This window comes from Melospiza georgiana, chromosome 25, assembly GCF_028018845.1.
Source record: "Melospiza georgiana isolate bMelGeo1 chromosome 25, bMelGeo1.pri, whole genome shotgun sequence".
NCBI lineage: Eukaryota > Metazoa > Chordata > Aves > Passeriformes > Passerellidae > Melospiza > Melospiza georgiana.
In genome coordinates this window covers 3,872,063-3,943,356 of record NC_080454.1, presented here as the reverse complement: position 1 = coordinate 3,943,356, position 71,294 = coordinate 3,872,063, and the positions used below count along the sequence as shown (strand labels likewise).

Sequence of the window (71,294 nt, the reverse complement as noted above, 5' to 3'; positions counted from 1 at the left end):
AGCCACTTTTGTTTTCCTGTTTGGTAGTTCTTGGGGTTTGGTTTGGTTAGAATTGGGCTGATGGGGAGGAGGGGCAGCCTGGGGAGTGGGGAAGGGGCTCAGCCCACGGCAGGGTTGCTTGGTTTGGTTTGGTTTGGTTTGGTTTGGTTTGGTTTGGTTTGGTTTGGTTGAGATGGGAGCCAGGGCCAGGGCCTGCTGCTTCTTTGTTGAAAAAGAAAGAGGAGGTTCCTGGATTTTTTCATCTTTAACACGTGTTTCAGTATCTTAGTGGTTTAACAGATTGTCAGCTACACAAAAAGTTTTGTATTGCTTTTTAAAATTCTTCTCTTGTCAAACTACAACAGACATTCAATCAACAAAAAACACTTCTCAAAATATTGACTTGGCCCATTCAAATTCATAAATTCTAAGACTGTTCAATGTAATGTTAATCAAAATTTGTAGGTGTACAGAAACAGAAGAAGAAACACAAAGAGAGAAAGAGAAAAAAAGATACAGAGGAGCACACACACAGCTACCAACTCCTGGATTCCAGCAGTTTTCAGATGGAAATTCCATGAGGATGTAGGATGAAGATGTGTGCTTGCCTTGTGATCAGTCTTCAATACCCCTTGGTCTCCCTGGGCCCTTCCCCCAGGTGGGACTGTGGGTCATTTGATCCCTCAGGAGCTGGGCGGGGGGCTGCAGAGGTGACTGTGGAGCATTGCCTGTGCTGTGCCAGGGACTGGCGGACACTGCTGGGCTGGGATAGAGGCTCTGGGGGAATTGGGGTCACAGGGCAAGGCAGGGCTGGGATTACAGGGCAGAGCAGGGCTGGGATTACAGGGCATGGCAAGGCTGGGCCTGCCCCTTCCTCCCCCACACATGAAATGTTTCCAGCTAATCTCCTCCAGTCTGTCACAACAGGCAATGTTGGAGGTGGAACCCAAATTCTGACCATGGGCACCTGGATGAGAAGTACATTTCTTTTCTATAGGAAGGAAAGCACAGAGCCCCAGTGTTTGGAGAGCCTCACTAGGCCAAGGCCTGGCAGACTTGTCAGTAATGGCAGATTTTGTCTGGGAGCAATCTTTGAATATAGGGAATTTTGGAGGTGGAATCCAATTTCAACCATGGGCACCTGGAGAAGCAGGACAGTTCTTTCCCATAGGACGAAGAACACAGGGCCTACCCCAGGGTTTTGGGGACAGGTGAGAGGTGATTCTTGTGAAACCATTGCCAGCCAGACTTGTCCTGCTTGTCCTGGCAATATTCCTATGGGAACAATCTCTGGATATAAGGAAATTTGGAGGTGAAATCCCAGTTCTGGCTATGGGTGCCTGGAGAAGAAGGACAGTTCTTTTCCATTGGGAAGGAAAGCATGGAGCCCCAGTGTTTCAGCCGCACATAAGAGACCATCAACATGCCAAGGTCATCTGGACCAGTCAGGCAGCCAATGAAAGGCCAAAACAGTCAGACCTGTTTCATGTTCCCTTGCTTTAATGAGGCCTTGCAGTATCACCATGGTCTCCTTGGTTCCATGGGGACCTGCAGTATCATAATGGTGCTTTGATTCCATGGGGTCCAGCAGTGTTACAATTGCCCTCAGGTTCAATAGGATCCCAGAGTGTCACAATGGTCCCAAGGATTCCATGAGGCCTTGCAGTGTCACAATGGTCTCCATTGTTCCACAGGCACTACAATGTCATATGACTCCTCTGTTACATGAGCCCTGCAATGTCACAATGGACCTTTGGACCATGGGGGTTTGCAGGGTCAGAATGGTCTCCTTTGGCTCCACAGTGTCACACTGGACCACTGATGACACGAAGCCCGGCAATGTCACAATGGTTGCTTCCAGGCAGCCCTGCAGTGTCACAAAGGCCTCTTGGTTTCACGAGGCCTCACAGCATCACAATGGTCCTCTTGGTTCTGTGGGGACCCCCAGGGTCACAATGGTCTCACTGCTTCCATGGGGTCTCATACTGTCACAATGGTCTCCATGATTCCATGAGTCCCAGAGTGTCACAATGGTCCCTTGGTTCCATGAAGCTGTAAAGTCTCTTAATGGTGTCTCCATGATTCCATGAGGCCCTGCAATGTTGATAGTGGAACCCTGGAAAAAGTTAAAGATAGAATCTAAAATGTTAGGCTTTGTGCTTTCCCAGATCAACTGCACTTGCTTAAGCAGTATGATAAACTATATAATTGTTAGATGTGATGATTGTTTAGTAATTAAATGTAATTATTATATAACCATAAGAAGAATAGTGAGAAACTATGTTGGAAATTCAGAGAGGGGCTAAATTTATGTATACAATAGAACAATATAGGTTAATAATTAACATGAAAGTTATGTAACGATAGAGTATAAAACATGATCATTTCGGATGTATGGTCGGAGTCAGATTTGGGTTGAATATACCCCGATTCCCAGAGCTCTTAATAAAAAGCACTGCATATAATCCCCTGTGATTATGTGTTTTTGAATGCTAACAATGTCACAATGGATCTTTGGCTCCATGGCATCTCACAGTGTCCCAATGGCCTCTTGGTATAATGACACCCCAAAGTGTCACAATGGTCTCCACGGTTCCATGAAGCCCCGCAGTGTCACAATGGACCCTTTATTTGATGGGGCCCCTCAGTGTCACAATGATCCCTACATTCCATGGAGCCACACAACGTGTTCAGTACAGTCCCCTTGGTTCCATGAGGCCCAGCAGTATCACAGTGCTCTCCATGATTCCATGAGGCCCCACAGTGTTACAATGGTCCCTTGGTTCCATGAACCTGCGCTGCTGCATTCCCCCCTCCCCTTCTCAGGCCGCCCTGCCAGCTGAGAAATGCTCCTTGGGCCTCGGCCTTGGCCAGCAGCCCCTGGGCTCAGCTCCTCTGCAGCTCATCACAAACACCGTCTGCTCCAGGGACTGCTGCTGCCCAACCAGCTCCTGCTTTCTGTAGGAGCAGCTCTGGCACCTGTTTGTGTTCCCTCAGCGGCACAACATCCCTGTTCTCACACTGCCAAAGGAAGCTGTTGGTGCCAAGTGTGGCTAGGATGAACCATTGCTGGGACTGAAGCCCCTCTCTTGGGGCCCTGCAAACAGCGCTCCAAAAGGAGCCCTTGGAGCTCTCCTGGGCCAGCGACTCCCTCTGAGTGGGGCCTCTCCCAGCCGGGAACTCTCCCATTTGCTGCACTCAGGGATCCCCAACAACCACAGAGCCTGGGCCGATCCCCACACTCCTCCAGGCTCAACCCTTTGCCCTTTGCTGGGGAGATGTCAAAGGATCCACAGGGAGCATTTCCTGCCCTCAGGGGAATTTCTCACAGGTGCCTTGCACTGACTGTTTGTGTCTGTGTGCACACAGGAGTGCCTGTGCTGGGGAAATGTGGCAGAAATACTGCTCTCTGAGAGGTTTGAGAGCCTTGGGTAGCTGAGTCAGTCAGGCCTGTAAGTGAGGTTAAGTCATGAGGCCTAAGCAAAGTTAAATGCTGCTAAGAGTTTTTCCTTTGCTAAGCTATAATGTTTAATTTAGGGTATTGGCTAAGTTAAATACTGTTAAGTGTTATACTACTATTAAATCATTAAGTCATAGGTTTTAAGTTTGATTAAATACCATTAAATGCTGTTATTTTGCTAAATTGTGAAGTTGAAGGTGTCAGTTAAGGTTAAGGTCTAAGTTCAGTTCTGTCAAATTTGGGCTCTGTTAAGTGTCCTTGTGTCACACACGCACACACACAGAGGGACAGTTCTTGATTCATTTTTGGTTTGATTACCTGGATTTTGTTTGGTTTTGTTGTTGCTTTGTTTCCTTGGTTTGCCTGAAGTGTCCAGTCAGGAGCAGAGTGACTCTTGCCAAGGAACTCTGTGCTGCTGTCCCTTAATATTAAATCTGGTTTTTGCTGATCCCTTGCTGGGGATTTTTTCAGCGCTCTCCAGGCCTCGTTTGTACTAGGGTGAAGGAGCCCTGGCCCAGGCTCTGGCCCTGGGGGACACGGGGACACTGCCGAGGGGTCACTGTCCCCCTGTGCCACCCCCAGGGCCCCGGTCCCCCGTCCCCATGTCAGGCTCTGGGGTCGATCTCGTGGAACATCCTCTGGGGGAGGCTGCGTGGCCGGGGGCGGGGGGGACCTGGGGGGACAGGGGACCCCGCTGTGCATGAGCAGCATTGGACTGCTCTGGGGGGAGCTGTGAGGGGGGCTGGGGCAGAGTGACCTCTCCAGTGACCTCACACAGCCCCTGTGACGTCACACTGCCCCTGTGATGTCACACTGCCCCTGTGATGTCACACAGCTCCTCTGACGTCACATATTCCCCCTGTGATTTCACACAGTCACCTGTGATGTCACACAGCCGATGTGATATCACACAGCCACCTGTGATGTCACAGCCAACTCTGTGATGTCACCCTGGAATGTCAAGCAGCTGCACTGTGATGTCACAAAGCCACCCTGTGATGTCAGATTCTATTCTGTGATTTCACAGCCTGCTCTGTGGTGTTACACAGCCACCCAGTGATGTCACAACCAACTCTCTGGTGTCACAGAGCCACCCTTTATGAAGGCGGGATCTGTTCTGCCCTCACACCCTACTCTATGATGTCACAGACAGCTGTGTGATGCCACAACCCCTCAGTGATGCCACAAGACCCTCTTTGTGATGTCATACTGACACTCTTTAATGTCACAGCACACACTTTGACCTCAGAGCCAGCTCTGTGATGTCATACAGCCATGCCATGATGTCACAGCCTGCTCTGTGTCACACAGTTCCCTCTATGATGCTGTAGCTGCTCGGTGGCCTCTCACAAAAATCTCTGTGGTGTCATAGCCCAATCTGTGACCTCACACAGCCCACTCTGTGCTGTCACACAGCCCCTTGCTGACATCTCAGCTGCTCTGTGCCTCTGTGACACAGCCCCAGAGGTGCTGCTGTGACACAGCCCCCTCAGGGCCATCCCACAGTCCCTGCCAGTGCTGAGCCCCTGTGAGCTCTGTCTGTGCCCTGCTGGTGTCCCTGACGGGCCCTGGCAGTGCCCCAGCCCTGCTGGGCTGTGCACAGGAGCTGCTCCTGGCCAGAGCTGTCTCTCTGCAGTGCTGCCCTTGCCAGGAGCTGCCTCTGGGCCAGGAGCCCGGCCCAGCTCAGCAGCACAGACACAGCACAGGGACTTTAATCACCCTCTGGGGCTTTGGTGCTCTTTGCATCAGACTCAGTCCCTCAGAGAGGGCTCAAAAATTTTCTCAAGAACTCAATGTAAGATGGAAACACTGAAATTACTTGTACTTTCAGAGTAGATCTCTGTGAGGCACAAAACTGAAAAAGTGTCCCCAGGTTCCAGGTAGAGAAGAACACTGGAGGCAGTGATGACAGGCAGGGACAAGCAAGTGAAAGGTGTCTCTGGTGCTGAGCAAACCTGCGCCTCTGTGCCTGCAGGCTATCAGCATCCCCCAGCTGCCCCACCTGGCTGGGCCCTTCCTTTGCTGACAGCTCTGCCTCCTGCCTGCCCACACAGAGCCTTGAGGTGCTCCAGGCTCCTGCTTGGGAACGTGCTGCACCACAGGCCTGCCCAGGAAGAGAAATTTCACTCTCCTCATATCCAGTCTGGACCTCTTCAACTGCCCTTGCTTCCATTGTTTCCTTCTCATGCTTATATCCTCTACGAAGAAAAGCTCCAGCCTCTCTGAAACCACCCATCCATCCCCCTCAGACTATTCCTGTTCTGTCCTCAGTCTCCACACCAGTGAGCCCACATTCCACAGTCTCTACCTGCTGGTCATAGGATGAGGCCTTCAAACACCATCTTGGGAGATTTTTGGAAAAAAATAAGGTCTGTGAAAATGGAAAAATTGTGGTCAAAATTATTTTCTCCCAAATCTTGCCATGACAGAAAAGGATCAGTATATTTAAACTGAATGAGGGTGGATTTACATTTGTTAGAATGAGGAAATATTTTACAGGTGTGAAAGTGGCACAAAACTGCAGTTGTTTTTCCAGAGAATTGGATGCCCCATCCCAGGAATTGTCCAAGAGCAGGAGCTTTGTCCAACCTCACCCATTGAAACCCTCTCATCCCCAGTGACAGAATTCCTGCATTGTGGGTTCTCTGATGTGCTGGGTGCCCTCACAGTGCTTCTGGCCAGAATGTCTGCTGAGGGCAGTCAGGCTGCTGCTGGGGCAGTGACCTCACAGCCATCACCATGGCAGCCCTGTCCCCTGGGCCTGGCTCTGCCCTTTCCTCTGCCCCTGCCTTGGCTCTGCTGCCATGAAGAGTTTTGTCATTAATATCTTGTCCCCAAGGTGCTGGGGCCAGTGGCTTCCCAGTCAGGCTCCTGGTGCAGAAGTGGCTTTTCAGAGCCCAGCCAGGAATGAGCCCTGAGGCAGCAGCTCTGCAGTGGTGGCCACCAGGCCGGGCTGCCAAGGGAGGCTTCTGGCCATGGCCTGCAAGCAGCTGCTGCTGCCAAGGTGCCTTTGGTGCCTCAGGCTCTCCCTGGCACAGCTCCCAGCACGGCACTCTGCCCTTGTGCCCGAGCCCTTCCCTGTGCTGGGGCTGGCCTGGGGCTTTTCCTGCAGCGGGACCTGCCCTGCTGATGGCACAGGAAAGGCAGTTCCTGCTGGAGCAGGACGCTCTGCCTGCAATGGGCTCCAACAACTCCAGCGAGGCCCTGCTGACTTAAAAATTGCTGCCTAGAGCACTATATTCTAATAATTGTTATAGCTCCTGAACTGTGGAGTAAATAACAGTGCTGGTGATCTTTCCATCTGATCATGATCAGAATAAGCCAGAGACATTTATATAAAGTAATCTGGTATTCTATCATTAATCCTGCAGGACAAATAGTGTTAGTCAAATTCCACCTGTTCAATCTTTTACACCTTTGACAAATTCTGGGGATGGGGTTGGATCCAGCCACTCCCAGTCTCCTGTCTTTGAAGGACTTTTAGAAGTCTAGGGGTCCTGCAGGGGTTTGAGGATCCATGGTGGATTTTGGGTGTCATTCCTCCACCTCATGTCTCAGCAGGAGTTTCTCCAATAAAGAAATAAAGCTTTTGCCTGAAGCTCCCACTATGCCCATGACAGGAACCCCTGTGAGTGTCTGGGACATCCCAGCTCTTTGGCAGCCTGGGGACTCCTGGGATGTCACTGTGGAGCCCCCATGAGTACCTGTGACCGATCGGTGCCTTTGCAGCCCAAGGTGACCTGGGATGTCACCATGGAATGGCTGTGACTGCCTCTGACCACAGGGCTCTTTACCATCCCCAGAAGGCCCTGGGAGGTGTCCATGGACCCCCTGTCTCTGCCTGTGACATTCCAGCTCTTAAAAAGCCTGGAGACTCTTGGAAAGTTCCCATGGAACCCCTCTGAGGGCCTGTAACAAATCTGATCCTTCGCAGGCAACCATCACCAGCCCCCTGTTGCTATGGCCAGTTTCCGTGGCAACCATCACAAACTCCTCTGTTGCTATGGTCAGTTTCTGTGGGAACCATCACAAGGCCCCTGTTGCTCTGGTCAATTTCCATGGCAACAATCACCAGCTCCCTGTTGCTATGGTCACTTTCTATGGCAACCATCACCACAACCCTGTTGCTGTGGTCAGTTTCCATGGCAATCATCACCCGCCCATGTATCTATGGTCAATCCCTTGGCAGCTCCATGGAAACCCCATGCCAGGGATGGTTGCCATGGACACCAGCTCAGGCCTGCAGCCAGAGCCCGTTACCATGGCAACCATTGGCAGCCGCATCCCCAGGCTCATGGGATCCCAGAACCACAGAATTGGCTGAGCTGGGAGGGACCCATCAGGATCCTCCAGTCCAACTGCTGGCCCTGCACAGGACACCCCAACAATGCCAGCCTGGGCCTGGCAGCGCTGTCCAAACGCTGCTGGAGCTCAGAGAGCCCTGGAGCTGGGAGCCTTCCCTGGGGAGCCTGGGCAGGGCCCCAGCAGCCTCTGGGCAAAAACCTTTTCCTGACATCCAACCGGAGCCTGCCCCAACTCAGCTGCAGCCGTTCCCTTCACTCCTGTCCCTGGGCACCAGAGGGAAGAGGTTCCCACAGCCCCAGCCAGGGACCCACTCCCAAGGCTGTTACCATGGCCACCAGGGCTGGGACCAGCTGGGATGCTCGGTTTCCACAGGCCGGGGTTCAGGAATGGGATTCCCCCATTTCCGGCTACCGCTAAAACCGCGCTGCCCTTGCTGCCCTCCCGCCTCTCATGGAAAGCACAAAAGGCAAAGATCCCAAGCTCGGATAAGAACAATTTACTGAGAACACTAACGAGATAAGCAACAAACAAAAACAGAAACAATATTGATAACAGAAGGGACTGTTCACAGGGAAAACTCAACAAAAGTCACTTGGTCTTCCTGGCCACAATTTCCCCTTCCTGGAAATTTCACCCTTTTCCTCAGGGAGAGAGTGAGTCCATTTCCTGCCCCTGGCAATGACCTGAGGTTGGAGTGAATGTAATGACATGGCCATGGCCAGACCCTCATGTTTTTCCATCCCACATCATGTCATTGGCAGGGACAGGAAAAGGTACAGGTGTCTTCCCAGCATGGATCATGGGGAACATGGATCATCAGGGCTCTTCCCAACATGGATACTACAATTATTGGAGTTGGGACAGTGCACAATATCCTCCTGCACTTGGGGCATTGGAAGCCTTCCTTTGCCAGTGCCTCCATTTGTGACCGGTCAAGTGAGAGCTCTGGGTGAAGCTCTTCCCACACTGCGGACACTCGTAGGTCCTCTCCCCTGTGTGGATATGTTGGTGGATGATGAGGGTGGACTTTTGCTCAAAGCCCTTCCCGCAGTTGGGGCAGAGGAAGGGCCTCTCATCTGTGTGAATTCGCTCATGCAGGAGGAGATTGGAGCGGCTCTGAAACCTCTTCCCAGAGGTGGGGCACTCGTAGGGCCTCTCCCCAGTGTGGATGCGCCGGTGCCTGATGAGGTGGGAGTGGCGCTTGAAGCCCTTCCCACACTCAAGGCAGCGGAAGGGCCCCTCTTCTGTGTGAATCTCCTGGTGCTGGAGGAGACTGGAGCTGGTCTGAAACCTCTTCTTTCACTCGGGACTCTTGTAGGGCCTCTCCACCGTGTGGATGCGTTGGTGGGTCGCAAGGGTGGATCTGTAGCTGCAGCCCTTCCCACACTCCCCACACTCGTCGGCTCATTCCCCGGTGTGGATGCGTTGGTGGCTGATCAGGGTGCTGCTCTCCCTGAAGCACTTCCAACACTCCAAGCACTTGTGGGGCTTCTCCCCATCATGAAGCTGCTCACTGACCACCAGCTCTGAGCTCTGGCTGAAGCTCTGTCCACCTTCCTGACTCAGGGTGGGTCTTTCCTCCTCAGAGCATCCTGGGCTGGGTGTGGAGCCGCTCCTCCTGTGGGATCTCTGGGGATTTTCCTCCCCATTGGATTCCTGTGCTCTGGAGTCACTCATAAAAGCCTCTTCCTCCAGGTTCTTCTGTGGGGATTTTTCCTCCCTGGTCTCCATCCTCAGCTTCTTGTCTTGGGGAGGAAAGACAAGGAGAGGATGGGATTTGCTTCCGTGTCAGAGGGAAGGGGAAGGAGATACTTCCAGTGCATCCCCAGCAGGACGGGGGTTGGCAGCAGGGTTGTCCTGCAGCCAGGGGCCATGCTTGGCTGGGAGATGGAGCAGGAGAGAGGGGAAAATGGGCACTGACTTTCTCCTCACCTGCCCGGGTGTCCTGGGGATCCCTCCTGTTCCTCACAGGCTCCTTTTCCGCTTTCCTCTTTCTTTTAACTCTCTACCTCACATTTACTGTTCAATAAAATCCACCTTGGATTTGGTCTCATTAGTGCCTTAATTGGGGCAGAGGCATCTCTCTAGTAATTTTCTTAACCAGATTGAGACATTATTTTGGTGCAGTGAGTTCAGGGCACTGTTGTCTGACCCCAAGTGCCTTTGACAACAGCATGGTTCCCTCCTCTGAGGAGGTTGTGGTTCTCTCTGGAAGAATTATTGGAACTTGGATGCAGTTTCCTCTGAGTCACTTATGGAAGAACTGATGAGGAAAATGGCTGTTGTGGGTCTGGATTGTAAAGAAAATATTTTGTTGTCCTTCCTTGAAAAGTTTGTTAAAATCACTGGAGGAGAGGGAGCAAATGAAACCAGCGAGATTGAAAAGGTTCGTTCACTCCAACGTGAAAAACACAAGGCTGCTCGAAGTCCCAGAAGAAGCCCAGCTCAAGTAGCTACATTCCCAAATAACTCCAGCAAGGTGTCTCCAGTAGGATGTTTTGGAGAGTGTTCGGAGCTGGCAGATCCCGGACTCGATCCCTGGATATCTCCCGGCTCCTTGAGAGGAGCTTTTTCAGGGGGAGAGGAGCCGCGATCGCCCCTCGGAGGGTCCCGAGGGGTCCACATGGGGATGGCCCGGTACCGACGAGGAGGGACATTGGTTTTGGGGATCCCTGTGAGAGCCGGGGCTGTGGAACGGGGGACCCCCGGGGCGGGGAGAGGGGAAGGGGCGATACCAGAGCTGGGGGACCCCCAGCAGCCTGGAGATGAGGCGGGGACGGGACCCTCTGACCTTGACAGTGGCATGTCCTGGGGTGACTTCATGATGCTCGTACCCCCATCGGTCCGTTTAGCCCAGAAATGAGTTCTGCACATTTAAGGCTGGTTCTGAGAGCGAGGAGGAGGAGGAAGAAGCTGCAGTTTGTTTTCAGAAACTGCACTCACTTCTCCACATTCCGACTTCTGGATGGACAGACAGCAGGACAGAGCTATCCTGTGTTTTTAATCAGTTTTTAGATCTCTGAGGCAGAGAAGTTCCCTGGAGTTTGATTTTTCTTTTTCTTTGGAGCTGTTTAAACCTGCTCTGGACTGAACAACCAGAATACCACCAGCAGCTCTTCCCTGAGGCCCACCAGGATAAGCCTGGGCCTAGGCATTTCCAGCACTGGACAGACTAATAAGGGACTGATAATAAACTGATAAGAGACTGATAAGCCACTGATAAGGCACTGATAAGACGCTGAGTGGGCAGAGCTACAACCCAAGGAGGGACTTTTGGAGTTTGCCATCTATTTTGGAGCAGCAGGAAGTTTTATTGCTTAATATTGTTCAATTTTTGTGCTGGTGAATGCTTTGCCTGTAAAATAAAGTTTTTTTAGACTTTTCTCCCCAGAAATATTTTCTCGGACTGGCTGAGGGTGGGGCTGCTGAATCGGCATTCTAGAGGAAACTCCTTTTGGAGGGTTTCAACCACATTAGCCCTAAACCAGGACAGGGTGGTGGAAAGAAGGGGGAACCCCAAGTGGCTGGATTAAGGGGAGGCTGGAGAGGGGGACCTTGGGACCCCAAAATCTCCCAGAATCCAAAAGCAGGACCCTGGAGAGGGGGGATCCCCAGGACCGATGGAATCCCCACCCGCCCTGAGATGGGGGACCAACCATAAACCAAGAGGGATGAGACTGGAAATGGGAAACTCCTGGTGGGTTTTATTTATTCAGTCTTGATTTTTGGACATCAGGTGTCTTCTGGAAATTGACATGGGTGGGAGGAATCCCCAACCCAAGGCATTCACACCTTCTTTTTCCCCAAACCAGGATTTTACCCAAACCTTCCCACTGTGACATCCCCCCTGTCCCGCTTCCGGTGAGTTCAATCCCAAACCTGACCCCAATCCTGGTCTCAGTCTCACTCCATGTTTAGACACACTCACAGTTCTGTATTTAATCTCATCCCAGTCCCAAACTCATCTATCCCCAGACCCAATCCCTACCCAAGCCCTAAAGTTAATTCCATGTCTAGGCTTAACCCCAATCCCAGCTCTAATCCAAATCTCAGCCCCAACTCCAAGCCCAGCCCCAATTCCAGCCCCAAACGAAATCCTCAGCCCCAAAACAAATCCCAGGTTCAGCCCTTCTGGGGCTTTGGGGGTGTCTCTGTCCCTCTGATCCCGATGATGTTTGGGTGGGGTCACACCAGGGCTGAGAGGGACAGAGACCCCCCCGGCCTCCCCAGGTGTGAGAAAGTCGGAGAGCCCCCCCAGCCCCGAGCACCCTCAGCGGTGAGAGGGACACAGAGCCCCTGGTCCCCAGCCCTGCACAGGCATTGCCTGAAGCCAGAGGGATGGAGACCCCCCAAGCATCCCCCAGGGTGAGGGGACAGAGACCCTCGAGCATCCCTGGGCTGAGAGGGACAGAGACTGCCCCGAGCACCCCCTGGCACAGGGGTGAGAGGGAGGGAGACCCCCAGGCATTTCCTGGGTGAAAATGATGGAGACCCCCTGGGGAATGGCCTGCGGTGACAGGGACAGGGACACCCCTGGGAAATGCCCTGGGGTGACAGGGACAACCCCTGGGGAACGGCCTAGGGTGACAGGGACAGCAAAACTCCCCCCCAAACCCCTCCAAAGCATCCCCCAGGGCAAAAGGCACAGAGACCCCTTGAGAATCCTCTGGGCATTGGACAAAATAAACTTGGCAGAAATCAAACTTGACTCTGCAAAATCACTTTGAAGAGTATATGCTCTTCCCAAAAGTGACTTGGGATGTAAGCGCAAACAAATCCCAAATATGAATAAACCGACATTTCAAGCAGTGATGTGGCAATTCCAATATTCATTGCTTCCTGCACATCTCCAGCTCAGCTGCTGGCCAGTTCCGATAATACAGTTTATTAAAAGGAAGTTTATTAAAATACAGTTTATTAAAAGGAAGGGAAAGCTCTGTGTAGCAGTCACAAAGGTGACAGGGATAAAAAAGAAAAATTATTTCCAGATTTGGTAAAGCCACCAAGCATGGGAATTCAGGACTTATTCGGAAATTTATCTACTTGAGCTGGGCTTCTTCTGGGACTTTTAGCTACCTTGCGTTCCTCACCGTGGGGTGAATGAACCTTGTCAGTCTCATTGGTAACATTTGCTCCATTTCCTCCAGTGATTTTAACAACTTTATAAGGAAAGACAACAAATTATTTTCTTTACACTGGCCACCCATAAAAGCCATTTTCCTCATCAGTTCTCCCATAAAGAAATAAAGCTTTTATAAGCTCCATAAGCTCCCCAGGAGGAAGGAGGGACTGTGTCCAAGTTTCCAAGAGTTCTTCCAGAAAGAACCACAACCTCCTGAGTGGAGGGAATCATGCTGCTGTCAAAGGCACTTGGGGTCAGAGAACAGTGCCCTGAACTCACTGTGCATAAATAATATGGCAATTTGTTTAAGAAAATTGTTAGAGAGATGCCTCTGCCCCAATTAAGGTGCTAATGAGACCAAATCCAAGGTGGATTTTATTGAAGAGTAAATGTGAGGTAGAGAGATGGAAAAGAAGAGAAAAAATGAGTGACAAGGGACAGAGACTTCCCCTGGAGCAGGGCCAAGTGTGAAATTGTCCCCTGTGTGTGTGGCCTTCCCAGGGTGGGGGTTTTACACCTGAGCCAGTTTGGGTAAGGTGGGTGGTGTTCAGCCCCTGAGCAGGGATTACCCCACTGTTTCAGGTTGCAATGCTAGATGTAATCAAATGCATGTTTCCAATCACCATCTTCATCAACTGCTATAAACAGGTGGGGCAGTGTTCTTTATCATTCCATGACTCAACCCTGACAACACCCTCCAGGGGAGATATCTTTTGCTAATGGGCCATTGAGTGTCACTGCAGGACTGATAAAATTCCATCATCCCATTGTGGGATGCTCCGCCCAGGGGGAGGAACCAAGCATTCTTACCTGGATATAAGCTGAGGCTTGCAACACCAGGAGCAGCTTGCCTACTGGATTGCCAGAGGACAAGAGCTCCATAACCACCACTGGACCTCCAGGGGAAGACCAGACCCTTCTACAAGATCACTGCTTTGACAGAATCCCGTTCATCACTCTAACAGTACTGCTGCCACCATTTATTGGGACGGCTGTGATCACCCTGACCAAAAGGTGTGTCAGGTTATATCCTGACTCTGTCAGTTTAAGGCAGTGTTTCTGTATCATTGCATTGATCTTCATTTTGGTATTTAATTGCAATTCTGGTTTAGACGTTCCCCATGTATGCCTTCAAACCAGTACAAATCTCAATGTGCTCATCCCTTGTTATTCTCCCAAAACAGGATTTCTCATTCCCAAACCTTTGGCAGATGGAAAAGGAGGCCGTGAGAAACAGGAAGGATCCCCGGGACACCCAGGCAGGTGAGGAAGAAGTCAGTGCCCCTTTCCCCCTCTCTCCTGCTCCATCTCCCAGCCCAACATGGCCCCTGGCTGCAGGACAACCCTGCTGCCAACCCCATCCTGCTAGGGATGCACTGGAAGTATCTCCTTCCCCTTCCCTCTGGCACGGAGGCAAATCCCATCCTCTCCTTGTCTTTCCTCCCCCAGACAAGAAGCTGAGGATTGGGACCAGAGAGGACAAATCCCCACAGCAGAACCTCGTGGAAGAGGCCGTTATGAGTGACTCCAGGGCACAGGAATCCAATGGGGAGGAAAATCCCCAGAGATTCCAATGGAAGAGGGGCTCCAAACCCAGCACAGCGTGCTCTGAGGAGGAAAGACCCTCCCTGAGCCAGGAAGGTGGACAGAGCTTCAGCTAGAGCTCAGAGCTGGTGGTCCATGAGCAGCTTAATGATGAGGAGAAGCGCTACAAGTGCTTGGAGTCTGGGAAGAGCTTCAGGAAGAGCAACCACCTGATCAGCCACCAGATGATCCACACCGGGGAATGGGCCTATGAGTGTGGGGAATGTGGGAGGGCTTCAGCTACAGGTCAGAACTCATCAAGCACCAACGCATCCACACTGGGGAGAGGCCCTACGAGTGTCCCCAGTGTCAGAAGAGGTTTCGGACCAGCTCCAATCTCCTCCAGCACCAGCAGATTCACACAGAGCAGAGGCCCTTCCACTGCCCTGAGTGTGGGAAGGGCTTCAAGAACAACTCCCACCTTATGAGGCACCAGCGCATCCACACTGGGGAGAGGTCCTACAAGTGCCCCACCTGCGGGAAGAGGTTTCAGAGCAGCTCCAATCTCCTCCTGCATGAGCAGATTCACACGGATGAGAGGCCCTTCCGCTGCCCTGAGTGTGGGAAGGGCTTCAAGCAAAACTCCCACTTCATCACCCACCAACACATCCACCCTGGGGAGAGGCCCTACGAGTGTCCCCAGTGTGGGAAGACCTTCACCCATAGCTCTAACATGACAAAACACCAACAGAGGCACCAGTAAGGGCAGCGCTGCGAGTGCCCCAGCTGCAGGAGGATTTCGTGCACTGCTCCAGCTTCATCCCCAATGGAGGTCTAATGTTGGGAAGAGCGCGGGTGATCCATATTCCCTATGATCCATGCTGGGAAGACAACTGCCCCAATACTTTCCCCTGTCAATGACATGGTGTAGGACTGATGTATATTAGGGTCTGGCCATGGCCCTGTCATCACATTCACTCTCACCTCGGGTCATTGCCAGGGGCAGGAAAGGGACTCTCTCTCTCCCTGAGAAGAAGGGTGACATTTCCAGGTGGGGGAAATATGTTGCTGGGAAGAGCCAGGCAATTGTGTTTTAGTTTTCCCTGTAAACAGTTTTATTTATCCCTTCTGTGATCAATAGTTTTTCTGTTCCATTTGTTCCTTATCTAGTTGCTGTTCCCAATAAATTGTTCTTATCCCAGCCCAGTGTTAGCATTCAAAAACACATAATCACGGAGCGATTATATGCGGTGCTTTTTATTAAGAGCTCTGGGAATCGGGGTATATTCAACCCAAATCTGACTCCGACCATACATCCAAAATGATCATGTTTTATACTCTATCGTTACATAACTTTCATGTTAATTATTAAACTTTTATTGTTATATTGTGTACATAAATTTAGCACCTCTCTGAATTTCCAACATAGTTTCTCACTATTCTTCTTATGGTTATATAATAATTACATTTAATTACTAAACCATCATCACATCTAACAATTATATAATTTATCATACTGCTTACGCAGGTGCCGTTGATCTGGGAAAGCACAAAGCCTAACACTTTAGATTCTATCTTTACCTTTCTCCAGGGTTCCACTATCACCAGGATCCTTGCCTCTTGTGCTTTCCATGGGAGGCAGGGGGGCCGCGAGGGCAGCACGGTTTTAGCAGGGGCAGGAAATTGGGGAATCCCATTCATGAACCCCGGCCTGTGGAAACCGAGCATCCCAGCTGGTCCCAGCCCTGGTGGCCATGGCAATAGCCTTGGGAGCGGGTCCCTGGCTGGGGCTGTGGGAACCTCTTCCCTCTGGTGCCCAGGGACAGGAGTGGAGGGAACGGCTGCAGCTGAGTCGGGGCAGGCTCCGGTTGGATGTCAGGAAAAGGTTTTTGCCCAGAGGCTGCTGGGGCCCTGCCCAGGCTCCCCAGGGAAGGCTCCCAGCTCCAGGGCTCTCTGAGCTCCAGCAGCGTTTGGACAGCGCTGCCAGGCCCAGGCTGGCATTGTTGGGGTGTCCTGTGCAGGGCCAGCAGTTGGACTGGAGGATCCTGATGGGTCCCTCCCAGCTCAGCCAATTCTGTGGTTCTGGGATCCCATAAGCCTGGGGATGGGGGCTGCCAGTGGTTGCCATGCAACGGGCTCTGGATGCAGGCCTGAGCTGGTGTCCATGGCAACCACCCCTGACATGGGGTATCCATGGATTTGCCATGGAAACTGACGATAACAACAGGGGCCTGGTGATGGTTGCTATGGAAACTGACCGTAGCAACAGGGGGGTTGTGATGGTTGCCATGGAAACTGACCATAGTAACAGGGGCCTGGTGATGGTTGCCATGGAAACTGACCATAGCAACAGGGGCCTGGTGATGGTTCCCTGCTAAGGATCAGATTTGTCACAGGCCCTAAGAGAGGTTCCATCGGGACTTTCCAAGAGTCTCCAGGCTGTTCCAGAGCTGGAATGTCACAGGCACAGACAGGGGCTCCATGGAGACCTCCCAGGGCTTTCTGGGGATGGTAAAGTGTCGTGTGGCCAAAAGCAGTCACAGCCATTCCATGGTGACATACCAGAGGACTTTGGGCTGCCAAGGCACTGATCCATCACAGGCACTCACAGGGGCTCCATGGTGACATCCCAGGAGTCCCCAGCCTGCCAAAGAGCCTTGATGTCCCAGACACTCAGAGGGGTTCCTGTCATGGGGAAAGTGGGAGCCTAAGGCAACATCTATTAGAGAAGCTCCTGTTGGGTCACGAGGTGCGGAAAGGATTCGCAATAGCCCCCACAGATCCCCAAGTGTCACCATTAAATCAGTGTTCTGTGCTTTCTTTTCTATAGAAAAGGACCATCCTTCTCCAGGTGTCTATGTCTGAAATTGGGATTCCACCTCTAAAATTCTGTATATCCAAGGGTTGCTCCCTGTGGAGAGCTTGGTTCAAACATGGCTTAAAGAAACAGGCCATGAAAATATACAGCTGATGGAAAATAAAAGACAGCTGTAAGCAGCAGTTCCCAAGACTATTTCTATAAATAACTAGGTTCTCAGGCACATTTTTATAAACAGCAGGATTCTCAGACAATCTTCTCATAGCAGGTAAACATTCTGTCCTTGGCTGGTCTGGGAACAGACATGAAGGTTTTGAGAACTTTTCATATCAGGGTGAGAACACAAATCTTGGTTTCAATAAACAAACCACAGGTATTGAAAACAAAGGGAGGGGTTAGTATTTTCTCTGTAGCCTATCTTGAGCTCGGATTTTTCAATATGCATGAACTTAATTAACACTGTTATAAAAAGTGTCTGATTGAATCAATAAATCGGAGTTCGATGCTCATCAATCGGATGGTCATCTCCCTTCACTTCAATAGCTCCTAGGCAAGATCTGCCAGTACTGTCAAGGGTGGCTGGCCTTTGCCTCTGGTCACTGCCCCTGCAACACTAGAGCGAGATTCTTTCCTTCGCATAGAGATCCCTGGGACACTGTGGGGACCTCATGGAACCAAGAGGATCATTGTGGCACCACTGGAGCCCATGGAACCAAGGGGCCATGGTGACACAGCAGGGCTTCATGGAACCCAGACACCATGATGACTCTGTGGGGCCTGATGGAACCGTAAAGACCACTGTGACACTTCAGGGCCTTGTGTCACCAAGGAGGCATTATGGCACCTCAGGGCCTCCTGGAAGCAAGAGACCATTGGGACACTGTGGGGCCCCATGGAACCAAGGGAACATGGAACAGGTCTGGCTGCAAGCACCGAGCCCGGCCGGGGTCACAGAACCATCTGCAGGCCCCAGGTGGGATATGAACTCTTTCAGTGCTTCCATCCTCCCTCCAGTGAGAGAAAAGGACAAAGTGCTGGCACACAGAGGAGCAACATGAAGACACCCAGGGCAGCAAAGAGGAAGTTGAGTCTTAGATGGGGGGGATGAGGAGATGTCCTGATCTTCGGGCTGAAATCCTGTTGTAAAGCTATGGAGAAGGATGTAATTGATACATCAGACTCTCTTTTTCCTTGTATCACATTGAAAAGTATGGGGAAATGACTTGTTCAGCAAAGGCCCCCATGCTAAAGTGAGCAAATATTGAAGTAGCTGTGATCCCATGAGAAGTTTGAACATTGAAAAAGGGCAGAGTGATGAGATCCTGTGCCTTCACATGGAGAAGAAAAAGATCACCAAGAAATCTCAAATTGGTGAACCAAAACCACTACAGAAACCTTCCTGATGAAATGCATTAGACCAGAGGGAAATCAAGGCTTAGCCATGGTTTGTCAGGACTTGCTTGATCCTAATGAGCCCTGTGATGCATTTGGAGCTGAGCCCTGAAACCTCAGGGCCTGAGAGGAGATTGCACAAACCTTTCCAGGAGTCAAAGTCAGAAGAAAACCCCAAAGGGTCTCAAAGCATGGATGCGTCCCACTGAGGTCCATCCCTTACACAGGCTCCTCATGGACTCCTTGGAGGAGAGAATTGGAGGCCTGGATGGAACTAAAACCTCTCAGAGATTAAGTGTGGAAAGGAAAATCCAGAGTACCTTAAAAATCGTGAGTATTTCAAAGTATTAATGAGCCCCACTAAATGCCAGTACAAAGCTCTCAAGGGACTAATTAAAGCAGATAATTGGGGCCATGATTGCACAAACCTCTCACAGAGTCTGTATCAAAAAAAAAAAAACACCAAGTACCTTAAAATAACTAAAGTACCTTGAAGTATTAATGAGTTCCACTGAGTGTTGTTACCGAAAAAGGGACTAAATAAAGTAGATAATTGAGGGCCATATTTGCAATAAAACATCTCAGAGACTGCAAGGCAAAAGCCAAACCCAAAGTGCTTTGAAAAACTCTGTGAGCATTAAGGAGCCCCCAGGGCCATTCCTGAGCAAGGCTCCCCAGGGACTCCTTCCAGCAGATCCTTGAGGCCACTGGGATGTGGGCTAGGGGGGAATGCTGAGGGTAGGACAAGGGGCTGACAGTGCCCAGCCTAGCTGGGGCTGTGCCAGGAGGCCCCAGTGCCTCAGGACAAGGTGTCTCCTCCCAGCCCTTGCTGGCACAGACCCTATTGCTGTGGCCCAGGGCACCAAGACTTGGCTTCTCTTTGTCCCCACCTGTCAGCACTGCCTGCAGTTCTCTGCTCTGCCTGGGGACACTTTCTCAGTTGTGTCCCTCAGTGGGACCCATTAAAAGTCCAAGAAAATTTGGAGTTGGATTCTGACTTGGAGTTCTGGAGAGGCTTCCTCAGCTCCCTCTCAGGGACTGATCTTCAGGGCCTGAGCACAAAGCCCCAGAGGCTCATTAAAGTCCTGGTGCTCTGTCTGTGCTGTTGAGCTGGGCTGGGCTCCTGGCACAGAGGCAGCTCCTGGTAATCAAGAAGAGCTTCAAAAGCACATTTCTCTTGATGAGCAGCTCTTCTGCCAGCCCAGTAGGGCTGGGGCACTGCCTGCCGCCACCCCAGGCACAGCACAGAGGCACAGAGAGCTTCAATCAGTCAGGGCTGGGAAGGTGCTGAGAAGTGCCTGGGGCAGAATCACTGCCAGCCCTTGGCACAGGAACCTCTGGCTGCAGCACAATGCAGCTGCAGCTCCTGGAATGATCTCCTCAAGCTGGAACATCCCAATGCCTACAGACCCTGTGAGTACATTCTCTGATTGTCTCTTGTGCAGAGCAGCCAGGGGTGCCCAGGGCTGTCATGCAGAGCAGGGTCCTGCAGCCCAGGGCGTTGTGCTGGGGCAGGGACTCTGCTGCCTGCCAGGGACAGCTCTCAGCCAGTCCTGGCAGCTGCTCCCAGCACTGGGGTACAAGATCTGGGTGGGAGGAGACAGCTGGTAAGGCTTGGAAGTGTTCTCCTTGTGTGGGGACGATGCTGCACTGTTCAGGACTGCTCACAGCATGGCATTTAACTGCAGAACATTTCCAAGCAGATAAACCAGGGAGCACAGCAGGGCAGTGGCTGCAGGGAAGGGGAAGTCCTGCTTTTTTAATCTATGGTTTTGGGTTACCTGAATGAGAAATTGACCATAAATATTCATTTCAGTTGAACTTGAGGCAAATAAAAAAAATATCTCTGATCTAAACAAATCAGGCAGTGACAGAAATCAAGAGAGGGCCCCTTAGAGGCAGCATCAGTGTCACTTTTCCAGCCTCCTCAGTGTTGCTCTGACATTGCCATCAGATCCTGGAGAGCCAGAGCTGCCCTTGGGCAGTGCCAGACCACTGAGGGGTCTGCAGGGCAGAGCTGATACTCCAGGGCTGGGCTGGGCTCTTGCAGCACTGGCAGGGCCCAACCCTGGGCACAGGGAAGCAGCTGCTGGAAGGGACAGCTCCAGGCAGCAGAGCCCTGGGCAGGCAATGGGGTGAAAGTGCCCCCAAGCTGTGCTGGGATATTTAAAGTTCTCTCCAAACCCAAGGATACAATAATCACTTTTTTTTACAGATGCCCATGCCACTACGTAGGAAATGTACAACAGCAGCTCCATCAGCCATTTCCTCCTGCTGGCTTTGGCAGACACGCGGGAGCTGCAGCTCCTGCACTTCTGCCTCTTGCTGGGCATCTCCCTGGCTGCCCTCCTGGGCAACGGCCTCATCATCAGCGCCGTAGCCTGTGGCCACCACCTGCACACGCCCATGTTCTTCTTCCTGCTCAACCTGGCCCTCAGCGACCTGGGCTCGATCTGCACCACTGTCCCCAAAGCCATGCACAATTCCTTCTGGGACACCAGGGCCATCTCCTACTCAGGATGTGCAGCTCAGCTCTTTTTCTTTATGTTCTTCATCTCAGCAGAATTTTGCTTCCTGACCATCATGTGCTATGACCGCTACGTGTCCATCTGCAAACCCCTGCACTACGGGACCCTCCTGGGCAGCAGAGCTTGTGCCCACATGGCAGTAGCTGCCTGGGCCAGTGGCTTCCTCTATGCTCTGCTTCACACAGCCAATACATTTTCCCTGCCCTTGTGCCGAGGCAATGCCCTTGGACAGTTCTTCTGTGAAATCCCACAGATCCTCAAGCTATCCTGCTCCATATCCTATGTCAGGGAAGTTGGGCTCATTGCCCTTAGTGTGTGTTTAGCATTAGGCTGTTTTGTGTTCATTGTTTTCTCATATGTGCAGATTTTCAGGGTTGTGCTGAGGATCCCCTCTGAGCAGGGACGGCACAAAGCCTTTTCCACCTGCCTCCCTCACCTGGCTGTGGTCTCTCTGTTCCTCAGCACTGGCACATTTGCTCACCTGAAGCCCTCTTCCATCTCCTCCCCAACCATAGATTTGTCAGTGTCAGTTCTTTACTCAGTGGTGACTCCAACCCTGAACCCCCTCATCTACAGCCTGAGGAACCAGGAGCTCAAAGCTGCAGTGTGGAGACTATTTGCGGGGTGCAGTGATTCAGGGACATCAAGACATAAGTAATATAATCCAGTGAAGCCAAATTTACTATCTTTAAAAGAGTTGTATTTATAATAAATCTCTACTGTCCACGCGTCTCTATCTAATACATGATTGGTTAATCCGAGCTGTTCACATGTCTAAAATAGAATGTTGATTAGATCATCTAATTTTTCATGCGTCTTGCTGCGGTCATCTGCCTTACCCATTGCTTTTTCTTTTTCCTCACTTTCCCAAGTTTGCTGACAAAATTGCTGAGTCCTAATGACTCTTCTTCTTGTACCTTTTTCAAGGATATACCGACCATGTTTCTGAATACATCCATTATCAATTATTTGTGAACACGTCTATTTTCCATTATTACAAGCAGGTTGGATTATTCATCAGCTGAATGTGGCCAGTCTTGCAAAAACTCAACCTGCAAAAAGTCCTCAACAACTGATGACTGGATAATTTCAGGAACATTAAACTGCTGCCAGTTTCTGCAAATCACTTGTAATTAAAGTCATCTACTTGTGGGTTTGATTGTGTTAGTTTTTTTCCTTTGTTTATTTTTTTAATATTGCCCACAAATAAATGTCATTGCTTGTGCCATTACCCATTTTGTTTCTCTGCACCTTCCCTGTGGCCACAGACTGTGTCAATGAGAGGCTGTGCTCTCAGTGGCTTTAAATGAACTAAAGGATGTCTCTGCAAAGTTTTCACCAAAGATGCCCTTTTGTTGTCTTCTCTGGAGCTGCAGCAGCAATGCCTGTGTGCAGACCTGGGGGCAGATCAGTGCTGGCACAACAGCTGTGCCCAGTAGCAGCAGCACTTGGTGTTGCCAGTGCTGCTGCTGTGGCCCTGCCCCACTGCCCTGGTGGCCCTGGTGTTGCTGCAGGGCCTGAGTGCTCTCGGGGCCGGGCACAGCCCTGGGGGTGGCAGTGCCGGGGCTGCAGCAGGGACAGGCCATGGGCACTTCTGGGGCAGCGCTGACGCCTCGGGCTAGGCCCTGGGGGCTCCAAACTCCTTGCCAAGGCTCTCCCAAGAAAACGCGCAGGCCAATGCTCAGCACAGAAAAGCCCCGTGAGCAGCCCCCAGCTGGCCGTGCGCAGGCTGGAGGCAAACAGCATGGCTGGGGCTCTGCAAGGGCCCTGGGGCAGATGGGAAGGAGCAGCAGAGCAGGGACTGATCCATCCCCAGTGCGCTGCACAGCCCAGGGCAGCGTCCCAGAGCGTCCTCATGGAGCTGCCAACAACATCTCCCCTCTGCAGCCCTGGCCTCTCCCCCAGCTCACACAGGTGCCCCATCCTTGCAGGCACAGACACAGCAGCACTGGCTCAGGAGCCCCTGTTTGCATTGCACACAGCAGGGGGAGCACCCCCATGCTGTTGGTGTGGGGACATGAACCTGAGGGAGCACAAATGCCATCAGCCCTGGGGCCAGCAAGGGCTGGGAGACACCAGGGAAACCACTCAGCTTTGTCCTGGCATCTGCAGTCAGCCAGAAAGTTTGTTCCCATCAGCTGGGAGTTTCCTGTCCCACTGCAGACGCTGTTGCTCAGAGCCAGCGCTGCCTGGCAGCCACCCCAGAGGTTCCCGAACCATTTCCTTGGCTTCACCTCTGCTTTCTTTACTCTTCCCCAGCACAAATTTCTTCCTATTGCCAACCCCTGTTCCCTCCCCTGCAAACAGCCCATCCCTGCTTGCCCTTTCCTCTCTGGCCCCACTCCCCATTGCAGTTCCTGACTTGGCACCATGGGAACATCCCTTGGGCAGCAGGATCATCGTACAAGTGCTGCAGGAATGGTCTGTAGGCTCCTGCAGTGCCTGGTGCTGCTCCCTTGCCAGAGGCACCCCAGGCCAGGGGGGCACATCTGGGCTGCTGTGTCTGGCTCTGGGGCTCCCTGTTCTGGGCACTGAGGAGGGGCTGCAGAGGCTCTGCAGGACTGACAGGATGGGATTTGGGGCTTGCAGAAGAAGCTGAGGGACCTGGGCTGCTGGAGCTTCAGAAGAGGAGGCCCAGGGCACATCCTGCAACTGCTCCAAGGGTGGTTCCAGAGAATCCCAGAATCAGCAAGGTTGGAAAAGGCCATGGAGATCATCAAGTCCAACCTGTGCCCTGACACTGCCTTGCCTCCCCTCAGCCTCCTCTTCTGTATGATAGACAAATGAAGCTACCTCAGCTTCTACAGTACTGTAGGTAGGTACTTCTAGGAGTACCTACCTACTCCTCACAACACTTGTGTTTCAGACCTGTCCCCAGCCTTGTTGCCCTTCCCTGGACATGCTCCAGCCCCTCCATGTCCTTCCTATATTGGGGGCTCAGAAGTGGACACAGCACTCAAGGTGCTGCCCAACCAGTTCCCAGCACAGGGGAAGAATCCCTGCCCTGCTCCTGCTGGCCACACCATTCCTGATCCAGCCCAGGACCATTGGCCTTCTTGGCCACCTGGGCACACTGCTGGCTCATGTCCAGACTGCTGTCCCATCAGTCCCGGCAGGTCCCTTTCTGCCTGGCTGCTGTCCAGCCACTCTGTGACCAGCCTTTAGAGCTGCAGGGGTTGTTGTCGCCGAAGTGCAGGAGCTGGCACTTGGCCTTGTTAAACCTGGCCTTGTTGGATTTGGGCCCTGGATCCAGCCTGTCCAAGGCCCTGTGCAGAGCCCTCTTACCATCTAGCAGATCAACACTCCCAGCCAACTTGGGGTCACCATGGTTCCATGAGGCCCCAGAGTGTCCCAATGGTCTCCATGATTCCATGAGGCCTTCCAGTTACACAATGGCCCTTTGGTTCCATGGGACCCCTTGGTGTCACAATGTCCCTTGGATCCTCGGGCCCCACATTGTCACACAGGTGCCTCAGTCCCCCAAGGCCCTGCAGTGTCAAAAGGGATCCTTGGTTCCATGAGGTCTGGCAGTACAGCAATGCTCTCCTTGGTTCCACAGTGACACAGTGGCCTCTTGGTCCCAAGGGCCACCACAGTGTCAGACATGTTTCCTTCATTCCAGGAGTCCCTGAGGAGCAGCATTGGCCCCTTGGTTCCAATGGGCCCTGCAGGGTCAAAATGGCCCCATTGTGACACAAGGTCCTGCTCTGTCACAATGCTCTGCACAAGGCCCTGCAGTGTCACAGTGGCCTCAGTGGTTGCAGCAGGACCCAGACTGTCACCATGGACTCCCTGCTTCCAGTCAGCCCCACAGTGTCACAGTGGCCCTGTGGCTCCGTGCTGCCATGTCGTACACAGTGTCACCATAGTTCTCTTAGTGCCACCAGGCCCCGCAGTGTCACAATGGCTCCTTGCTTCCCCAGGGTCATGCAGTGCCACAATCATCAGAGAATCCACCAGGCTGGAAAAGACCTTGGAAAGCATCAAGTCCAACCTGGGACCAAACACCACCTTGGCACTGAGATCATGGCACTCAGTGACACATCCAGTCTTTCCTTAAACACTTCCACGATGGTGACTCACCCATCTCCCTGGGCAGCCCTTTCCAATGCCCAATCACCCTTTGTGTGAAGAATATTTCCTTATGTCCAGCCTAAACCTCTCTTGGTGCAGCTGACGGCTGTGTCCTCTTGTCCTGTCAGTGGTCCCTGGGAAAGGAGCCTGACCCCCACCTGGCTGCACTCTCCTGTCAGGAAGTTGTAGAGAGTGATGAGGTCTCCTCTGAGCCTCCTCTTCTCCAGGATAAACAATCCCAGCTCTCTCAGCCACTCATCACAGGACTTGTACTCCAGACCCCTCCCCAGCCTTGTTGCCCTTCTCTAGACACACTCCAGCCCCTCCATGTCCTTCCTGAATTGGGAGCCCAGAACTGCACACAGCACTCAAGGTACTGCCCAACCAGTGCCGAGCACAGGGGAAGAGTCACTGCCCTGCTCCTGCAGGCCACAGCATTCCTGATCCATAGGAGTGCCAGAGGCTGCAGGGAAATGGTGGGGAAGGGGAACAAATTGATCTTGTTTGTCAGCCAGTTGGGCAGGCTTAATTTTCTTATAATTTCAGACTGAATTTGAAGGTACTGGGGATAAATATAATTTGGACATTGCTGATATCCATCTGTAAACAGGAAAAGAAACCAGGACAAAGCAGTTCGGTCTGTGTTGAGTTTGTGAGGGTCCCAAGGACGAGGTGAGAGACGAGAATCTGACTCCATGTTCTCAGAAGGCTGATATTATATTATGTTGTGTTGTGTTGTGTTACGTTACGTTACGTTACGTTACGTTACGTTACGTTACGTTACTTTACATGATATTATATTATACCAAAACTATACTAAAACTATACTAAAGGATAAGAAAGGATACAGACAGAAGGCTTAACAAGAATGTTAATGAAAAACTCGAGACTGACTCCTCAGAGTCTGACACATCTGATGGTGATTGGTCATTAAGTAAAAACAATTCACAGTAAACCAATCAAACATGCGCCTGTTGGTAAACAATCTCCAGACCATATTCCAAAGCAGCAAACACTGAAAAGCAACCAGATAATTATTGTTTTCATTCTTTTCTGATGCATCTCAGATTCCCAGGGGAAAAAATCCTGAAAAAGTAATGTTTCAGTAAATATGACAGTGGAATGTGTGCATTGTTTTCAAAAAAGTATATTCACTTTGAAAATAATTCTGAAATCTTTCTAAGTAACCACAGAAGAATTGAACATTTAAGATATTCCCAGGGCTTTTTCTTGTTTGGGTATTTTCAACAAATGTTTATGAGCTTTTGTCACTGAATTCCTGAAGTGAACAGCTCAACAAAGAAGAGGCCTCTGGAGTAATAAAATTCATCAGAAACCTCCAAGTGGCTGAGGATCCACCCCCATCAGAGCAGCAATGAACAGAAATGGGCACAGCTTTGTGGCTGCCCCAGCTTTGGCATGGGCCCTGGGCCTGGAGCAGGAGCAGCTCTTGACGGCTCCAAGGCCGGGGCTCTTGTGCTGCCCTGGGCAGATGGGATGGCAGCAGGGGCTGCAGAGCTCTCAGCACCTCAGCCCGAGGGGAGCAGGGCAGCCAGGGTGCCTCCTTTGACCTTGGCCAAGCACCATCCCCCATGGCTGGGGCTGAGTCCTGTGGCAGCTGCAGCTGCTGCTGTGCCCTTGACAGGGGCTGAGGCCGTGGGGCAGTGCCCAGAGCAGCCTGGCCTGAGCAGAGCTGTGGGGCCAGAGATGGCTGGGCTGGGGAGAGGCCCTTGGTGCTGCCCAGAGCTCAGGGCAGCTGGCAGAGCTGGCAGGGAGCTGGGCTGAGCTCTGAGAGCCTGGCCCCAGAAACCCTTAGTGTCCATCTCAGCCTGGCTGAGCGTGCAGGGGCAGGACTCAGGCCAGGCCTTGTGGGGCAGGGCCAGCGCCTGTGCAAGACATTGCAAACATGCAAGTGGCCCAGAGAGGAGGCTGCTCTGTGCCCTTGGTGGCATGGACAGAGCAGGGAGGGGCCCAGGACATTTGTCAGTGCCAGCCTCTGTGCCCATCCCTTGGCAACCCTGGCAGCTGAGCCCAGCTTTGGCCTGGGCTGAGTTTGGCTGTGGCCCAGCTCCATCCTCCTGCGGGGCTCAGGGCCTGTTCCCGACTATGGCCAGCCCTGGCTGCCTCTCTGCTGGCCCAGAGGCTGGCAGAGCCTGGGGCAGGGCTGTCTGTGAAGCCCCACAGGTGGCACGGGCTCTGCAGGAGTTGGCAGAGGCTGCCCAGCAGGGAGGCCATGGGGCACAGAGCCCCAAGGCTGCTGTGGGCACCACGGCACAGGGGCCGTTCCCAGCCGCAATGCTCCTGGCCTGGGCTGGGCCTGCACAGGGGCTGGGCCACCATGGCTGTGCCAGCACAGGGCCACAAAGGGGCCATGCAGCCACTGCCGGGGCTGACAGCAAGGCCAGGCACACACAGGGAATTGCTGAGCATGGCCTGCGCTGGCCAGGCCTGACTGTGCCAAAGGCAGAGCTCAGCTACCCTTGGGGGCTGCAGGAACATTGCAGAGCCCAAAGAGCCTCCATGGTTTTTCTGGAGACCAAGGCTGCAGGAGGGAAATGCAGGACTGCTGTGGGATGGGGAGGGCATTGAATTCCAGCACACACCTCAGGTCTCTGATGATCCCAGCACCATGCCGGGCCCTGTTTCAGACTGGAGCAGAGCAGATGTTGATGGGACAGGAGCCCTGCAGGGCTCTCAGGGACCTGCAGCTCTCAAGGTGCTCTGCTCTCCCTCAGGTGCACTCAGAGAGATCCAATCCCAGCTGGGCACCTCATGGCACAAGTGGCACTGCCTGTTCATGGGCACATAACTGATGTCAGCCTGGATAGGGGCACAGCTTTTATTACCTGTTAGTTTCATAATATACAAGAAAATCTTTATTATGTGTATCATTTGAGTACTTTTCAGAAATGGCAATATTTTCCCACCAGGAACGGGGATTTCCTCAAAGTGTACTGATGGGAGGAGAAGAAGTACTGATCTTCCCATCTACTTTTGCCACCAATATTCAGTCTATTATTTTCTCCCCCTTTTTCATCAGCTGTTTCCAGCTCTCCTGTTTGAATGGCCATATCTAAGGACATTTCTTCACTTGACTAGCTGGATCTATGTCCTTTCCATTGCTCCCAGATTTCCTCCTCCAGATGCTCTCTGGTCATTTAAGTTCCTCTCAAGTTACTGCTTTCATGCTTTGAACTCCAGGAAGCTGCCCAACCTTTCTGATGTTAAAATAAATACCACATTAGTCAACATCTTAATTGTGTTTCTATCTATCACAGAATTGCATTTTCTTATAACTTTGTCTAGAACTGTTCCGGTTCAGATATCCCTTGTAGATGGGGGACATGTCAGATTCGGCAGGGACATCCCAGAGATCTGAGGGAAGAGCTGTGATGGCTATTCAAGTGTTCAAATGTTCTTCTTGTGTTTGTGGGCAAGAAACCTTTCTGTGCCTCTGAGTGCCACCAGTCTCTGATACTTAAGGACACAAACCTGATGAGTTGTGGTTCCCACTGCAGGGGCTGCACTTGGACCTTGGCTCTGCACAGGAGAGCTCTTCATCCCCTTTCTCTCTTTTCCTCCCTCTGGGCATGGAGGGAGTTCCTGACTTCAGCCTGTGACTCATGTGTGCAAAGAGCAAATCTGGGAAGAATTGGGAAAGAGAGGGTTTAGGGGGACCTTGGGATCTGTGCTGGGCACAGAAGGTGTTTTCCATTGCTCTGAGACTGTCTTCTGTGGAAAGTGGATTTAATATGCAGCAGAGGAATGACTTTTGCATTTGATGGAGCTGTGCCTTCCCTTGGCTTTGCTGGCTGACAAGAAATGAACATCCCTCTGTGCCTCGGGCAGCTCCTTCTCCAAGGAAAGTAGGTGGGAGTTGGAGCCAAGGAGCTGAAAGCTGCAGATGCATCCTGGGCTGGAGGGAGCTCAGATTTGCACAAGGCTGCTCTGAGTGCCAGGGCTTGGATGGGGGAAATGATGCGGGTGAGGAGAGGGACAGAGTGTGATTGATTGTCAGCCATGAAGGGTCTTGATTTTCATATCTATTCCAACTGCATGAGGAGGTACTTGGATTCAATGTCAATTGGGGACTGTGCATATTGATTTATGAACAGGAAAAAATCTAAATCAGGGCCTAAAAAATGTTTTCTGGCTGTCTTTTTCAATATAATGCATTCACTTTGAACACACTACTGAAATCTGTCAAATTAACCTCAAAATGTTTGAACACTTAAATCAAAATATTCCCAGAGGCTTGTCTTGTTAAGGTGCACTGAATGTTAATGAGCCCTGGGACACTGAATTCCTGCATTGAAGAGCTGAAGGCTGAACAAGCCTCTGGAGCAGGAAAATTCAGCAGCAGCCTCCAAGGTGCTGAGGATGTCAGCAGCCCCCACTGAGGCCATCCCTGCCCAGAGACCGTGGGGGAATGGGCAGACAAGAAGAGCATCCCTGGGGCTGGGGTAGTGCAACTCAAAGGCCCCAGCAGCTCCAGCTGGGAAATGGAATGTGGAATGTGGCTGGGAAAGCCCTGCCTGGGCTGTGCCAAGCAGGACACACAAGCCCTGACTCCCATGCCCCCAAACAATTCTCTCAAGAAGACATTTTAAAGGAATTACAATTATTTGTGTCCTCTGAGTTGGATGTACTGGAAAAATACGGACAACCAATATTTTGTCCTGTTTAAGGCAAATTTGTTAAAGAATCTCCAAAGGGGGCCCCTCCAGAAAGCAAAACCCACACGGCCCCTCCCCCCAACCAGTTCGGGAAAAAATTCCTTGGAGAGAGGTGGAAAGAACCTGTTTATTTCAGGCACAGCACCCCCCAGCACACAAAATGAACAATACCAGCTGACACCGCTCTGAGAAAGATGACAAAATCAGAAAGTCTCTTTTGGGGGTGGTTTCTCTGTTCTCAGTACCTCCGACGCTGGGCAGCTGCTGCAGCCAAACCTTCGGTGTTCCCGGGTGTCAGTCCAGAGCAGGTTCAGATGGTCACAGGTACAGGAGAGGAGAAACAGTCCGGGAAGGAATTTGGACTGTTTAGCTAGAACTAGCTAATAAGCAGAAGCAAAAGCGAGAGCAGAAGAGCAGAAGCAAGAGCAGAAAAGCAAGCAAGCAAAGCAGCAAGCTTTGTTCTGGAGAAATACGGACAAGAGTTTCTCAAGAGCTCAAAACAACATAACAGCCTTTACTGGGAACTTTAGAAAATCAGAGAATCTTTGGCAAATGGTTTAAAATGACAGTCAACAAAACACCCTTCTCAAAGCATTAACTTGGCCCATTCAACTTCACAAACTCTAAACCCATTCTATTTTAAGTTAATCACAATTTGCAAGGAGACAGAATTAGAAGAGGTAGACAGAGAAAAAGACAAATAACAGACAGAGTAGCACCCACACCTGGATTCCAGTGTTGTTCAGATGGAAATTCCAGGAGGAGGCAGGGTCAAGATGTGTGCTTGCCTTGTGGTCAGTCTTCAATACCCCTTGGTCTTCCTGGACCCTTTCCCCAGGTGGGACTTGGGCTCATCTGGTCACTCAGGAGCTGGGCTGGGGCTGCAGAGGTGGCTGTGGAGCATTGCCTGTGCTGTGCCAGGGACTGGCAGCCAATGCTGGGCTGGGATAGAGGCTCTGGGGGGACTGAGGATCCAGGGCAGGGCTATTTCCCAAAGGAAGGAGAGCATGGAGCCTTCCCCAGTGTTTTGTGGATAGAAGAGACGTGACCCTTGTGATATCACTGCCAGCCAGACTTGTCCTGGATATATTCCTATGGGAACAATCCCTGGATATAAGGAATTTTGGAGGTGAAATACCAGTTCTGGCCATGGGTGCCTGGAGAAGGACAGTTCTTTCCCATAGGAAGGAAAACATGCAGTTCCACTGTTTCATTACCAGATAAAAAGTGACCCTCAACATGCCAAGGTCAGTTGGACCAGTCAGGCCAGTCCATGGGAGGCCAAACCAGTCAGACATGCTCTGTATCCCCTTGGTTTTAAGAGGCCCCATAATGTCACAATGGTGCCTTGATTCCATGGGGTCCAGCAGTGTCATAATGGACCCTTGGTTCAGTGGAGTCGCACAATGTCAAAGTGATCCCCAGGTTTTAAAAGGCTCCAAGTGTCACAACGGTCCCAACGATTCCATGAGGCCTTGCAGTGTCACAAGGATCTCCATGCTTCCCCAAGCCCCACAATGTCACCTGACTCCTCTGTTCCATGAGCACTGCAATGTCACAATGGAACTTTGGACCCTGGGGGTTTGCAGGGCCACAAAGGACTCCTTTGACTCCACAGTGTTAAAATGGACCACTGATGACAGGAGGTCCCACACTCAAACCTTTACGTGCTGGGGAGATGCCAAAGGATCCATGGGGAGCATTTCCTGCCCTCAGGGGAATTTCTCACAGGGTCCTTGCACTGACTCTCTGTGTCTGTGTGCACACAGGAGTGCCTGTGCTGGGGAAATGTGGCAGAAGTGCTGCTCTCCGAGGGGCTTGGAGTGCCTTGGATAGCTGAGTCAGTCAGGCCTGTAAGTGAAGATAAATCACAAAGTCTAAGTTAAAAGTTTCTAAGAGTTGTTCTTTTGTGGAGTTGTTACTTTTAATATACGCTATTAAGTAAGTTAAATACTGTTAGGTGCTATTCTTCTGTCAAATTAGTAAGTCATGGGTTATAGGTTAACCAAATACTGTTAAGTGCTGTTCTTGTAAGGTATCTGTTAAGGTTAAGGTATACATTCAGTCCTGCAAAGTTTGAGCTCTGTTAAGCTTTTAGGCCGTATTCCTTTTATCCTTGCCCTCACTGCCCTTGCGTCACACACACACACAGGGACAGTTCTTGGTTCATTTCTGGTTTGATTGCCTGGGTTTGGTTTGGTTTAGCTGTTGCTTTGTTTCCTTGGTGTGCCTGAAGTGTTCAATCAGGAGCAGAGTGACTCTTGCCAAGGAACTTTGTGCTGCTGTCCCTTAATATTAAATCTGGTTTTTGCTGATCCCTTGCCGGGGATCTTTTCAGCGCTCTCAAGGCCTTGTTCGTAACAGGGTGAAGGAGCTCTGGCCCAGGCTCTGGCCCTGGGGGACATGGGGACACTGCCAGGGGCTCCCTGTCCCCCTGTGCCACCCCCAGGGCCCCGGCCCCCCGTCCCCGTGTCAGGCTCTGGGGTTGATCTCGTGGAACATCCTCTGGGGGAGGCTGCGGGGCCGTGGGCGAGGGGACCCAGGGGGACAGGGGACCCTGCTGTGTACGAGCAGGGTTGGACTGCTCTGGGGGGAACTGTGAGGGGGGCCAGGGCATAGTGACCTCTCCAGTGACCTCACACAGCCTCTGTGATGTCACATGGCCCCTGAGATATCACACAGCCATCTCTGTGATGTCACACAGTCCCCTGTGATGTCACACAGACCCCTGTGGTATTACACAGCTGCTCTGTGATGTCACAGAAGACTCTGATGTCAAAGTGTCACACTGCAATTTCACAGCTTGTTCTGTGATGTCACAGGCTGCTCTATGATGTTACACAGCCACCTGGTGATGTCACAATGTGCTAGTTTGACCAGGAACAAGTGGGAGAGTTATTCCTAGCTTGATAGGCCCATGATGCCTCAGGCCATCAGGGCATGGATGCCACCTATAAGTCGGCACTCTGGAGCTGCTTCCCTTTTGGAACTTCCTCTCTGACTCCACTCCCTCATGTCAAAGAGCCACTCTCTATGATGGAAAGATCTGCTCTATCGGCTCACACTATGATTTCACAGATGGCTGTGTGATGTCACAGTCCCCGCAGTGATGTCACAAAACCCTCTATGTGATGTCATATTGACACTTTGTAATGTCACCACACACATTTTGACCTCACATCCCGCTCTATGATGTCACACAGTCATGCCATGATGTCACAGCCTGCTCTGTGATGTCACAGAATTCCCTCTATTATCCGATAGCTACTCAGTGACCTAACACAACAAACTCTGTGACGTCATAGCCCAATCTGTGACCTCACACAGCCCACTCTGTGCAGTCACACAGCCCCTTGCTGACATCCCAGCTGCTCTGTGCCTCTATGACACAGCCAGAGAGGTGCTGCTGTGACACAGCCCCCTCTCGGACATGCCACAGCCCCTGCCAGTGCTGAGCCCCTGTGAGCTCTGTCTGTGCCCTGCTGGTGTTCCTGAGGGGCCCTGGCAGTGCCCCAGCCCTGCTGGGCTGTGCACAGGAGCTGCTCCTGGCCAGAGCTGTCTCTCTGCAGTGCTGCCCTTGCCAGGAGCTGCCTCTGGGCCAGGAGCCCAGCCCAGCTCAGCAGTACAGACACAGCACCAGGACTTTATTGACCCTCTGCATCTTTGGTGCTCTTTATGTCTGCCATGGCCAAAATGCTGCCCAAGTTGGCTCTGGCAGGGCTGTCTTGCAGCTGCTGCCCATCCCTGTGCCCTGTGCAGCCCAGGCTGTCCCACGGTGTCCCTGCCCTGCGCCTCTGTCCCTGCAGGCTGTCGGCATCCCCCGGCTGCCCCACCTGGGTGGGCCCTTCCTTTGCTGACAGCTCTGCCTCCTGCCTGCCTCTGCCTGCCCACACAAAGCCTGGGGCTGATACCAAAAGGGTTCATTCCATTTTTACCCTGCCTGTGAACTTTCAGCACAGGAACGAGGCATGTAGGGGCTGCTTTCCCAGAAAAGATGGTTGAAAGAGAAGAAGAAGACTTCTGGCTCAAAGGTGCAAGGATAGAGAAAACAAGGAGTGAATCTGGGAACTTGGGATGGGTTTTATGGAAATGGGTATATTTTAATATACATGTAGTGACTGTATATAAGTGATACACTGGTAGAATCACATTTCCATGGAAGGAGTTATCACCCACTGGACCTCAGGCCTGAATAAATGCTGCTCTCTTGAACACCAAATTAGTGTTAAGGAGTCGTGTTCTGATATTGTGGACATTTGGTGAGAGCAGAGGCTCACAGAACCAAGGATCCAGTTGTGACACGGAACCTCATGGAACAAAGGGTCCATTGTGATGCAATGGAACCCCGTGGAACCAAAAGTCCATTGTATCACAGCAAGGCCTCATGGAACTCGGGAGATCATTGCTGATAGTATGGAAGTTCATGGAGCCATGTCATTGTGAGAGTTTGGGGCTGCATGGAACCGGTGGTCCATTGTGACACTGCAAAACTTTCTGGAATCAGAGTGGTCATGTTATGCAATAGAACCTCATGGAACAAAGGATGCATGATGACACTGCAGTGCTCAGAGCATAGTTTACAGTGTGAAAGCTCCTGGAACCAAGGGTCCATTGTGGCTCTGTAGGGTTTCACAGAACCAAGGAGACCATTTTGACACTGCAGGTCCTCATGGAACCCCCTGACACTGACACAGCAGGGCCACATGGAGCCAAGGGGCCATTGAGACACTGAGAAACCTCATGGAACCAAAGTCTATTGTGATGCAGTGGAACCTCATGGAACCAGTGGGACTATGGTGACACTGTGGTGCTCCATGGAACCAAGAGGCCATTCTGATTCTGCTTTGCCTCATGGAACCAAAGGGTCACTGTGACACTGCAGAGCCTCATTGAACTTAGGCAGCCTTGTGACACTGTGGCCCCCCTTGGAACCAAGGGTCCTTTGAGAAATTGCAGGGCCTCATGGAAACACGGAGACCATTATGAGCCTTTGGAACCCATTGTAGGCAAGGGACCATTGTAGCACGGCAGGGCCTCATGGAATCAAGGGAACCACAGTGACACTGTGGGTCTCCATGGAACAAAGGGGCCATCCTGACACCATGGAACCAAGAAGACCATTGGTGTGCTACGGGGCATCATGGAACCATTGTGAGGATGCCATTGTGACACATGGGGCCACGTGGAACCAAGGGACCATTGGGGCACTGCAGGGCCTCATGGAACCAAGGGCACAATAGTGACACTGTGAGGCTCCAAGGGACTAAGGGGGCATTCTTAAAGTGCAGAACCAAGGAGGCTGTTGTGACACTCTGGGGCATCATGGAGTTGAGGGTCCATTGTGACACAGAACTGCCTTGTGAAACCATGGAGGTCATTTTCACACTTTGAGGTCTTGTGAAGCCAAAGGGCCTTTGTGGCACTTTGCATCCCCATGGAACCAGGGAATCCATTGTGACACTATGAGGCCATGTTGGGCCAAAGGGCAATTGTGGCGCAGTGTGGCACCATGGAACCAAGGAAACAATTGTGACACATCAGGGCCCCATGGAACCAAGGATTCATGAAACAATGTGGGACTCATGGAACAAAAGGTTCATTGTAACATTGCAGGGCCTCATGGAATACTGGAGACCATTGTGACACTTGAAGGCCTTATTGAACTAAGGGGCTGTGCAGGACTTTTTGGAACAAAGGAGACCATTTTGACACTGCAGAGCCTCATTGAACCAAGGTTCCATTGTGATACTGTGGTAGCAAGGAGACCACTGTGGCACAGTGAGGCCTCATGGAAGCAAGGGGGGAGCAATTTTGATGTTACGAGACCCAATGGAAGCAAGGCGAAAGTATGTGACATAGCTGGGCCTCCTGCAGCCAAGGGGCCATTGGGATCCTGAGGACTCCAAAAGAACCAAGGGGCCATTGTGACACTATGGAGCCCCATGGAAACAAGGGGCCAGTGTGACACTGCAGAGCCTCAGGGATCTAAGGGAACAGGTAACAGCTCTCATTGGCTTGGTGTGACTGGCTCAACTGGCCTCAGCGTGTTGACGGTCACTGTCCTCATGTGCCCCTGAAACACTGGGGCTCTGGGCTTTCCCTTCTGTGGAAAAGAACCATCTCTCCTGCCCAGGCACCCATAGCCAAAATTGGTACTTCTCCAAAATTCCCTATATGCAAGGGTGTCCTAGGTTGACTATATGATGCTTTTAACCCCAATTGTCTTGTTCTGTTTATGCTGAATAATAAGTTTTGCACCTTTAAGACTTGTTCCAGGGAGTGAAGGGGGGAGAGAAGAAGCGTGCAGTTTGTCATCAGATACTGCGCTCACTCCTCCACATTCCTGCTCCTGAACTTTGTTGTCTGTGGATGGACAGACAGCGGGACAGAGCTCTCCTTTGCTTTTATTTAGTTTTAGCTAGCTGAGGCAAAGAAGTTCCCTGGACTGTGGTTTTTTTTCCTCTTCCTTTGGACCTGTTTAAACCTGCTCTGGAATGAACACCCAGAAAAGCCCTGGCAGCTCCCACCTGTGGCCCACTGGACTGGGCCTGGGCCACAGCATCTTAACCACCAGAGGGACTGATAAGAGACTGAGTGAGCTGAACTGCAACCTGGAGAGAGGAATTTCTCAGTTTTACATTCTTTTTGCAGCAGCAAGGGTTTTATTGTTTAATTTTGTTTAGGTTTTACTGTTTAATAAACAGTTTTTTTCCATTTTTCTCCAAGGAGGTATTTTCTCCTGGACCAGCTGGGAGGAGGGGCCGATTGAATCTGCTTTCCTAGAGGAGCCCCTTTGGGGTTCTCTCCCAAATTTTCCCTGAACCAGGACAAATACGTCTATTGGCGCCCAATGTGGGGCCCGAGAAAGTGGAAAAAAAGCTTTATTGATTGCACGTTGGTTGTGCTTGCTCTGTAGTGATTTAATGCAGTCAGTACCCATGTTGCTTGAATTCGTAATGTCTCTTGGGGTGGAGGCCTTCATGTGGTTCTGGTCTCTAGACCTTTTTGAGGTTTCAATACCTTTCTGGTCACTAGGATTATTGTCCCTAGCACATAATTTCTCCACTAGAGGGGCATGGATTGGAATAGGTGTGTGCTGGCTTTGGTGATAATGATTTATAGGGCATTGACAAAGATACTGGAGTCTGTTTACGATATGTATGGTCTATTATTTCTTCGTCCTACCCTGCATCTCAGTTCCAGTAGTATATTTTGGGAATTTATTAGCAATTGCACCCAATTTGTTAGAGGAGGAGCAGGGAATGAGACTTTCCAGCCTTTCCCTTCCTTCTTCTCCTTTGAATCCGTTAGTCACTTTGAGAATGTTCAGTTCCCCTTGAATGTTAAAGAGACCATCTTTCTGATATTTGATTAGATAAGCTTCCTCTATATGGTCTGCAGCTTCTCTAGAATGAGGGCTGAGATGTCCAGAGGAGCTGGTGAGACCCCTGACCCAGAAGCAGATGCAGGCATGGAAAATCCTAAAAATCCTGAGTGGTGTGGAGAATGGGAAAATATAGGCCAAATCCTGAAGGAATTTTCTAAATCTGTAGACTGGGATTTTCCATGTGAACAAGTTCAGAACCCAGCTGAGGTGGGGAAATACCTTGAAAAGAAATGCCATGATGACTCTAAAGAGAAAAGGCTCATTGCAATGAGCTGGGCCCTGGAGTATGCTTATCACACTATGCTAGATACTGTCGGGCAGCAGACAGAGGCAGGGGGGCAGGGAGATAAATCAGCTATCCCAGTCACTCAAGCGGCAGCCAACACCCCAGGCTTGAAGCCAGCAGCCAAACCAGATAGTGAGCCTAAGCCACTGGCAGTTGCTGCAGGAAAGAAGCACACGAGCAAAACAAATCAGCCAGTGACTGAAAATGATGATTCGGGAGAAGGACCCTCAACACCAACTACTGACGCAAAAGCCAAAGTTAACACAACTGACACGGCATCACAACTGACAAAAGCCATTATTGAGTCCTTTTCCCTGAAGGACCTTTGTGACCTAAGGAAGGATTACACCAATAAATCCATGATTAGATGGTTAGTTCATCTCTGGGATGCTGCAGGCGAGGCTATAATTCTGTATGGCACTGAAGCAAGGCATTTGGGATCTCTGTCACATGATCCTGTCATTGACCAAGGAATGATGAGGGAGGCTAACCCTCACAGCCTCTGGGCACGGGTCCTAGAAAGTGTAGCACAAAGATACCTGTGTGCAGATGATCTCTATATGCAGCAAACACAGTGAAAGACCATAGAGCAAGGGATCCAACGCCTGAGAGAAATGGCAGTGGCAGAGATTATCTTCTCAGATGACGTAACAACTACGGGCCCAGACTTGGTACCATGCACATCTGTGATATGGCGAAAACTCGTATGACTTGAGCCACACGAATATGCTTCTGCCTTAGCCATAATGAAGCGGGATGAGAGGGATGAGACTGTGCTTGACATGGCAAGGAAGCTCCAAGCATATGCAGATGCTGTACATGGCCCAACACATGCCAGAATCGCAGCGGTAGAAACATGTCTGCAGAAATTAGAGGATAAGATAGAGGAGAACCACAAGAAGCTCAGAGAGGAGATTAAAGAAGACCTTCTCCAAATCTCAGCAGTACAGATCAGAGGTTCTGGTATCCAAGGCAGATGTTTCCCAGATGGAGAGAGAAGGTACGCCCCACGAACTGAGCTGTGGTTCTACCTGCAAGATTGCGGAGAAAAAATGAGGAGGTGGGATGGAAAACCTACTGCTGCTCTGGCATCATGGGTGTGTGAATTGAAGGAAGACAGGGCTGAGAGAGGGAGTTCCACCAAAAGGAAAGCAGCTCCAGTTGCCCATAACCAAACTGCCAGGTATGATGATGATGATGACATGTCCGACCCCCTCGAAGGAACATCCAAAACATATGCCCAGGGAAAGAAGGATAACCAGGCTTAGAGGGGCCCTGCCTCAAGCCAGGTAGAGGTTAGGGAAAATCGTGTTTTCTGGTCTGTGTGGATTCGTTGGCCTGGCACATCGGAACCACAAGAGTATAAAGCTTTGATTGATACTGGTGCAAAATATACATTAATCTCATTGAGGTATGTGGGGGACAGAGTCTGTTTCTATTGCTAGTGGGACAGGGGGATCCCAGGATTTCACTTTGCTGGAAGCTGACGTGAGCCTGACTGGAAATGAGTGGAAAAAACATTCTATTGTGACTGGCCCAGAGGCCCCATGTATTTTGGGCATAGACTACCTTCAAAGTGGCTATTTCAAAGACCCAAAGGACTCAGGTGGGCATTTGAGATAGCAGCTGTAGTGACAGAGGGCATCCAGCATTTGAACACCTTGCCTGGGCTGTCTGAGAATTCACCTGCATCCTTCATGCCTGACGGGAGAAGAGCAACAAGTACCAATACCCACTTCCACAGTGCATCGATGACAGTAGAGAACCACTCGAGATGCTGTGATCCCCATCCATAGGATGATCTGAGAGCTTGAGAGCCAAGGGGTGGTCAGCAAGACCCACTAACCCTTCAACAGCCCCATTTGGTCTGTGTGAAAATCTGAAGGAGAATGGAGATAGACTGTAGAGTATCGTACATTGAATGAAGTGACTCCACTACTGAGCGCCACCATGCCAGACATATTAGAGGTCCAGTACGAGCTTGAGTCCGAGGCAGCAAAGTGGTATGCCACTATAGACACTGCCAATGTGTTTTTGTCCTTTCCTGTGGCAGCAGAATGCAGGCCTGTCCTGGTTTAGGACAAATTTGGTAAAGAATCTCAAAAGTAGGGCCCCTCCAGAAAGCAAACCCACACTGCCCCTCCCTGCAACCGGTTTGGGAAGGGTTCCTCGGAGGGAAGTGGAAAGAACCTGTTTATTTAACAGGCATAGCACCCCCCAGCACACAAAATGAACAACAGCAGATGACACCACTCTGAAAAAGATTACAAATTCAGAAAGTCTCTCTTGGGGGTTGTTGCTCTGTTATCAGTCCCTCCGGCACTGGGGCAGCTGCTGCAGGCCACAAGGCGCGAACTCCTGCGGTTTCCCAGGTCCCAGTCTGGAGCAGGTTTGACTAGTTCCAAAAAAGGGAAAGGAAAAACAGTCTAGGGAAAAATTCGGACTGTTTGGCTAAACTAACTAATGAGTAGAAGCAAAACCAAAGAGCAAAGCAGGAGCAAAGCAGAGCATGAGCAAGAGCAAAGCAAAAAGCCAGGCAAAAAGCAAAAGCAGCACTATGTACTGCCCTGTCTCTGTCTCCCACCAGCTGTGGGGGAGCAGGCTGATAGCAAAACAAAACTATCACTCTTCAGAGCCAGTCGTAAAGGCACAGAACATAATATTCAGCATAAACAAAACACAGAAATGGGGATACAAGTATCATAACGTCACCCTAGGACATTCCACCCCTTATCCCAATATCGTCAACATTCTACCACACATCATGCCTTTTATTCACTTAAAACTTCCATCTGTTCCCCCCAAAAATGACAAGCAATACCCATCATGCCCTCATCACATCCCCACATCAGACCACTGAATCCAGGCCCCATACTATAGAGCTGCAGGATTCCCCACTTTCACTTTACTCACTCAAAACACCATCTTTCACTTGCTCAGACTTTCGACACTTGCACATTTCCTTCTATCTCATGTCTGTATGGTTTAATGTACAGACAATGGCAGTAACATCCAACGAACAGTGATATTGTATATCATTCTTACCCCACAATCAGATCTCCCTGAGGTACACATCGTGTTGTTCCATCTCTTTGCATTATCCACCACGTGCAACCTGGTCCCTGGGCAAAGACAACCCCACAAATGGGTTTGTCTGTACTCAAGGCAGAATTGATCCACACAGTCTTCCCTAACAAGCCTCTGATATGTACCACTGGGACTTTATCTCCATCTATTACATTCAAGGACTCAGACTCGGCAGGACCTGCTCAGTTGGTGGAACCTCGGGTGTTAACTAACCAGGTGGCCTTTGCTAAATGCTGCTCCCAAATTTTGAAAGATCCCCCACCCGAAGATTTCCACAGGGTTTTTAGTAGTCCATTGTACCTCTCTACTTTTCCTGCAGCTGGTGCATGGTAGGGGATATGGTACACCCACTCAATGCCATGTTCCCTAGCCCACGTGCTGATAAGGCTGTTCTTGAAATGAGTCCCATTGTCTGATTCAATCCTCTCAGGGGTACCATGCCTCCAACGGACCTCCAAAGGATCTCCAAAGGCCCAGGATGGTGTTTTGGGCCGTAGCATGAGACACAGGGTAGGTTTCCAGCCATCCAGTGGGGGCTTCCACCATGGTCAGCACGTAGCGCTTGCCCTGGAGTGTCTGGGGCAGTGTGATGTACTCAATCTGCCAGGCCTCCCCATACTTTTACTTGGACCACTGTCCACCATATCAGAGGGGCTTCACTCGCTTGGCCTGCTTGATGGCAGCACACGTCTCACAGTCATGGATAACCTGAGAAATACTGTCCATGGTTAAATCCACCCCTCAGTCTTGTGCCCACTTATAGGTGGCATCTCTGCCCTGATGGCCTGAGGCAATCATGGGCCCACTGAGCTAGGAATACCTCTCCCTTATGTTCCCAATCTAGGTCTATCTTGGACACCCCTATCTTTGCAGCCTGGTCTACCTGCTCATTGTTTTGGTGCTCCTCATTAGCTCTACTCTTCGGGACATGGGCATCTACATGGTGGACTTTCACAGAAAGCCTCCCTACCCTAATAGCAATGTCTTTCCACTTGTCGACAGCCCAGATTGGTTTTTCTCTATGCTGCCAGTTAGCCTTTTTCCACCTCTCCAGTCATCCCCACAGAGCACTGGCTACCATCCATGAATCAGTATAAAGGTAGAGCTTTGGCCACTTCTCTCTTTCAGCAATGTCCAGGGCCAGTTGAATGGCTTTGAGTGCAGCAAGTTGACTTGATCGACCTTCCCCTTTGGTAACTTGTGCAACCTGTTGTGTGGGGCTCCATACGGCTGCTTTCCATTTCCAGTTCATCCCTACGATGCGCCAGGAACCGTCAGTGAAAAGAGTGTAGCGTGTTTCCTCTGGTGGCAGTTGGTTATAGGGAGGAGCCTCTTCAGCCCGTGTCACTGGTTCTTGTTCCTCTTCATCTGTGACACCAAAATTCTCACCTTCGGGCCAATTTGTAATTACCTTCAAAATCCCAGGGCAATTCAGTTTACCTATATGGGCGTGCTGAGTGATAAGAGTTATGCAATTGCTCCATGTAGCACTAGTGGCATGGTGGGTGGAAGGAGCCTTGCCTTTAAACATCCACCCCAGCACCGGTAGTCGGGGTGCCAGGAGGAGTTGTGCTTCCATGCCTATTACCTCCGAGGCAGCCTGGACTCCTTCATAGGCAGCCAAGATTTCCTTCTCTGTTGGAGTGTAGTTGGCATCGGACCCTCTGTAGCTTGGACTCCAAAATCCCAGTGGTCGGCCTCGAGTCTCCTCAGTCACCTTCTGCCAAAGGCTCCAGGACAAACCATTGTTCCCGTATGCAGAGTAGAGCATCTAGTCCCGTCCTGACCTGGTCAAGGACTACTGCATGAGCAATCATCTGCTTGATCTGGGCAAAAGATTGTTGCTGCTCAGGGCCCTACTGGAAGTTATTCTTTTTGCAGGTGACCTGGTGAAGAGGGCTCACGATCTGACTGTTCTCAGGAATATGCATCCTCCAAAAACCTATTGCACCTAGGAAAGCTTGTGTCTCTTATTGGTGGGTGGAGACATTGCTGTGATCATGTTGATGACATCTATAGGAATCTGGTGCTGTCCATCTTGCCCATTCACTCCCAGGAACTAAATCTCACGAGCTGGTCCCTTTATTTTGCTCTTTTTAATGACAAAACCAGCTCCCAGGAAGATTTGAATGATTTTCTTTCCTTTCTCAAACACCTCTGCAGCTGTGTTCCCCCCCACCATGACGTCATCAATATATTGCAGATGTTCTAGAGCCTCACCCTTTTCCAGTGCAGTCTGGATCAGTCCATGGCAGATGGTGGGGCTGTGCTTCCACCCCTGGGGCAGTCGGTTCCAGGTGTACTGCACGCCCCTCCAGGTGAAAGCAAACTGAGGCCTGCATTCTGCAGCCAGAGGAATGGAGAAAAATGCATTGGCAATGTCAACAGTGGTCTACCACTCTGCTGCCTTGGACTCAAGCTCGTACTGGAGCTCTAATATGTCTGGCATGGTGGCGCTCAGTAGTGGAGTCACTTCATTCAATGTACGATACTCTACAGTCTATCTCCATTCTCCTTCAGATTTTCACACAGGCCAGATGAGGCTGTTGAAGGGTGAGGGGAGATGGTTTTGTCATTAAAAAGAGCAAAATAAAGGGGCCAGCTCATGGGATTCAGTTCCTAGGAGTGAAGTGGCAAGATGGATGGCATCAGATTCCTACAGATGTGAACTCTGCAACCTTTTTAAAAAATGGGCAACTTTTCTGCTCATAACAGTATAACATCACAGAGAGTGTTTTGTGACATCACTGAGAGAGTTGTGCTATCACACAGATTCTGTGACATCATAGAGTAGGGTGTGTGGCCACAGAGGAGATCCTGCCATTAGGAGAGTGGCTCTGTGACATCAGAGACTGGGTTGTGACATCACTGGCTGGCTGTGTAACATCATAGAGCAGGTTGTGACATCACATTGTGGATTTCTGATATCATAGAGTCTTTTGTGACATCACAGTGCAACTGCATGTCATTCCAGGCTGACATCCCAGAGTTGGCTCTGTGACATCACAAGGGTGCTGTGTGACATTGCAAAAAAGCTGTGTGGCATTCCTGGGGCCTCTGTGAAATCACAGGATGCTGTGTGAAATCACAGGGGCTGTGTGAGGTGACTGAGGAGGTCACTCTGCTCCGGCCCTCCCCACAGTTTCCCCAGAGCAGTTCAACCCTGCTCGTGCACAGCGGGGTCCCCTGTCCTCCTGGGTCCCCCCACCTCCGGCCCCGCAGCCTCCCCCAGAGGATGTTCTACGAGATCAACCCCAGAGCCTGACACGGGGATGGGAGCCGGGGTCCTGGGGGTGGCACAGGGGGACAGGGACCCCCCGGCAGCGTCCCCATGTCCCCCAGGGCCAGAGCCTGGGCCAGAGCTCCTTCACCCTGTTACAAACGAGGCCTTGAGAGCGCAGAAAAGATCCCCGGCAAGGGATCAGCAAAAACCGGATTTAATATTAAGGGACAGCAGTACAAAGTTCCTTGGCCAGAGTCATTCTGCCCCTGGCTGGACACTTGAGGCACACCAAGGAAACAAAGCAACAACAAAACCAAACCAAATCCAGGCAATCAAATCAGAAATGAACTGAGAACTGTCCCTGTGTCTGTGTGAGACACAAGGACAGTGAGAGCAAGGATAAAAGGAATACAGCCTAATAGGTTAACAGAGCTCAACCTTAGCAGGACTTAACCTTAACAGATACCTTCAATTTCACAATTTAGCCAAAAACAACAGCTAACAGTATTTAAGCTAACTTATAACCTATGACTTTGCAATTCAACAGAGAATTAACATTTAACAGTATTTAACTCAGCTTAAAACTTATATTAAATATATCAAATTAACAAAAGAACAACTCTTAGAAGTGTCTAACTTCATTTGGACTATGTGACTTAACCGTACCAACAGGCAATGTTTCATCCTGGCCACACTTGGCATCAACAGCTTTCTTTGGCAGTGTGAGAACAGGGATGTTGTGCCACGGAGGGAACAAAAACAGTTCCCAGGGCTGCTCCTAGAGAAACCAGGAGCTGGTTGGGCAGCAGCAGTGTCTGGAGCAGACAGTGTTTGTGATGAGCTGCAGAGGAGCTGAGCCCAGGGGCTGCTGGCCAAGGCCAAGGCCCAAGGAGCATTTCTCAGCTGGCAGGGCTGCCTGAGAAGGGCAGGGGGGAATGCAGCAGCACAGGGCCATGGAACCAAGGGACAATTATGGCACTGTGGGGCCCTGTGACACCAAGGGACCAATGTGACACTGTGGGGCCCTGTTACACCAAGGGACCATTGTGACACTGTGGGGCCTCATGGAGTCATGGAGAGCACTGTGACATTGCTGGGCCTCATGGAACCAAGGGGACCGTACTGACACTGTGTGGCTCCATGGAATGCAGGGATCATTGTGACACCGAGATGTGCCATCAAGCCAAGGGACCATTGTGACACAGTGGGCCCTCATGGAACCTTGGAGACCACTGTGACACTTTGGGGTGTCATGGGACCAAGGGTGCATTGTGACAGTGCAAGACCCCATGGAGCCAAAGGTCTATTGTGACATTGCAGGGCCTCATGGAACCATGGAGACACCATTAGGACACTTTACATCTTCATGGACCCAAGGGGCCTTTGTGACACTTTGGGGCCTCATGGAACCAAGGAGATCTTTAACGTGAAAGGGACTAATGGAATCATGAAGACCCTTGTGAGACTTCGGGGCCTCGGGAAACCAAGACGATGTTCTGGGGCCCCACAGAAGCAGTGAGACCATGGTGAAACAATGAGGTCCAATGGCACCAAGTAGAGGATTCTGACACTGTGTGGCACCATGGAACCAATGATCCATTGTGACACCATGGGGCCTCATGGAACCCAGGGCACCACAGTGACACTCGGAGGCTCCGTGAGACCAAGGGCCCATTGAGACATTGTGGGGCCTGTGGAACGACAGAGACCATTGTGACACTGCAGGGCCCGATGGAACCAGGAGAACACAGGACAGGTCTGGCAGCGTTGGCATCCCAGGGGCTGCCTGAATGGTCCAGCTGACCTTGGCATGTGGAGGTCTCTTCTGATCTTCTTCTGAAACACTGGGTCTCTGTGTTTTCCTTCCTATAGAAAAGAACTGTCCTTCTCAGCAATGTGCTCATGGCTGGAATTCAGAGTTCCACCTCCCCCATTCCCGATTGTGACAGACTGGAGGAGATTCTTGGCTCAAAACATTTCATGTGTGGGGGAGGAAGGGGCAGGTCCAGCCTTGCCCTGCCCTGGAACCCCAGCCCTGCCCTGGATCCCCAATCCCCCCAGAGCCTCTATCCCAGCCCAGCAGTGGCTGCCAGTCCCTGGCACAGCACAGGCAATGCTCCACAGACACCTCTGCAGCCCCAGCCCAGCTCCTGAGTGACCAGATGAGCCCAAGTCTCACCTGGGGGAAGGGCCCAGGAAGACCCAGGGGTATTGAAGGCTGACCACAAGGCAAGCACACATCTTGACCCCACCTCCTCTTGGAATTACCATCTGAACACTGCTGAAATGCAGGAGTTGGTAGCTGTGTGTGCCTCTCTGTATCTTTTTTGTCTTTCTCTCTTTCTTCTCCTTTTTTTTCTGTTTCTGTGCTCCTGAAAATTTTTATTAACATTAAATTGAACAGGCTTTGAGTCTACCAAGTTGAATGGGCCAAGTCAATGCTTTGTGAAGTGTTTTTTGTTGATGGAAAGTCTGTCATAGTTTGACATGAGAAGAATTTTCAAAAGTAATACAAAACTTTTTGTGTAACTGACAATCTGTTAAACCACTAAGATACTGAACACACCTCTGTGAAACAAATATATTAAGGATGAAAAAACCCAGGAACCTCCTCTTTCTTTTCCAGCCAACAAAGAAGTAGCGGGCCCTGGCCCCTGTGATGGTGTTCACAGGGGTCTTAGGATGAGGGAAGAGATGAGGATCTGACTCCATGTTTCAGAAGGCTTGATTTATTATTTTATGATATACATTTTATTGAAACTATACTAAAAGCCTAAATCAGAAGGCTACCTAAGAGTAGAAAAAGAAAGAATGATAACAAAGGCTTGTGGCTTGGACTCTCTGTCCAAGACAGCTCACTGTGATTGGCAATATTTAGAAACAACCAACATGGGCCAATCAAAGATCCACCTGTTGCATTCTAGAGCAGCAGATAACCATTGTTTACATTTTGTTCCTAAGGCCTCTCAGCTTCTCAGGAGGAAAAATCCTAAGGAAAGGATTTTCATAAAAGATGTCTGTGACAGACCCTGGCCCCTTCTCAACTGAACAAACTCAACCAAACCAAACCAAACCAAGCAACCGTCCCATGGGCTGAGCCCCTTCCCCCCTCCCCAAGCTGCCCGCCCCCCTCAGCCCCATTCTAACCAAACCAAACCCTAACAACTACCAAACAGGAAAACAAAAGAGGCTACAAAACCCCAACCAGAATAAACCTAGCCACAGCTATTAAAATCTTACCATCAAGTCCCCTCATAAAGTCCCCTCCCCTCAACACAACTTAAACCTAAAACCCCTACAACCTACAATCCATACAAAATAACCCTATAACTAAAATTGAGCACCAAAAATACCCAAAACCAACCATAAAACTAATACTAACACAACCCAACCACAACTTCCACCAAAAATTACTGGCAGGTCAAGTGTTAATCCTTTCAATACTTCAATCCTCCCCTAAGTAAAAGAAAAAAACAAACCACAAACATTTAAAAGAAACCATAAAACCACCAAAGACAGTAAAGAAGTTAAAACCCTAAATAAAAAAGAAATAAAAAATGCTTAATCCTAAAATTAAATCCTTTTAATAAACTATAAAGAAAAAACTCTTTTTCTTTATAACACATAAAAGTATAAAAAATTTAAATATTCAAAATAATGTCAAACAAAAACCTCCATACTAAAATAAACAAATGTTAAAATAACTGCAATTTCATCAAAATTTTAAACAGAAACAAAAAAAGTCCCCTATCCCCAAGAGAAGATCTCTATTCTTAGAGATAAAAAATAATTCTAAAAGTAAATAATAAAAACTTTACCTTTAAAAAATTAATTTTTGAAACAATACTCCAAAAGTCAATGTGGCCTCTCAACAAGCTGTAAAAAAGCTTGTAGCAATAAAAACAACTTCATAATAACAAAGTTCTCCAGGCAATTGTTATCCATGACAAAATTAACAACCACACAAAACCTGTTTTTTCCTCTTGTAAAAAACATCTCCGTAGCCTTAACAACAAAAGTTACTCTCCCTAAGTAAACTAAAAAAAAAAAAAAAAATTCTAGAAATAGTAAACTAACTAGAAATTTTAAGTTTACTTTCTTTACATTGTCAGTTAAAAAAAGGTTGTAAAGGGGAAAAAAGTGTTCTAAAGAGTTTATTTTATTTCTTACCTCCTTTTATCTTTTATTTAGTTTTAATAGTTTGATTTATACTCTTTCAAAATTTTAAGCCTCCTTTACTTTTCTCCCAATACTATCTCACAACAAAATAAATACATAAATAATTAACCAACACTAAAACTCACCACACTCATCAATACATAAATTAAGAAATCTCAAGATTCAGATAATCTTAAATTAACAAAACAAAACCACTACAATATCATATTAAACCTTTTGCCAAAGTTTCTCTGATTTTCTAAAGCTCCCAGTAAAGGCTGTTTTGTTCTTTTGAGCTCCTGAGAAGCTCTTGTTGGTATTTCCCCAGGGAGTCCAACTCAGGGTACAGAAAATACTGCAATTCCTTTTAAATGTCTTCTTGTTTGAGAGAATTGTTTGGGGGATGGGGGTCAGGGCTTTTGTGTCCTGCTTGGCACAGCCCAGGCAGGGCTTTCCCAGCCGCATTCCACACTCCATTTCCCAGCTGGAGCCCCTGATGCCTCTGAGTTGTGCTGCCCCAGCCCCAGGGACGCTCTCCTTGTCTGCCCATTCCCCCACAGTCTCTGGGCAGGGATGGCCTCAGTGGGGGCTGCTGACATCCTCAGCACCTTGGAGGCTGCTACTGAATTTTCCTGCTCCAGAGGCTTGTTCAGCCTTCAGCTCTTCAGTGCAGGAATTGTGTCCCAGGGCTCATTAACATCCAGAACACCTTAACAAGCCAAGCCTGTGGGAACATTTTGATTTTAATTTTCAAATTTATTGTGGTTAATTTGACAGATTTCAGTAGTGTGTTCAAACTCAATAGATTCTCTCTAAAAAGAAAGAGTAGATTTTTTTTAGGTCCTGTTGAGGTTTTTTAATCTGTTCATAAAATGATATGTGCAGTTTCCAATTGACACTGAATCCAAGTACCTCCTCATGCAGTTGGAATAGATATGAAAATCAAGACCCTTCATGGTTGACAATCAATCAGACTCTGTCCCTACCCCAACACGACCATTTCCCCCGTCCAAGCCCTGGCAGTCAGAGCAGCCTTGTGCAAATCTGAGCTCCCTCCAGCCCAGGCTGCACCTGCAGCTTTCAGTTCCTTGGCTCCAACTCCCATCTGCTTTCCTTGGAGAAGGAGCTGCCCGAGGCACAGAGGGATGTTCATTTATTTTCAGCCAACAAAGCCAAATGCAAAAGTCATTATTCTCCCTGGCTCCACCTTGCCCCTTATCCCCACAGCCTGTCCTGTTTCCTTCATCCCTCCTTTGCCAGGGACTTTCTGGGACAAGGGAGCTCTGCTCTGGGGATGGAGGGAGATGCAAGTGCCACCACTGGGGTTGGAGCCACAACTCATCAGGTTTGTGTCCTTTGGGGGTCAGGAACTGATGGGACTCAGAGGCACAGAAAGTTTCTCTTCATGGCCAACAGGCTATAGTTGAACAGGACACAATTTAATAACAACCACATCTCTTCCCTGACCAATGTGCAACATCCCAGTAGTCTGATGAGTCCACACTCTACAAGTGATTTCCATACTAAAACTACTTTCAGACAAACATGGTTCTATGATAGATATAAACACAATTAGTTCTTGTATCAGGATTCTCGTCCTAGAGTGGGGGCAAAACAGCTCCAACAATTCCTGATTTGCAAAGCTGTCAGTGGTGGATGGAGAAGGGAGGTCAGGCTGCTCTTGGTGTTGAGGAAATGCTGAAACTAGCCTGACTCACTTCATCTCCTGTCCTGGCTGATCTCCTCTCTTTCCCCTTTCACCCACTGCCTTTTGTCTCCCACCAAGCCCTGGTGAAGAGCTTGGCCCTGTGTTCTCCATCGCCTCCTGGCTGGCACTGCCAGGCTGGGATGAGGAGCCCCTCAGCCTTCCCTGCTCCAGATTGGACAAGCCCAGCTCCCTCAGCATCTGCTCACAGCCCAAGGGCTCCAGCCCCACCTTGGAGGCCCTTCCCAGACCCTGCTCCAGCTGCCAGACATCTTTCCTGCCATGGGAAACCCAAATCAGGCCCCAGTGACCTGGATAATCCCCGTCCTTCATGTCCTGGTCACACAACCCTGGCCCCTTGTCCCCTGTCAGGCTCTGGGGTGGATCCTGTGGAACATCCTTTGGTGGAGGCTGTGGCTCCAGGTGGGCCGAGGGGGATACCAGGGGATAGGGGACCCTGCTGGGCATGGACAGCATTGGAGTTGTTGGGAGAAACTGTGAGGGGGAGCTGGGGCAGAGTGACCAACCCAGTGACCTGACACAGCCCTGCTGGGATGTCACACAGACCCTCTGGGGGATGTTACAGCCTGCTCTGGGATGTCACAGCCCATTCTCTAATGTCACACAGCTGGTCTCTGATGTCACAGCCAAATCTGTGATGTCACAGTCGGCTCTGGAATGTCAGATCTCTGCCCTGTCACAGCTGGCTCTGTGATGTCATAGAGGCAGTCTATGATGTCATAGTTGCTCAATGACCCCACATTACCCACTCTGTGATGTCATAGCCCACTCTGTGACCTCATGTTACCAGATGATCAATTGTCTCCACCAGGTGAGCATACACAATGTTGGTTCTCCAAAACCCCAGGCCTATGGAAACCACACAATGCCCATTGTGTGAGAATGGGAACTGAAATTCACCAGCCTCAGTGTCCTGCCAGCTCAGCCAGGCCCACGGGAACATTGGGGTCCACAAGCACCAGCGACCACCAGAGACCCCCAGGACAGAAGAATGCATGGGTAAAGGGGAGGGGAAATATGTTAATGATTTTGGGGAAATGATTATCATATGTGTGTTTAGTCCAGGACAATCAATGAATATGTGTGCAAAATACAGAATATAAGCAGAAAATTTCCTGTACTCAGCATGCACAGCTTTGGGAGGAGTATCCTCCTGTGCATGTGGCCAAATAAAGAATGCTGCTTCTTAATGCTACATTGGGGTTATGGAGTTTTCTCTTTTACTGAATTTTTGGTAACAATCCCATTCCCAAGCAAAGCTCTGTCTCTTGCTGGTCACAAACAGAGAAGGGCTGGTGGGAGATGTGGTGGTTGGAGGCTGCCTTGGGCACAGTGACCATGAAATTCTTGAGTTTCCAATAGTCTGTAAAAGAAGGAGGGGCATCAACAAAACTTCTACGCTGGACTTGCAGAGAGTAGAGCTTGGCCTACTTATGATGCAGATTTGGGGAATATCGTATCAGGTACTGATTTTTTAAAGGGAAACAGCCCGAAAAAACAAAGGGATCAAGGAAGGATGGACACATCTTAAGAAAGTAATCTCAAAGGGGAAGGAGCAGCCTGTGCCTCTGTGACAAAAGATGAGGGCAGGGAAATGACTGGCCCAGCTGGGCATGGAGCTTTTGTGGGAACTTGGGGAAAAAAGAGAGTGCATCACCTTTGTACAGAATGTCGGGCAACTAAGGAAGTGTTTAAGGATGTTGTTAGGTCATGGAGAAAAAAAAGTAGAGTGATGAAAGCTCAATTAGGACTTGACCTGGCCACATCTCTGAAAAAGAAAAAAACTTCTTCAGAAATAAATTAATAGCAAAAGGAGGGAAAAGGAGAATATCTGCTCTCTATTGGATGCAGTTGGGAATGAGAGTAACTAAATATAAGGAAAAGGCTGAGGTGCTTAACATCTTGTTTGTCCAATTTTCATCAATAAGACAGGTATTCCTCAAGTGCTCTCCTGAGCTGGTGGATGGCCACAGGGAGCAGAACAGCCCCCTGCAATCCAGGAGGAAGCAGCTGGTGACCTGCTGAGCCACTCAGATGCTCACAGGTGGCTCTGGGAGCAGATGGGATAGATCCTAGGGGCTTGAGGGAGCTGGTGGATGAGCTCCCAAGCTGCTCTCCATCATTTACCATCAGTCCTGGCTCAGCAGGGAGGTCCCAGAGGACTGGAGGTGCCAGTGTGAGCCCATCCCCAAGAAGGGGTGGAAGGAGGATCTGGGGAACTCCAGGCCTGTCAGCCTGACCTGGGTACCCACCAAGGTTATGGAACAGATCACCTTCAGTGCCATCACAGGGCACCCACAGGATGGCCGAGGGATCAGAGCCAGCCAGCATGGATTTCAACATCTGCACGGATGATCTGCATGAGGAGATTGAGTCCAGCAACAGCAAATTTGCAGATGACACCAAGCTGGGTGTGAGTGTGGATCTGCTGGAGGATAGGAGGGCTCGGCACAGGGCCTTGGACAGGCTGGATCCAGGGCCCAAATCCAGTAAGGTGAGGATGAACAAGACCAAATGCAGGGTCCTGCACTTTGGGCACAACAACCCCTGCAGTGCTACAGGCTGGGGACAGAGTGGCTGGACAGCAGCCTGGCAGAAAGGGACTTGCAGGGACTGATGTACAGCAGTCTGGACATGAGCCAGCAGTGTGCCCAGGTAGCCAAGAAGGCCAATGGCTCCTGGGCTGGATCAGGAATGGTGTGGCCAGCAGGAGCTGGGCAGTGATTCTTCCCCTGCACTCAGCACTGGTGAGGCCACACTTCAAGTACTGTGTCCAGTTCTGAGCCCCCAGTTGAGGAAGGCCATGGAGGGGCTGGAGCATGTCCAGAGAAGGGCAACAAGGCTGGGGAGGGGTCTGGAACACAAGTCCTGTGAGGAGTGCCTGAGGGAGCTGGGGAGGTTTATCCTGGAGAAGAGGAGGCTCAGGTAGACAAGGCAACATCAGGGCACAGGTTGGACTTGATGACCTCCAAGATCTTTTCCAACCTTCCTGATTCTGAGATTCTCTGAAACCACCCTTGGAGCAGTTGCAGGATGTGCCCTGGGCCTCCTCTTCTGAAGCTCCAGCAGCCCAGGTCTCTCAGCTTCTCCTGCCAGCCCCAAAGCCCATCCTGTCAGTCCTGCAGAACCCCTGCAGCTCCTCCTCACTGCCCAGAACAGGGAGCCCCAGAGCCAGACACAGCAGCCCAGATGTGCCCCCTGGCCTGGGGTGCCTCTGGCAAGGGAGCAGCACCAGGCACTGCAGGAGCCTGCAGACCATTCCTGCAGCACTTGCAAGATGATCCTGCTGCCCAAGGGACGTTCCCATGGTGCCAAGTCAGGAACTGCAATGGGGAGTGGGGCCAGAGAGGAAAGGGCAAACAGAGATGGGCTGTTTGCAGGGGAAGGAATAGGGATGGGGAATAGGAAGAAATCTGGATCAGGAAAGAGGAAAGAAAGCAAAGATGAGGCCAAGGAAATGCTTAGGGCAGTTTGGGGGTGGCTGCCAGGCAGCCCTGGCTCTGAGCAACAGCATCTGCAGGGGGACAGGAAACTCCCATCTGATGGGAACAAACTTTCTGGCTGACTTCAGGGGCCAGGACAAAGCTGAGTGGTTCCCCTGGTGTCCCCCAGCCCTTGCTGGCCCCAGGGGCTGATGGCATTTGTGCCCCCTCAGGTTCATGTCCCCACACCAACAGCATGGGGGTGCTCCCCCTGCTGTGTGCAATGCAAACAGGGGCTCCTGAGCCAGTGCTGCTGTGTCTGTGCCTGCAAGGATGGGGCACCTGTGTGAGCTGGGGGAGAGGCCAGGGCTGCAGAGGGGGGATGTTGTTGGCAGCTCCATGAGAATGCTCTGGGACGCTGCCCTGGGCTGTGGAGCGCACTGGGGATGGATCAGCCCCTGCTCTGCTGCTCCTTCCCGTCTGCCCCAGGGCCCTTGCAGAGCCCCAGCCATGCTGTTTGCCCCCAGCCTGCCCACAGCCAGCCTGGGGCTGCTCACGGGGCTTTTCTGTGCTGAGCATTGGCCTGGGTGTGTTTTTGAGAGAGCCTTGGCAAGGAGCCTGGAGCCCCCAGGGCCTGGGCTGAGGCGTCAGCGCTGCCCCAGCAGTGCCCAAGGCCTGTCCCTGCTGCAGCCCCGGCACTGCCACCCCCAGGGCTGTGCCAGGCCCCGAGAGCACTCAGGCTCTGCAGCAACACCAGGGCCACCAGGGCAGCAGGGCAGGGCCACAGCAGCAGCACTGGCAACACCAAGTGCTGCTGCTGCTGGGCACAGCTGCTGTGCCAGCACTGATCTGCCCCCAGCTCTGCACACAGGCATTGCTGCTGCAGCTCCAGAGAAGGCAACACAAGAGCATCTCTGCAGAAAACTTTGCTGGCAGATCCTTTATTTCATTTAAAGTCACCGAGTGCACAGCTCCTCATTGACACAGCCTGCAGCCACAGTGAAGTTGGAGAGAAACAAAATGAGAAATGGCACAAACACTGACCTTCCTTTGTTTTAAATAATAAAAAAATAAAACAAAAGACAGAGAAGAATAAATCAACCACCAAAACCAAATACTATCAAGGATGACTTTTATTACAAGTGATTTGCAGAAATTGGCCAGCACTTTAATGTTCCTGAAAGCATCCTCTCATCAGTGTCCACACTGCAGCCTTGAGCTCCAGGTTCCGCAAGCTGTAGATGAGGGGGTTCAGGGCTGGAGGCACCACTGAGTACAGAACTGTAAGTGCAAGATCCAGGGATGGGGAGGACGTGAAGGGGGGCTTCAGGTAGGAAAAAATGAGGTGCTGATAAACAGAGAGACCACAGCCAGGTGAGGGAGGCAGGTGGAAAAGGCTTTGTGCCTTCCCTGCTCAGATGGGATCCTCAGCACAGCCCTGAAGATCTGCATGTAGGAGAAAACAAAGAACACAAAACAACCAAATCCCAAATATGCACTTAGAGCAATGAGCCCAAGTTCCCTGAGGTCTGAGTGTGAGCAGGAGAGCTTGAGGATCTGAGGGATTTCACAGAAGAACTGGCCCAGGGCATTGCCATGGCACAGGGGCAGGGAAAATGTATTGGCTGTGTGTAGCAGAGCATTGAGAAAGGCACTGGCCCAGGCAGCTGCTACCATGTGGGCACAAGCTCTGCTGCTCAGGAGGGTCCCATAATGCAGAGGTTTGCAGATGTACATGTAGCAATCATAGCCCCTGATGGTCAGGAGGCAAAATTCTGCTGAGATGAAGAACATGAAGAAAAAGAGCTGTGCAACACATCCTGTGTAGGAGAAGTTCCTGGTGTCCCAGAGGGAATTGTGCATGGCTTTGGGGACAGTGGTGCAGATGGAGCCCAGGTCGCTGAGGGCCAGGTTGAGCAGGAAGAAGAACATGGGCGTGTGCAGGTGGTGGCCGCAGGCTACAGTGCTGATGATGAGGCCGTTGCCCAGGAGGGCAGCCAGGGAGATGCCCAGCAAGAGGCAGAAGTGCAGGAGCTGCAGCTGCCGCGTGTCTGCCAATGCCAGCAGGAGGAAGTGGCTGATGGAGCTGCTGTTGGACATTTCTGCTGTCTTGGCATGGGGATCTGTAAAAAAAGTAATCATGGAATACTTGGGTTTGGCGAGGACTTGAAATATCCCAGCACAGCCTGGGAGCACTTTCCCCCTGTCACAGACATTTCTTCACAGAAATCCTTTCTTTCGGATTTCTGCGTCTTCTGGAGGCCAGAGGCCCCAGAAGACAAGGTAAACAATTATTATCAGCTGCTGTGGAATGTAATGGGACGCACCTTGATTGGCTCATTTTCTATGTTTATAATTAAGGGCCAATCACAAAGTGTAAGCCAGGGACTCAGTCCTTGGACCAAACTTTGTTATAGATTCTTTCTATCTATCCTAGTCTAGTCGAGCTGCTCTGCAAACCTCCCTTTATCCCTATTAGTATAGTCATAATGTAATATATATCATATATAATTAATTCAGCCTTCCAATTCAAGAAACAAGATTCACCGTCTCTCTCTCACCAGCTGCGACCCACTCAGGCGCGGTAATACCCCCCACTGCCTGCCCAGGGCTCTGCTGCCTGGAGCTGTCCCTGCCAGCAGCTGCTTCCCTGTGCCCAGGGCTGGGCCCTGCCAGTGCTGCCAGAGCCCAGCCCAGCCCTGGGGGCTCAGGTCTGCCCTGCAGACCCCTTCCAGCTCAGGCACTGCCCAGGGGCAGCTCTGGCTCTGCGGGCTCTGATGCAACCCTGAGGAGGCTGGAAAAGGGACATTGATTCTTCCTGTGAGGGGCCCTGTGCTAATTTCTGTCAGTGCCTGGTTTCTTCAGATTTGAGTGATTTTTTTTTAATTCTCCACTTCAACAGAGAGATGAATATCTATGTTCAATTTCCCATCCAGGCAACCCAAAGCAGAAGATTAATGAAGATATTTTCCTTTTATGAAACCCCCAACTCACTGTGCTCCCTATGTAATCTACTTGGAAATGTTCTGCCGGGAAATGTCATGCTGGCAGCAGTCCTGAACAATGCAGCATCTCACGACACAAGGAGCACACTTCCAAGCCATACCAGCTGCGTCCTCCCACCCAGATCTTGTACCCCAGCACTGGGAGCAGCTGCCAGGGCTGGCTGAGAGCTGTCCCTGGCAGCAGCAGAGTCCCTGCCTCAGCACAGCACCCTGGGATGCAGAACCCTTCTCTGCACGACAGCCCTGGGCACCACTGGCTGCTCTGCACAAGAGACAATCAGAGAATGTACTCACAGGGTCTGTAGGCATTGGGATGTTCCAGCTTTAGGAGATGGCTCCAGGAGCTGCAGCTGCATTGTCCTGCAGCCAGAGGTTCCTGTGCCAAGGGCTGGCAGTGATTCTGCCCCACGCACTTCTCAGCACCTTCCCAGCCCTGACTGACTGAAACTCTCTTTGCCTCTGTGCTGTGCCTGGGGTGGCTACAGGCAGTGCCTCAGCCCTACTGGGCTGGCAGAAGAGCTGCTCATCAAAAGAAATGTGCTTTTGAAGCTCTTCTTGGTTACCAGGAGCTGCCTTTGTGCCAGGAGCCCAGCCCAGCTCAGCAGCACAGACACAGCACAAGGACATGAATGAGCCTCTGGGGCTTTGTGCTCAGGCCCTGAAGATCAGTCCCTGAGAGGGAGCTGAAGAAACCTCTCCAGAACTCCAAGGCAGAATCCAACTCTAAAGTTTCTTGCACTTTTAATGGGTCCCAGTGAAGGACACGACTGAGAAAGTGTCCCCCGTCCCAGGTAAAGCAGAGAACTGGAGGCAGTGATGACAGGTGAGGACAAAGAGAAGCCAAGTCTTGGCTCCCTGGGCCACAGCAGCAGGGTCTGTGCCAGCAAGGGCTGTGAGGAGACACCTTGTCCTCAGGCCCTGGGGCCTCCTGGCACAGCCCCAGCCAGGCTGGGCACATTTAGCCTCTTGTCCTACCCTCAGCATCGTGCCCTAGCCCACATCCCAGTGGCCTCAAGGATCTGCTGGAAGGAGTCCCTGGGGAGCCTTGCTCAGGAATGGCCCTGGGGCTCCTTAATGCTCCCTGCAGGGACTGCAGGTTTTTCAAAGGACTTTGGGTTTGGCTTTTTCCTTGGAGTCTCTGAGATTTTTGTGCAATGATGGCCTCCAATTATCTGCTGTAATTAGTCCCTGGAGAGGCTTTGTCAGTAACAACACTCAGTGGGCTCATTAATGCTTCAAGGTTCTTCAGTTATTTTAAGGTACTTGGTGTTTCACTTTTCATACAAACTATGAGATGTTTGTGCAGTCCTGGCCCCAATTATCTGATTTATTGAGTCCCTTGAGATCTTTGTACTCACACTCTGTGGGGCTCATCAATGATTTGAGATACTCAAGGTTTTTAAGGTACTTTGGAATTTCCTTTCCACACTGAGTCTCTGAGGGCATTTAGTGCCATCCTGGCCTCCAATTCACTCCTCCAAGGAGTCCATGAGGAGCCTGTGTTGGGGATGGACCTCAGTGGGACCCATTCATGCTTTGAGACACTTTGAGTGTTTCCTCTGACTTGGACTCCTGGAAAGGTTTGTGCAATCTCCTCTCAGGCCCTGAGGTTCCAGGTCTCAGCTCCAAATGCATCACAGGGCTCATTAGGATCAGGCAAGTCCTGACAAACCCTGGCTCTGCCTTGATTTCCCTCTGGTCTAATGCATTTTTTCACGAAGTTTTCTGTAGTGGTTTTGGTTCATCACTTTGAGATTTCTCTGCCAATGTATCAAATACTGTGGTGGGTTCAGTGTTGGCTAGTTACCAGTGCGCTCACTAGAATATACTTACTCATTTCCTACCGTGAGGTAGGATTAGGAGTAAGGCAACATAGGCTCAGAACTTTAGGAGGGTATAAAGAAAAGTTTTTAATAGTAACTAGAAGAAAGGGTAATAAGAATCAGAACAAAATTTTCAGAACACTTTTCCTCTCCCTATAACCCTTTCTGTCTTACTGACAATGTAAAGAGAGAAAATCTAAATTTTCAGTCATTTTACCACCTCTAGAATAGTCTTTCTTCAGTTCATTCTGGGAGAGAAGTCTCTCTTCCATGATGTGGATATTTCTCCATAAGAAAAGAGTTCTCTCATGGCTCTCAATTTCTCTGAATAGCAGCCGCCCAGAAAAATCTGCAATTGTGAAGTCCTTCCCATTTGTTCACAGCTTTTCCCACAGCTGTGTTTATGGGCCACGTTAGCTTATGGGGTGTTTGTTTAAAGATGAGCTGTTCAAGAGCAAATGAGCTCTTCATCTATTTCTGAAATCATCTTCATCATTGGGAACAGAGTTCTTCTTCTTTCCCTGAGGGCACAGGGTCTCATCACTCTCTTTCAATGTTCAAACCTCTCATGAGATCACAGCTACTTCAATATTTCCTTACTTTAGCATGGAGGCCTTTGCTGAACAAGTCATCTTCCCATACTTTCCAATGCATTATAGGAAAAAGATAGTCTGATCTATCAATTACATCCTTCTCCATAGCTTTACAACAGGATTTCAGCCCCAAGATCAAGGCATCTCCTCATCCCTCCCATCTGGGACTCAACTTCCTCTTCACTAACCTCAGTGTCTTCATATTGCTCCTCTGTGTACCTGCACTTCGTCCTTTTCTCTCACTGGAGGGAGGATGGAAGCACTGAAAGGGTTCATATCCCACCTGGGGCCTGCAGATGGTTCCATGGCCCCGGCTGGGCTCGGTGCTTGGGCCGGAGCTGTTTTACAATGGAGGTTTCTGCAGCGGCTGCGCTGGGGCTATGTCAGGATGGCCCGCGCTGGGGCAGGGCCAGTATCTCAGCAGCCAGGCCAGAACACAGCAGCAGCATGGCCGGGAGCCGATGGCTTCTCCTCCCCCTCCCCGGGGGTAGCAAGGCAAACTCCAGCGGTTTTTTGATCTTTTACATGTGTCTTCACAGAGGCGTGCACAGTTTCCTTAGTGGTTTAACAGATTGTCAATTCACAAAGCTAATTACTGATTGATTTTTTTTCAGGCACAGAGGAAACTGCTAAAGCTTTTCTTGGAACATCACTTGATGCAAAACCACCACAACAGCACAGAGCACAGAGCTCCTTTGTCCATGTTATAAATGACCAAATCGGTAGCCACATTTATGAAAAAATTTAACAAAGATTTATTAGATCGATAACAAAAAAAAATAAATAGAAATTTCAAAAAACCACCACAGCCAAGACAGCGTCAGCCCCGGGTGCAGGCACTGGGTGACCTGGGGTTCCAGCTGACAGAATGACAGCGTTCCCCCAGAGGTTCACCTCGAGTGCTTCCAGTGGCCAGCTTATATACAGTTCATTCTGCCTGAGGCAGGGATAACCACATATATCTTTGTGTCCCTTCACATGTAGAGTTGGATCCATACATGTGCAGGAACAGACAAAGACGAATCTGGAGACTCAGACAAATGTCTGAGTATCCAGGCAGAAGCTGCATTAACATGTATTCGAATGATGCCAGTTCCTGAGTACCACAGAACCATGCCCAGGTGCAGGTCTTGTGAGCTCCTTGAGACATTCCATTAATCATGGTCCAGGAAAGTCCAGATGCCATCTCCCAGGTGTAGATGCAAGAGGAAATCCTCTGTGATGGCCCTGTACTGTCCCATTCATACAGTAGCAGACCTGATATTATATTAAAGCTGTTCGGGAACTGGTTACAATGAAAATAAAACTCTGTTCCCAGCCAGAGTGGTCAAAGGCATAACTTTGGATCTTCACAATATTTGACACACATATATCTACCTCTGTAGCATGAATTTTCTCTACCATATATTACAGTCCATATGTGGTGGTTATGTGCCCAAGGCCTCAAAACCCCACCTTGGGAGATCTCTGGGCCCTCTCCAAGGTTTTTCCAAATGAAAACATTCAGCTCATAGTCTAAGAAACTCACCAGAGGAACAGGGCCAGCCTGACCTGTCAGTCCTGGCTACTTTTGTCTGGGAGCAATCCTTGAATATATGGAATTTGGGAGACCAAATTCTAATTTTGTCCATAGTCTCTGGACATGAAAGCCACTTCTTTTCCACATGAATGAAGGAACAGAGAGCCCCAGGGTTTCAGGGGCAGATGAGAGATGAACACCAGAGGCCAAGGCCATTCAGAGCTGGCAGGTTTTTTTCTGAGAGATACCCTTGCATAGAGGAAATTTTTTAGGGAGAGTACCAATTTTGGCAATGGGCATCTGAAAAGACAGGTGGTTTTTTTCCATAGCAAGGAAAGCATGGAGCCCCAGTGCTCCAGGAGCTGATGAGAGCTAGCCCTTGACATTCCAACATCAGTCAGACCTGTCAGGTGGCCCTGGGAGGCCAAGCCAGCCAGAGCTGTTCCATGTTCCCTGGGTTCCATGGGGCCCCACAGTGTCTCAATGGTCTCTTGCTTCCATGAGGCCCAGAGGTGTCATAATGTCCCCTTGGTGACACAAGGCCCTGAAGGTTGGAATGGTCTCAAAGTTCCATCAGGCCCGACAGAATCATAATGATCTCTGGGTTCCATAAAGCCCTGCTGTGTCACCATGGCCTCTTGGTTCCATGGGCTCCAGTGGTGCCACAATGATCCCCTTGGTTCCATGAGGTCCCCAGAGTGTCCCAGTGATCTCCATGGGAAGGAAAGAACTTGGCCCAAGTGTTGCAGGGGCAGCCACCAGAGGCCAAGGCCAGGCAGACTTGATGGTACTGGACAATTTTGCCTGGGAGCAACCCTTGGATATACTGAATTTTAGAGATGGAACCCCAATTTCAGACATGGACACTTGGAGGAGAAGGATAGTTCTTTTCCATAGGAAGGAAAGCACAGAACACCAGTATTTGAGAGACAGATGAAAGGCGACCATGACAGGCCTAGGCCAGCCAGACCTCTCTGTTCTGGTAGCATTTGTCTGAAATTAACCCTTGGATATAGGGAATTGGAGAGTTGGAACACCATCTTTGGCCGTTTTTGTGGAGATAAAAAGGATGGTTCTTTTCCATAGAAAGGAAAGCACAAAGCCCCAGTGTTTCAAAGGCAGATAAGTGTCAGCCCTCAGGCAGCCAAGGCCAGCCAGGCTTGTCAGTCCTGGCAGCTTTTGTCTGGGAGCTATCCTTGGATGTAGGGAATTCTGGAGGCAGATGCCCAATTTTGGCAATGGGTGCCTGGTCGTGATTGATGTTTTTTCCCATAAGAAAGAAAAGCACATGGTCCCAGTGTTTCAAAGGCAGATGAGGAGCGACCAGTGGAGGAGGACAGTTCTCTGCCACAGGAAGGAAAGCCCAGAGCCCCAGGGCTTCAGGGGCAGATAAGAAGTAGCCCTCAACATGTCAAGGTCACCTGGACCTGTCAGGTGGTCCCCAGGAGGCCCAGCCAGCCAGACCTTTTCCATGTTCTCTTGGTTTCGTGGGACCTCACAGTGTCCCAATGGTCTCCTTGGTTCCATGACGCCCTGGAGTGTCTCAATGTTCCCCTTGCTTCTGCAGTGTCACAATGACCCTGTGCTCCCATGAGGCCTTGAAATGTCACAATGGCTTCATGGTTCCACAAAGCCCTGATGTGTAACCATGGTCTCTCGGCTCCATGCGCCCTCGCTGTGTCATAGGGGCTCCTCCGTGACACTATGGGCTGCACAAGGTCACCATGGACCCTTGGTTCCTTGGGCCCCCAAGTTTCACAATGGTCTCCTTGATTCCATGAGGCACCACAGTGTCACCATGGACCCTTGGTTCCATGAGGTTCCGCAGTGTCACCGTGGTATCCTTGGACCCGCATTGTCACAACTGACCCATGGTTCCATGAGGTTCCGTAGTGTCACCATGGTCTCTGTCAGAGGTTGAATGAGATCAATGTCCCGAGACACCTTGGGATGCTCGGAATGCCCCTGTGTGGCTAGGACAGGCCTTTGTTTGTGGTGGGACAGAGCCCTACCCCCAGCCCTGGCCGGGCAGAGCTGTCAATCACCCAGCAGGGGGCTGTGCTAACCCAGCTCTGATTGGCTGAGCTGCCAATCAATCACACAATAGCAGCTGATGCTACCCTGACTCTGATTGGGCAAACAACTGGCAGTCCCACCCCAGGGGCGGGCCATGAGGGCCCAGGGCATTAAAAGCCAGAGCACAAGGCCATCCCAAGGTCTGGATCCTGCCTTCTCCTGTGGTTCCTCTGTTGGTGATGCTGGAACCTGACCAGTTGTTACCTATGTGTGTGTCTTTCTATAGATCTTGTGTCTTTCTGTTCTCTATTTCTTCTCCTAATCTTACTTACCTAGAACATTTTTGAATCACTTAACATTTTAAGGGGTAAAGGTTTTGGAGTTAAATGGGCTAAGTTAATTAAGTTAATGCTATGATAAGAGTTTTATGTTGAAGTGGACGTTTTATTAAGTGCTTTGCCCAAGTTCCTTGATTGTGTATATTTTGCCAGTAAAATTTTTTGTCATTTTGACCTCTTAGCTCATTGGTCAGAGCATGGTGCTGGTATCATTGAGGCTGTGGGTTCAATCTTTGTGTGGGCCATTCATTTAAGAGCTAGACTTGATCATCCTTGTGGGTCCCTTCCTACCAAGAGTATACTTTAGCATCTGTCCATGTTGAGAATATCTGGTTGGTGTTTCTCCTGTGCACCAAACTCAAGTCAAAGAACCTTTGGTTATCCCCAGCATTTCTGCATTCTGGGGTGCTACAGCCCTGCAGGCTCACAATGGCCTCTTGTTTCCATGAGGCTCCACAGTGTCACACTGGCCCCTTGGTTCCATGGGCCCCAACAGTGCCACAGTGACCCCCTTGGTTCCAAAACTTCCCGCAGTGTCCCACTGGCCCCTTGGTTCCATGAAGATCTGGAGCGTCACACAGGTTTATGACATTTGTCCTTCCTGCCCCTCACATCCCCCTGGCCCAAAAACAGCCCCGAGGCAGCCGTGAGGGACAGGCCCTGCTGGCCCAGGCTGGTCTCGGGGCTTGGCCTTTCTGCTTCCCCCAACCAGCCCAGGCCTTGCTCAGCATTGCAGTTCCCTGCTCAGAGCCTTTGGCTCCCTGCAATCCTGGCCTCAAGGATCTACTCTCACCAGTCCCTGGGGTCACTCCCTGCCCTCAGTGGGACCCAGTGATGCTCCCAAAGGACTTGGAGTTTTGCTTCTGATTCCTTGAGCAGCTTCTTGAGCCTTCTCTCAGTGCCTTAGCATCCTGGACCCAGCCCCTAAACCACTGTGGGGATCAATATAATAGAGAAAGCCCTTGGGGGCTCTTTCCCTTCCTTCAGTGGTATTCAAGTCTCCAGGGCTTGTGCAAATGATTGGAGTCAGTTTGTTGTCCTGTTGAGGAGGAAGATTTCAAAATACACCTCATGACATTTTTTTTTAACCAAGTGAGTATTTTTTTTTTCCATATCAGAGAAGAGCTGATAGAAGCATTCCCCAGGTGACTTTGATGCTGAATGTCTCCATAGGAGGTCTGGGCACAGAGAAGAATGAGCCCCTTGAGGGCTGACCCTGTTTGGACAAGCTGCTCCTCACCCCCAGCCTCACCATGTCTGACGTGGCCCACCTGGCACTGATATCCCTGTGCCCTGCAGCAGAACCTCGTCCCCTGAGCTCTGCAGCTCCATGTCCCAGCCCATTGCAACATGTCCCACCTGCTCTCCTCAGGGCTCTGCCTGCACACAGGCCCAGGAGAGATTTTCCTGTTGGGAAGGAAAGAATGGACAAGCCTGAGCACGTTTCCTGAACTACTAACCCCACTCAGGAGCCACCTGCTCAGTCCAGGCTGCCTGGAATGGTGTCACCTTTCTACAAGGGACAGTGTGAGCAGAAATGATCTCTGGAAGCAGAATTCTCTGAGTCTTGCAGCTGAATTCTCTGTCCCTGTCCTTTCCCTGTATCTCTGTTGCAGATGGAAGCTGCTGGTACCACCCTGACCTTTAACCTCTCTTTGGAATTCAAACAGACATTCCCAGGTGTGTTAAGCAGGATTTGCTCAATGTTTCTACAAAACTTTTGTGTTCTTCATGGAATGAAGGGGCCATTTTGGCACTGAGGGGGCGACGTGGAAGCAAGGAGTCAACTGTGATCCTGGGGTGCCAGGAACCAAGGGGCCATGGTGACACAGCAGGGCCATGTGGATCCAGTGGTCCATTGTGACACTGTGGATCCAAGGAGGCCATGGAGACACCCCCAGAACCTCATGGAACCAAAGAGTCCATGGTGACTCAGCGGGGCTGGATGGAGCCAATGGTCCATGGTGACACTGCCCATCCAAGGAGGCCATTCTGATACTGTGGAAGCTCATTGAGTGAGGGAGGCCATTGTGACACTGAAGAATTTCATGGCACCAAATATCCATGGTGACACAGCAGGGCATCATTGGAACCAAGGAACAGCTGTTGGCAGTAGGGAAACTCAAGGAACCAGGGGCCATTGTGGCACTGCAGAACCAACAGAGCTGCTGGACCTTGTCCCCTGGCCCTGAACAGCTCCTTGGGAGGCACGGCAGGAGCAGCACCCTGGGAGCCTCGGGAATGCCTCTCTGGCATCCATGGCACACACCTCCAGGGGCTGGAATTCCAGTTCCCAGGCAGGAAAAGATTTTCCTGCCCTTGAAGGCAAAGCTCTCAAGAAGGAGCCAAAATCCAAGTGCAGCAAGATCTTACAGTGACATTTCAGTGCCAGCCTTCATACTTCACCCATGGTTGTTGTAGCTCCTGGATTGGGAATTAAATCAGGGCAGAGTCTTTGGTGGGAGCTGCCCTGGGTCAAGAGAGACACTGAGAGAGAAACAGAGCTGGCAGAGAGAGGCAGGAGAGAAAGGAGAACACAAATAAAATCAGCTGAGAAGGTGGCACTCTGAAAAAAACCAGAATTGACTGAAAAGAAGTGTAACAGAAATCAATAATTTTGCAACTTTTATCTCCTATCAAAATACATTTTCCTCCCTTTTTCACAAACCTCCTACTGGTGTCATTCAGCAGTGCTGTTGGAAAGTTCTTTCTTCTGGGTGGATGTTCCAGGCAGCAGCCACAAGGAAAAAGGGAAAGGAGATTTTCCTGCTCCTGGTGAGTTTGACATCCTCAGCTGACGAGCAGAGGAGGCACCAGGGGAAAAGGGCAGCTGGGCTTCACTGTTCTGCAGGAGTTGGGCGGGGTGGAAGGTAATCTCTTGTACTGTCTTCAGGTTCTCCCACAGGGATGTGAGGGCTGATCCCAGAGCCCTAAGGGTCACAGTGAGGCTGCCCTCAGGGAATGCTTGCCTGATATTGAGGGGTGGCGTGGGAGCAACTGGATCTTGCAGCAATCAGCTGCCCCCCATGTTTGGAGGTGCCTGAGGAGGGTAGCGACGATGCCAGGCACATCCTGCACGAGGCGAAGGGAGACGACCCATCCTTTGATCAGCATCGAACTCCGATTTATTGATCCAACATGCACATTTTATAACCGTGTTCATTAAGTTCATACATATTGCAAAACCCAAGCTCATCATTGGCTACAGATTACACACCAACCCCTCCTTTTGTTTTCAATACCTGTAGTTTGTTATTGAGACCAAGACTTGTTTTTCTCATGCTGTTATGAACGGTTCTCAAGTCCTCCATGTTTGTCACTTTGCTTTCCCATACTATCCAAGGACAAGGTATTTACTTGTTATTAAAAAACAAGCCTGAGAACTCTGCTGTTTACAGGAACGTGCTTGAGAATTTGCTGCTTACAGCTGCCTTTTACTTTTCAATTAGCTGTATATGATTATGGCATGTCTGAACAAAACTCTATAAGCCATGTCTGAGCAAAATTCTCCAACAAATTCCCCCTTTTTTCTTTTTTGCACAAGGAGATTAGTCTGCCAGGGTTTTTCTATCATTCTACTGACCATATCTTGAATACAATTAAAAATACAAGGTAAAATAAGAAAAAGCATTTAAAAGCACACTTAGTATCGCTATAGGGTTCCCCAGCCACAGTCCTAGCAATGGCTTTTACCCCAAAGGGTTAAAACCACCCCCAACTGAGCCATAATGTCCTGCCTTATCAGGCATTGCACGGTAGGTGGTGATTGGACTAAGAAAAGAAGGCTGTTAGCTGTTTTCATTCATGCGAACAAGGAGAGGAGGCGAACAGCTAGGGCTAATAATGCTGGAATCGACCCCAGTGTCCAACAAGCCTGAAAATGATCCTTTCAATCCTTGAAATTCTACTTCAACCCTTTTCTTGGGTCTCTCAGAAAGATTCAAAGTCAGTAAGGTAAGTCCTCTGGTGGATTCAAAACCATTTCCCCCCTCTCTTGTCCTTTTACAGTCTGTAATCCCTTAGTCATTTGTTTCAGTGGCACCAGCTGAGCAATTCTCAGCCCTTTGTTAATTTGGAGTGGTGGGAAAGGAGTATGCACCATAACATATAGTCCACACCAATGACACCAAGCAAAACAAATAATCCCAAAAAATGCAGATGATCTTCCGAAAAACAAAGCAGAGCACCCAGCTTTACTCTGTAACACTAGGTCCATGAATCCCTGTCGGAATTTTCCGTGGGTGCGGGGTTATCAGCATATCTCCTTACGGCGGCTGGTTCCAAGACGAAGCTCCCTGTGGTGTCAGGTTAGAGACAGGAGAGGGTGCTGATGCTGCAGCGACGACTTCTGTTGGTACGTGGTCACTGCGGTTCTGGCACCCACTAGGCGTTGGAGGCAGTGCTGCTGACGTTTGAAGAGGTGCAAGAGCAGCTAACACCTGATTCTGAGAGGTCTTTGCCTGTTCTTGTAAGCCTAGCCCTAACTGTTTGATTGCATCTACTACAAAGGCTTGCGGTCCTGTTGGCATCAAGCCATTCTCTCTAATGCCTCCTCTATAATCCAATTGGCACCCAGAGTATTAAGCACGCTTCTAGTAGTGGAATTACAATTTTGAAGAGTGCACTCCTTGAGTAATGCTCCCCTAAGATATTCTGGTACTCCAGCCCTTTCGATTGCGGCAGCAGCTTTATCAATAAATGACCCGAATGACTCTTCTGGCCCTTGCTTAATTCCCATATACATGGGTATCCCTCCTGGCTCTTTTACCCTCTCTATAGCAAGCCTGACCAACCTCATAGCCTCCCGGCACTTCTCCTGGCCCAATAAAGCTTGTGCTTCGGTACGAAGAAAAGGTCCCAGACCCATAAGCTCGTTCACAGTTATACCATGGAGAGGGTCTCCGGGCTGCCTCTGCACCGCCACACACTCGTTCACAAGCCCCTGCCAATGAGCATTAAATAACAACTGCTGATGTTGAGTAAAAATCAATTTAGCTATACCACAACAATCATACACCAAAAGAAGACTGGTATCAAAAATATAGTCTAACATCTGTTTAGCTGGCTCACTTTTCACTCCAAATTGACTAACAGTAGACCTCACCTGAGACAGCAATTTCCAATCAAGGGCTGTAATGGTAGCCTGCATGTGTCCTCCCTCCTGCAGATGGAATACAACAGGACAAGCCAGCTGGGTAGCAGCGCTGATAACTTCCTCATCCCCCTTTTCCATAGCTTCTCTGGCAAGCGCAGCCCAGGCCAACCTCCGCTCCCTTGCAATAGCCCCCGCTAGGTCGTTTTTCACCCCAAGGATCGGCTCATTGATTTTCTGGAGATTATCGGGTGGTCTTGGCCACGGCTCCTGTTGTTCAGGGGGTGTGGAATCCTCAGAAGCGCTCTGTGTAGCCTGGCTTGAAGCAGGAGACGGCGGCAAAGCGGGTAATAAGACCGTCCTCATTGCAGGAGCTAATGGTGTATCTCTCTCCTGATCCTAATCTTTATTACGCCCATGAGCAGCTGTTGCCTGCTCGGCAGCTTTTTTCTCGGCCTGATGTTGTAAGAGCTCATTGTGAACCACCCTCCATAGTTTACCTAACTTCTTGTCAGTTTTATCATCCTCTAAAGTAGCCTCCCACAATAAATCACCGAATTTACGCCACTCCGTTAACTCGTGAACCGTATGGGGGTTAATAAAAACTCCCCTATCGTTGCCATAAGTCAAAAGCCCTGGTAAATCCTTTTGCAAATCTATCCCCTCAACCTGCTGTTTTTGTAAAAAGGCAGTAAATAAATCATATGCTGCTTGCCTTTCCATACCTAAATCGTCAGCGCTGTTGCAGCTCTTCAAGGTCGCGGCAGCAGTATCAGCCGGGCTCGTCTATATGACACCCGAGGCACGGCGCGTCTCAGCTTCTTTTTTTTCTTCTCCTTTTTTCTCCGGGCTTTTCTGCCATCCCGGCTGCTTTTCAGGACCCGACCCGTGTCTTCACTCCTCCGTGGTGCGTTGCCGGATCACGATCGGGTGTCACCATTTGAGGAAAGTGAAGGGAGACAAGCACACATCTGATTGATGAGCATCGAACTCCGATCTATTGATCCAGCTTACACACTTTTATAGTAGTGTTAATTAAGCTCATACATATTGCAAAACCTGAGCTCATCATTGGTTACAGATAAAACACCAACCCCTCCTTTGTTGTCAATACCTGTGGTTCCTTGTTGAGGCTAATACTTGTTTATCTCATCCTGCTTTTGACTTGTTATTGAACATTCTCAAGTCCTCCATATTTTCCACCATGTTTTTCTCATCCCTTCACTCAAGGACATGGTGCTTATTGTTTAAGGAAAAAGCCTGAGAACTTGCTGCTTACAGCTGCCTTTTACTTTTTAACCAGCTGTATGTGCTCATGGCCTTTCTATAAGCCATGTCTGAACAAAATTCTCCAACACAAGGTCTCCTCAGCTGGGCTGGAAAAGCACACCATGGTGTGCGCTCTGCGCAGTCCAGACCCACTGCCCAGCATTGCTGCATCACAGGGAGCTCTGGAACTTGATTGCACTGCTGGGCTTTAAACTGCTTTGTATGAGAAAATAATCTAATTACCCCTGAGTAATGAGATGCGAGACTTGAGGAGCCTGAAACCACTCACATGTGCTTGCTCTGTCTCTGTTTGCTGGACTGGCAATGCATCCACTCGAGCTTTGTGCAGGATCTGCAAGCAGAGATTATGAGAATTCACTGGATAAATTGGCCCTGCCGCCCTCATGAGTGTGATGACTCTTTGACACTGGCTTTGGAGATCTATTAACTCACTAAGTTAGAACACTCCAGGGTTGTCCCTCTGTTCCTTCTTGTATTTTGCTGAGTTTTTCTTTCTGTTACTCTTCTTTTTATTTGGAAGGGGAAGTATCATGTTGGTGTTTAAAAAAAAACCAAACTCCACTTCCAAACCAGTTCCTTAATAAACACAACAGTTACCAGCTGTATTTCAGAATGTTTCTGTAGTTTATGCACTTTTGAGTGATGAGTTAATAATGGGGAAGGCTTGATTTTGGCTATGGTGGTGCATGCTCTTGGGGTGACACTTATGTCTCTGATGGAAACATCCACAGTAATCTAACCAGCTGAGTATTGTGGACGGAAATCTTTGAAGACACAAAATTCAAAGAGCAAAAGACCAAATTGAAGCCACTTTTGCTACTCATTGCACAGGAACCTTCTTCATTTAAATATTTTGACACATAGGGAAGTTTCCTAACACAAAAGCAAGTCCTGTGATGTGTCCAAGTACTACCCAATGTGTCTGTTAGACTCTTCACTTTGATTTAGATTCAAATGGTTAGTGAAGAAAAATTTCCTTAGGAATTAGCCTGGCAGACTTGGGCAGGTGTTGACAAATCCTCCACGGCTGTAACTGCCAAGAGATGTGTAATGCCTCAGTGTCAGCAATGGGACTTTAACTTTGAAACTTAATAATGACTTTACATCTTCTGTTAACCACTGTGGTAGAAGTATCCAGTTTGTCCTGAAGTTGCAGCCTGAATTTCTTTTCCACGTCAGAAGGTTTTGCTTCTTTGCTTCCTTTTTCCTTACCAGCTGCGATATTTCATTGATTTTTTTTCTAGGGCTTTCTGCCTTTTCAGTGGAAGGTTATGCAGCAGAATGAAGGTAAAGCTCCAAGGTAATGTACCTTTGCATTTATTACCAGGTTATTTAATATAAAGTACTGATTGTGCTGTTTGTTTCCATATTTCATAGAATTAAAAAGGGACGTTTGCAGCTCAGCACCTCCCACCTGTGCAGCAGCTGAGCAGGTGTCACATAGTGGGTCCTGTTGTGTTTGATGTCAGGTTCTTGGCTCAGCTCAAGATCTACCACTGTTCACAGCAAAACTTTAGCTTGATTATACATGGGAGACTAATTGGTGTCACTAATAGATCGTTTTCACTTCATTCCTCAAAGAAATCTTCAGATAAAGGAACCCATGTGCCTCCTGCCCCCAAGGGATGTGTTCTGTGATATGTGTGTGTTTGTAATTCTAGGATGGCTGGGCCCTGAGTGAGAATCCTCCCAACTCCCCTCTGCAGGAAGCTCCAGTTCGGTTTTAGGTTTGCAAAGGCCTTTGATGGGGCCCCTTAGCAACAGCTCAGCCTTATCTGAAGGCTGTGCAGCTTCTCAGAAAGGAAAGATCTTTGCATGAAAGGAATCCTGGCTGGCTGTGGGTGAGTGATCTGCAGAGGGAGGCCACCAGTGATGCTCTGTGGGGACCGTGCTGTTCAGTACCATCTGAAGTGACCTGGAGAGAGGTCAGACAGCAAAGTGACAAAGCTGTTCCAGAGACTATCATGCGTTAAGTTTCCACACTCATTTTCTAGTCCCCATTTTAAAGTTACCAGCTCCAGTCTCCCCTGTTCATCATCCTGCTTTTCCTTTGGGTATGGGGATGCTCCTGCTGTAGGGTGGTTTAATATCCATTTAAACTGCACCACTTATGCACATCTTTATGTTGTGTGACAGTTCTGCTTAGGCAGTTATGGTAATTGGGAACATCCAGTTATTCTGCTGTTTAGTGCTAGCAGTCAGTGGAATTTGTACCTCTGGCACAATGGTGGAAGTATTTTGAGCAGAGGTCTGTTATATGGGAAGAGTAAATGGTTGGTGAAATGAAAAGTACCAGCCTTAACTAAAAAGTTAATTAAAAGACACTTGCCTGGAGGGTTGACTTCTATATAAAGTGCTTGGATGTGTAAAAGGAGTAATTAAAATGCATGATGATTTCTGGGAAAAGTGTGTAGAACTTGCCTCAAAAAAACTTCCACAACTCCTGTGCAA

General features: G+C 50.1%; 1 protein-coding gene across 1 annotated transcript; it reads left to right on the top strand.

Annotated features, from left to right (window-relative positions):
- The first annotated feature begins 20,838 nt into the window (after positions 1-20,838).
- Positions 20,839-67,754, top strand: LOC131093325 (olfactory receptor 14I1-like). The gene is made up of 3 exons (XM_058040485.1): positions 20,839-21,757; positions 67,241-67,302; positions 67,629-67,754. The coding sequence occupies exons 1-3, from the start codon at positions 20,839-20,841 to the stop codon at positions 67,752-67,754; spliced, it is 1,107 nt and encodes a 368-aa protein (XP_057896468.1).
- The last annotated feature ends 3,540 nt before the right edge of the window (positions 67,755-71,294 follow it).

Coding starts and splice junctions, on each gene's coding strand:
- LOC131093325 (XM_058040485.1), top strand. CDS start 20,839: ATGTACAACAGCAGCTCCATCAGCCATTTCCTCCTGCTGGCTTTGGCA. Junction 21,758..67,240: donor GAGACTATTTGCGGGGTGCA/GTGATTCAGGGA, acceptor CCCTCTCTATAG/CAAGCCTGACCAACCTCATA. Junction 67,303..67,628: donor CCAATAAAGCTTGTGCTTCG/GTACGAAGAAAA, acceptor TCCCTCCTGCAG/ATGGAATACAACAGGACAAG.